The sequence below is a fragment of the Rhinatrema bivittatum genome, chromosome 17 (genome assembly GCF_901001135.1).
Source record: "Rhinatrema bivittatum chromosome 17, aRhiBiv1.1, whole genome shotgun sequence".
Taxonomy (NCBI): Eukaryota; Metazoa; Chordata; class Amphibia; order Gymnophiona; family Rhinatrematidae; genus Rhinatrema; species Rhinatrema bivittatum.
The window spans coordinates 7719630-7785148 of record NC_042631.1 but is presented as its reverse complement, the minus strand read 5'-3'; the positions used below and the strand labels follow the sequence as shown (position 1 = coordinate 7785148).

The window sequence follows — 65519 nt, the reverse complement described above, 5'->3', positions numbered from 1 at the left end:
AGTTTATTTTAACCCATTTGGACTTTCAAAGGTTCTATAAGGCAATATGTTAATTTGAAATAGATAAATCAGTTATCAGGCACCAAAGGTTCATACTTGATGAAATATGTTTATCTATGTGCATGATACAAATATACTACAATTTCATATATTTCTCTTGCATGTTATATGAATATAACGTGTGCTCTACATATTTTAGATTTGGAGTGAAAAGGATTATCCTCTCATCCCTGTTGGTAAACTGGTCCTAAACAGAAATCCTATTAATTATTTTGCGGAAGTGGAACAGTTGGCCTTTGAACCTAAAAATATGCCCCCAGGCATTGAAGCAAGCCCTGATAAAATGCTGCAGGTAAGTGGATTTTTGTAGGATCCTAACATAAAATATAAATTAAGCTATTTTCAAATGCTTGTATCAATGCCTCAATCTTTTGGGGAGCAAGAGACTTGAGACCCCTTACAGACAGGACTTCCTCCTCTCATTTTGTTGTGTGCATGGGTCTGAATATCCCGCACATTGTGCCAGTCTTGTCTACTTATGCTGGAGGTTCCTGTATTTGCCCTTGCAACCCTAAATGATCAGTTTATAAAAATTGGCCAGGCATTAGTCTACCCTCCCCCCCATTTCCTGTCTGTCATATTCCTATAGAAATATTCAGAGAGGGTAATTATAGGTAAAAAGTGGTTATATTTTCTTCTAGCTATAATAAGATAATATGTATCATTGGGACACACTAGAAAGAGAATGTTCCTGGATGGAATAAATGATAGCTTTATGAAGCAATTGGTTCAGGAACCGATGAGAGAGGGAGCAATTTTAGATCTAATTCTCAGTGGAGCGCAGGACTTGGTGAGAGAGGTAACGGTGGTGGGGCCGCTTGGCAATAGTGATCATAATATGATCAAATTTGAATTAATGACTGGAAGGGGGATAAGTAAGTAAATCCATGACTCTAGCACTAAACTTGCAAAAGGAAAACTTTGATAAAATTAGAAAAATAGTTTAAAAAAAAACTGAAAGGTGCAGCTACAAAGGTTGAGTATGTAAAAAGCGTGGACATTGTTAAAAATACCACCTTAGAAGCACAGCCGAGATGTATTCCTTGAATTAAGAAAGGTGGAAGGAAGGCCAAAGATTGGTTAAAAAGCAAGATGAAAAAGGCTATTTTAGCCAAAAGATCTTCATTAAAAACTGGAAGAAGGATCCATCAGAAGAAAATAGGATAAAGCATAAACGTTGGCAAATTAAATGTAAGACATTGATAAGACAGGCTAAGAAAAGATATATATTGATAAGATATTGATCTGACAGGCTAAGAATATATATATGCCTATATCCACAATTATGTTCGCTCTGCATATAATGTTATGCACTTTTCTATAGTTTCAATGATATATACCACACTCTAAACATGCCTTATCAAATTTTTATCCAAACATTGTATATAGTACCTAATATATATAAACTTATATCAACATATTCACCTTTCTCTGTTTGCCAAGTAACCAAATTGTTCAATGTATTTTCTCTATCATTATTTTACATTCTATGTAAACTGATACGATGTGAATATGGTTATCGGTATATAAAAACACTTAAATAAAGAACAAATTTGAAAAGAATTTGGCCATAGAGGCAAAAACTCATAATAAAAACTTTTAAAAATATATCAGAAGCAGAAAGCCTGCAAGGGAGTTGGATGGACCTTTAGATGATCAAGGGGTTAAAAAGGCACTTAGAGAAGATAAAGCCATCGCAGAATGGCTAAACAAATTCTTAGCTTTGGTGTTTACTGAATAGGATGTTGGGGAGATACCTGTTCTGGAGACAGTTTTCAAGGATGATTATTCAGATGAACTGAACACAATCATAGTGAACCTGGAAGATGTAGAAGGCCAGATTGATAAATTGAAGAGTAGTAAATCACCTGGGCTGGATAGTATAAACCCCAGGGTTCTGAAAGAACTAAAATATGAAATTTCAGACCTATTTCAATTAATTTGTAACCTATCATTAAAATCATCTTTTGTACCTGAAGACTGGAAGGTGGCCAATGTAACCCCGATATTTAAAAAGGGCTCCAGGAGTGATCCGGATTAGACCTGTGAGCCTGCCTTCAGTACCAGGAAAATTCATGGAAACTTTTATAAAGAATAAATTCACAAAACATTTAGACAGACATGGTTTAATGGGGCATAACCAGCATGGATTTGCCCAAGGGAAGTCTTGCCTCACAAATCTCCTACATATTTTGAAGGAGTGAATAAACATGTCAACAAAGGTGAACTGGTAGATGTGGGGTATTTGGATTTTCAGAAGGTGTTCAACAAAGTCCCTCATGAGAAGCTTCTAAGAAAAAAAAAAGTTATAGGATAGGAGGCAATGGCCTTTTGTGGATTGCAAACTGGTTAAAAGACAGGAAACAGAGTAGGATTAAATGGTCAGTTTTCACAATGGAAAAGGTAAACAGTGGAGTGCCTCAGGGATCTGTACTTGGACTGGTACCTTTTAATATATTTATAAATGATCTGGAAAGGGGTACGACAATTGAGGTGATCAAATTTACAGATGACACAAATTATGCAGAGTAGTTAAATCTCAGTCAGATTGTGATAAATTGCAGGAGGACCTTGCGAGATTGGAAGATTGAGCATTCAAATGGCAGGTGAAATTTAATGTGGACAAGTACAAAGTTATGCATATAGGGAAAAATAACCCTTGCTGAGCTACAGAATTTTAGGTTCTATCTTAGAAGTTACCACCAAGGAAAGCGATCTAGGCATCATAGTGGATAATACACTGAAATCGCTGGCTCAGTGTGCCGGGAAGTCAAAAAAACAAACAGAATGTTAGGAATTATTAGGAAGAGAATGGCAAATAAAATGGTGGATGTCATAATGCCTCTGTATCGCTCCATGGTGAAACCACACCTTGAATATTGTGTGCAGTTCTGGTCACCCCATCTCAAAAAAGATATAGTTGCACTAGAGAAAGTGCAGAGAAGGGCTACCAAAATGATAAAGGGCATGGAATGACTACCCTATGAGGTAAGGCTAAAGAAGTTAGGGCTGTTCAGCTTAGAGAAGAGATGGCTGAGGAGGAATATGATAGAGGTCTATAAAATCATGAATGGACTTGAACAGGTTAATGTAAATTGGTTATTTATTCTCTCAGATAATAGAAAGAGTAGGGGGCTCTCCTAGTAATTGGCAAGTGGCTTATTTAAAAGAAATTGGAGACAATTATTTTTCACTTAACACATAGTTAAGCTCTAGAATTAATTGCCAGAGTGTGGCTATGGCAGTTAGTGTAACTGAGTTTAAAAAAGGTTTGGATATGTTTCTAGAAAAGAAGTCCATAAATTGCTCTTAATCATTAAGTAACAGTAGCTTGGGGGGGGGGGGGGGTCTATTTAATGTTTGGGTACTTGCCAGGTACTTGTGACTTGGATTGGCCGCTGTTAGACACAAGATGCTGGGCTTGATGGACCCTTGGTCTGACCCAGTATGGCACATCTTATGTTCTTATGTATTTATTCTACATCAATTGTTGTGTCTCTATTGAGGAAGTTCCTCTTATGTTTTCTGATAAAATAAGGGATTTAGGAGTTATAATTGACTCATCCTTGTCTTTAAAACCTCAATTAAGCACTGTAATTAAAGCAGGTTTTTTCAAGTTCAGAATGGTGCATTCCCTAAGGTATTTTATTTCCAGAGGATTTCCACTTTATTTTCAGGCCTTTGTTTTGACTACAGTCAATTACTGCAGTTTGCTTCATGTGGGACTACCAAAATATTATGAACTAAGCAAGCAACAATACGTTGGGCGGCAGTATTTTGAAATATTTGTAAAGGCTCTAAGATAATATTTTGGTAGTCCCTCATGAAGCAAATTGCAGTAATTGACTGTAGTCAAAACAAAGGCCTGGAAATAAAGTGGAAATCCTCTGGAAATAAAATACCTTAGGGAATGCACCATTCTGCTCCAATTACAGAGCTTAAATGAGGTTTTAAAGACAAGGATGAATCAATTGTAACTCCTAAATGCTTTATTTTATCAGAAAACAGAAGAGGAACTGCCTCAATAGAAAGTATTCCTTCTTGCTCTTTGCCTTCTGCTGAATAAAGTTTGTTGGCTCTCTCTTCAGTCGACCTGCCCTTGACTCTGTAGTAGCAGCAGCAACAATTTTAAGAAATGCATTTTCATGGAAGTTACATGAAATTGAAGATTACAAGCTTTTTCATTAAAAGCTAAAAGCTTTATTCTTTCAAATGATTTTTGATTATTTTAAGTAATTATTTTAGTATGCTGATAATACAGTTTATTTTAGTTGAATTTTATTTTTTGTGTTTGCCAGACATATGTTATATTTATTATGCACACAAATAAAATGGTAACTTTCAAACAGCCACACAGGCGTATATGTAAGCGTGTTTGCTGGCTCGCACGAATGGATGCGGCCATTTTATAACATATGCATGTATATGTGCACATGGTATAAAAATCGGCAGTACGCAGGTACAGGAATGCACAATTTTATATGGGCGCGTGCATGCAAATGCTGGCTCTACTACATAAGTGGAGAGATTTTATTACATATGCGGGTCGATGCAATTACCAGTTTCCCCAGTCTGTTCCCAGTTTGCCCAGGTAAAGGCCAGGACTTCCTAACCCCCTAATTAACCTGCCTCCCTTCAATCCTCGTTAACTAACCTAGTTTTTCTTATTATACTCGTTACATGCCATTATAGCAGAAGTAAAGACACGTGGATAGGGACCCCAGTTTGCGCCTGTGCATGTGAATAGTTGTGCACTGTTTTAAGGCTAAAATCCAGGAATACCTATGCCCACATCCAGCCATGCCCAGACCCCACCCTTTTCCCCAAAAATATTTTAAGCGCATACCAGGAGATACGTGTTCTTGCACGTTTTTAAAAATTCCCACAGCACGTGCTGGTCTGAGAGACTCGTGCATCTCCTGGCTTTCGCGTGCACTGAACTCTTATAATTTACCCCAAATTGTAAATTGCTTAGAAAGAATGTTCCATCACGAGCGGTTTATAAAAAGTTTTAAATAAACGGGCAGAGATATTGGCAAACTGGTGATTCCAAGTACACATGCAAGTATTTTCAAAATGGTATGTGTGTAAACTTTATAAGATACCTGCCTCTGTGTTTAATTCTGAGTGTTTATTTGTGCAATGTCACAACTATTTCATACATAAAATATATATGCTATGTTTATAAAATGGGTAGAGAAAGGATAAATAACTCAAATCAAAATTATCTTAAAAATTACGGACCAACTACTCAAAATATACAAACTTCTGAAAACACGTACATATACAACAGCATGCCAAAACTGGGAGATATGCGAATATGTGGGGCTGGCACGTACTGACGGTATTTTAAAAGACACCCATGTATTCGTGTATCTCCTGCTGCATGCACAAAAAAATTTCCCAAAAAAGGAATGGAGCATGGGAGTTCCTGGATTTCACATTGAAACCAGTGTGCAAATACTTACGCGCACAAGCATGCGCTGGAGTACCCTGCTGCGTAACTTTACTTCTGCTATGGATGGCGGGTAAGTCATAAAACAAAAGAAAATACACAGATAAGCAGGGTTTTAAAGGCTGGAGAAAAGGGAGGCTATTAAACTAGAGGGATTTGGAAGTCTTATCCCTTATCTAAGCGAACTGGGAGCAAACTGGGAAAACTGGTAATTGTGTCAGCGTGTCTTTTTAAATCCCCCAAATTATGTGGCAGAAATGGCATTTGCAAGCATAGGCGCACGACCAATTAAAATTGTGCGCATATTTGATCATGTTCATCCTATTTTATAACACGCACACATATACGACTGCATCGCTGAGTGGAAGCCAGCAAACACATGCACATGTGCCCCAGCACAGCTGTTTAAAAGTTACTGTCCCTGTAAATCAGTCAGATAGGTAGTTCTGCCCTGGTATGCCCCCATCTCATCCCTCACTTATCTGGCTAACTGCTTAGCAGAATAGATAGCTGGATAAGTGGCGGCCACTGAATGTGGCCAAATATTCAGATAGCAACATTTAGCTAGCTAAATCAGGATTTGACTAAGTGGCTCTGAATATTGACCTCTATGCATTTTCTTGCATTGGAAATAGATGTCCTTACTGAAACATACTTTCAAAGCAGAAATACATAGTATTTTATAAACTGTGCCTACCACACAGTTTATAACATTCTGGCATTCGTCTCTGCAAGACCACTTACGCATTGAAATGCTGTACCATGGATAGGTTTGAAAGTTGGGCTCTATATAACCATATTAATCTAATTTATTTCAGGGTCGTCTCTTTGCGTATTCAGATGCACTAAGATACCGTCTAGGGACCAATTATCAGCAGTTACCTATAAACTGGCCTCAGAAAACGCATGTAGCTAACTATCAAAGAGATGGAGCTATGTGCTTGTTTGACAATCAAGGTAATCCTTAAAGGTCTATTAAATATCAGATTGTAAAGCATGGTCAGTAGCATACAGTAAATTATATATAGAAATTATCATTTCTACATACAATTTCTATATGTCATTTGTTTTTATTTCCTGCAGACTTTTAGTATATGTTGTAAAAACTTAGATTGTCACAGTGATGAAAATAAAACAAATGAAAAATTGATTGGTGAAATGTTAATTGGTATAGCCAGGAAATGTTACAGAATAAAGGTGGGTAAGACAGGTATTTTGTGAAGTGGAAGATGGAAATGGACAAAAAGTATAATTGCAAGAAGTTACCACAGATGTAGGTGGAGTAACAACTCAGACAAATGAAGTGAGTGAGTGAGTGAGTAAAACGGACAAGAAGGAACTAACAGAAAATAGTAGAGAGTGAAGATTAGCAGAGAGAAAAAACAGAGAGAGAGAGAAAGCCAACAAAGCAAAGATCAAAACTGGCAAGAACTCAAAGCGAGCCCATTGAGAGAGCACAGAAGAAAAAGAGCCTGAATAAAATGTGAGTCTGGAATCGGCTCAGTGGCACTTCCATGTGAAAGGTCCCCAGTTTGCATATAATCTTTACCAGTAGACTTTAAACTAATTTTCAAAGCAAAAGTAGGCATGTGCATTCGCTTTGAAAACTACCCCAGAAAAACAACGTATACATATTTACACCTAGTACAGTTATGGGTAGTTTTCCCAGTGAAAAGTAAGCACAGGGAAATGCTTTTCAAAATTATCCTACCTAGGAGAACAGTGGTGAGCACAGAGCTGCCAATCAACTGCAAATCACAAAGAACAGACACTTCCGTATTTTAAAATGTTCAGCTTCTTGCTTTTCCAGCTACAACTCAGCCCGTCCCATCTAACCCACCTCCCCATCTTCCTAAATATCATCCGGTTTTGCACATTCTTAACTCCTTCTGAATGCACCTCTATAGGGCCCATCCTCGTCTGCATTAAATCAAACTGCTTCTACCTTTCAAGCAGTGGCGTAGGCATGGGTGGGCCTAGGTGGGCCATGGCTCACCCACTTTGTGCTCAGGCCTGCCCAATCTGCGTTGTCCAACAGCCCAAGAAGAGAAGCTCTGTCACAGGGCCACAGTGGACACCTGGTATGCACATCCAGGGGAGTGGTGGCCGAGAAGAAGAAGAGGTCCGGGAGGCCGTCAGTGGACCCCATCCCACAGGCGGCTGAGAAGAGGAGCAGGAGCGGGAGGCTGACTGTCGAAGAAAAAAAATCACCGGAAGGCGCCCATTCTCCTCTTCCTCTGCATGCTCTGGCCCTATGCCATTCAAACGCACGTGACCAGTAAGTGCTCTATGCTGATCTCATGCATTGCACAGTCACACGAGGAATAGCAGCAAAACACGCTCCCTCTTTTGCTCCCATGGGGCGTTTGCCTGTGTTTGTGTATGTGAATGGTAGCCTGTGTGTGTGTGTGTGTGTGTGTGTGTGGTTTTTTTTTTTTGAATGGGAGTCTGCCTGGGAATCTGTGGGTGAATGGGAGCCTTCTTGCAGGTCAATATAGTAAAAGTCACGGGAGTGCGGGTGAGCGCCCGCTCTCCTGTATGCGTGAATCAGTAAAAAAATAAAAAATAAAAAATTTCAAATTAGAGCCCACGGTAAAAAGAGGCGCTAGGGACACTAGAGCATGCCTAGTGTCTCTTTTTTTGACAGGAGCGGTGACTGTGAGTGAGTTTGACAGCCGACGCTCAATTTTGCCGGCGTCTGCTCTCAAACCCGCTGACAGCCACGGGTTCAGAAACCAGCAAAATTGAGCATCTGGTTTTCAACCCACGAGCCACGGACCGATTTTAAATTTATTTTTTTTTTTAATTATTTTTAACTTTTGGGACCTCCGACTTAATATCGCCATGATATTAAGTCGGAGGGTGCACAGAAAAGCTTTTCTGTGCACTTTCCCGGTGCCAGGAGAAATTAGCGCCTATCTTTGGGTAGGCGCTAATTTCTGAAAGTAAAATGTGCGGCTTGGCTGCACATTTTACTTACTGAATTGCGCGGGAATAACTAATAGGGCCATCAACGTGCATTTGCATGTTGCGGGCGCTATTAGTTTCCGGGGGGTTGGACGCACGTTTTTGACGCACTATTACCCCTTACTGAATAAGGGGTAGAGCTAGTACGTCGAAAACGCGCGTCCAAATGTGGGTTAACAGTGCGCTCTGCCGGAGCATACTGTACTGTATCGGCCTATTGGTGAGGGGAATGTGAACGGGAGCCTACCTAGGGGTGTATGAGAGAGAGAGAGAAGTGTGGAAGTGAGAACCTGTGAGTCTGTGAGGCAATGTGTGGGAGTGTGAGCCTGTGTGTGTGTGTGAGAGTGGTAGCCTGCATGTGAGAGTGAGAGCCTATGGGGTAAATTTTAAAAGCCCTGCTTGCCAGCATGCCTATGTTACATAGACGACCGGCGCGCGCAAAGCCCCGGGATGCGCGTAAGTCCCAGGGCTTCGCTTGGGGGGCGTATTGGGGCGGCGCTGGCCTGGGGGCGTTCCAGGGGCGTGGCCGAGGCCTCCGAAGCAGCTCCTGGGCTGGGGAATGGTCAGCCGGCGCACGTAACTTTTTCGACAAAGGTAGGGGGGAGGGTTTAGTTAGGGATGGGGTGTGGGTTAGATAGGGGAAGGGAGGGAAAGCCGGGGGGGGGGGGCCCCCCCCGGAAAAAAAGTTCCCTTCAAGGCCGCTCCAATTTCTGAGCGGCCTTGAAGGGAACGGGGAAAGCCATCGGGGCTCCCCTTGGGCCCGGTGTGCACCCCCTTGCGTGTGCCGACCCCGGATTTTATAACATGTGTGCGGCAGTGCCAGGTTAAGCGAACAAATCTATGCCTGTGCGTATGTTTTAAGATCTGCCCCTATGTGTGTGTACTGTATGGAAGTGGGAGCAGGAGCTGTATGTTTGTATGGGAATATGAAGCTGTGTGTAAGAGAACACGTGAGAGTGAGAGCCTGTGTGTGTCTGTAGGGGGAATGAGAGCTTGCATGTGGGAGACACCATGTGAGAGTGAGAGCCTGGGTGTGTTGTGTTTGTGGAAATAGGAGCATGTGTAAGAGCATGTGAGAATGAGAGTCTGTGTGTAGGGGGAGTGAGAGTTGTGTGTGTGGTGGGGGGGGGGGGGGAGAACCTGTGTGATGTGAGAGAGAGCATGGAAGTGTGGGATCCTGTTTGAGAGAAAGCGTGTGTGAGAGTACATGTGAGAGAGCCTGCATTTCTTATATATTTGCATTTTAAGAACATAAGAACATGCCATGCTGGGACAGACCAAGGGTCCATCAAGCCCAGCATCCTGTTTCCAACAGAGGCCAAACCAGGCCACAAGAACCTGTCAATTACCCAAACACTAAGAAGAACCCATGCCACTGATGCAATTAATAGCAGTGGCTATTCCCTAAGTAAACTTGATTAATAGCCGTTAATGGACTTCTCCTCCAAGAACTTATCCAAACCTTTTTTGAACCCAGCTACACTAACTGCACTAACCACATCCTCCGGCAACAAATTCCAGAGCTTTATTGTGCGTTGAGTGAAAAATAATTTTCTCCGATTAGTCTTAAATGTGCTACTTGCTAACTTCATGGAATGGCCCCTAGTCCTATTTTGCTGTTTCTTCAGTATTCCAGTGTTCACAGAGGCTGAGGCTGGTTTCGCAGGCTTTCCATTTCCATTTCAGTTGTGTCTGCATGTTTGTTTTAATTTATAGTCCCTTATTCTGTATTAGGTAAGGGTCTGTCTGTGTTGCACGTGTGTGACAGAGGTGCAGTATTTTGGCTGGTGTGTACTTTCTCTGTAGGGATTTGTAGCAGTCTGGTTTGTTCCATTTGTCCACTAAGTTGTAACGTTTGCCTTGCTGCCTTTTCATAGATAAGGTTGTTGTTATTTGAGTCCTGAGAGTTACTGCTGTTATGGTAAGGTTCTAGGTAATTTATTTTTTTTTTTGCAGGGGTTTGTCTTACTTCACAAAGTGTTTGGTAGTGAAGGGAATTTGGTTTGCTGTCTCTGAGGTGACACCGGAATTTAAACATTTTTTTGTACGTCCTAGTTCTGCTCTACACCGGTTACAATTTTTTTTATGATGAATATTATGATTACTGCTGTTTTATTATAGTTATGATATTCTCTGAATTTTTTGAAAGAATATTCATAAAAGAATATATTGATATTTGTTTTATTACGTGATTGTATCTGATGTTTCTGTTAAGTGTTGTCTATGTTTTTCATGATATTGTGTATTTATAAACCATAATACATATAAAATAAATATAGATTAATAAGACATTTTTAATGTTGATAAGTGCTTGAAGTATTATAATTAAAACATTTTAAAATGTCACTCATGATGCAGAATGGCTGTTGCAGACTACTCAGAAATCCTTTGTAGGGTGCATGTTAAGGCATTATTTATCGATAAGAGTACAACTAGTAGGGCCTACATTTATTTATTTATCTATTGAGTTTATATACCGTCATTCGGTTTCGCCAACATAACGGTTTACATCTGTATGTCTACTGCCCACCCATGTTAACCTTCGGACCCTCCAAAAATTTCAGTTCTGATTATGTCACTGCTTTCAAGGTGCTGCCAGTCTCAGTCTTCATTTCTTGATATGGTTTTTGCCATACCCTATGCTCAGCTCAACACAGGCCTTTCTGTTTGTATGTTTTTTAAATTATTGCATTGAACAAGTTTACTTGGAAAGAGCAGACTATAAATTGTTTTAAATAAATAAATACATAAAATAAATAAGCGCTCAAGTTTTTTGTGCTCTTTTACTTTTGGAATTCACTCCCTTTTGCACTATAGTAGATCCTCTGTCTCTCCATGTTCATGTACAGCTTAAAGATGCATTGCTTTTAAGAGGTGATCCATAATTCCCTCTGTGAGTTACCATTACTTTTTATTCTTGAGGTACAGAGAAATGTTGCTGCAGTTAAGGATGACCTTGGCTGCTATGGCTGATGGAAAAAGTATCAAACAATAGTCGTTTCTACGCAGGGAGAGGTGTAAGATATAGAAAACAATGGCAGAAAAAAACAAAACACTTCACCAACTTGAATTTGGTCTTATAGATTTACTCTTTTTTTTCCCCCAAGAATTCTAAAATGGAATGTGATTTGTTTTTAAAAGGAAATGCACCAAATTATTACCCCAACAGTTTTTGTGGCCCCGAGAGTCAGCGCCAGGCACTGGAACATAGATACAAAGTGTCAGGAGATGTGGCGCGATACAACACTGCTGACGAAGATAACGTCACTCAGGTAACTACTTTGCAGAATCTTGGCAGTATTCCTTTAAAATGAGTCCATATGTACAGGTACAGCGTAGAACCTTGCTGATAAGTGGCTGGTATAGTTACTGAACAGTCCATGCTCCATGCAAGTTATCCCCTGCCTTCAGTTAAGGGTATGATGATATCTGCTGCCTGTCAGTCCCTTCTAGATAGTAGATGCATGACCTTTGTATTCTGAAGTCAGTCTGTCCCATCGTCTTCTAACCACTGATGTATACTATTGATAAGTGGTAGGGGTGTGCATACATTTTTTTTTTCATTTTGTTATTTAGTTTCATTTTGCTTTCTTTCTTTTATTTGAAACAAAAAAATTCTCCAAAATGTTTAAAAAAAACAACCCCAAAACAAAAAACCAACCCTAAAGAAAACAAATATTGGGTCATCCCCGCTGCTAAAAATCAACCCCCCACCCACTACCACCACCAAGACTCTTCCAGGCCCTTTCTCTCGATTCCACACCCCAGCCTCCCCAGTCACTCCTGCCCTGTCAGTGCAATTGTAAATGGTGCCTGCAAGTTGAGTCCTGTACCTGGTGCCATTTACAGCTATTAACACTGACAAGGCAGGAATGACTGGGGATCATTTCTGCCTTGGGATAAGAAGATCTGGTGAAGCTGGTGGTGGGGGAGGGGGCATCGAGGAAGGGCAGGTTTCCAGCGGAGTGGCCTCTTAAAAATTAAACATGAAATTTTGTTAGCTTTTCTTTTGTTTCATTTTTAAACTGAAACAAAAGGAGAAAATCATTAAAATTTCCAGTTTTGTTTCCAATTAATGCATATCCCTACTAAGCAGCTCCCTAACAGGCAGTTAGGAGCCCAGAAAATCCAGAGAAAGACAATTTTTACAAAGTTATTTTTATTCAGGAGGCTGTGTTGTGCTACAGCTATGTAAACATAGTTTTCCGTATATTCATCTGTCAGCTCAGATGAATGCTGGACCAGTCCAGTAATTTCTGGTTAAGGTCTTCCTCTCTCTGGGTCGGCCGAGCCTGGGGATACGGCAGAGGCAGCATTCACAGCCCCTGAGGGGAAGAAAGTGGCTGGATTCAGGGCTTATGCTTGCAAAGTTTTCTGAAAGAGGCCCTGGTTAATGGCCTCTGGCAGAGATCAGTTATTGTAAGGACTGGACTGAAGTAGTTTGGAAAAGTCCCCGGGTAGTTGTCATTGAAAACTTTTCATGCCAGATTCCAGTCCTGGTTCTGACTGAGCTGGAAGCCCAATGGAGCAGTAGGAAACTGCTTGATTTAAAAAGAAAGAAAGAGAGCAGAATGTGGTTTTCCGATTCCACTTTTTAAAAAGAGGTAACCAATACAAGCAGAAGAGAATGGATCAAACTCACCTGAGGAAAAAACTGATTAGATTAGTTTGGACTTGTAAGTTTTGGTTTCTTTTGCATCCTCAGGTGCGTGAATACTACCTTAAAGAGATGAACGAAGAAGAACGCCAAAGGTTGTGTCAGAACATTGCAAACAGCCTTCAACATGCTCAGCTCTTCATCCAGAAAAGAGCAGTAAGTGGCATTTTATTGTCCAGCACATGACTGCCATCTACAGGACACTTACAGTATTATGGAAACTTTAAACCTACTCAGGGAAGCCTTTCCAACCTGCCTTGGTATAGCACAACCAGTTGAGTTTTCAGAATATTCACAATGAATATACATAAGGTTAATTTTGTATACATTAAAGATTCAGTACATGCAATATATCTTATGCATATTAATTTTGGGAATCCAGAAAACCTGATTGCTGTGAAGTAACCAAGACAGGTTTGGAAAGCCCTGCTTTAGGACTTAAAACAAAAAGATCAAGAACCGAACCTTTTGGTGATTAAATCCAGAGTGTCTGGGTTTTTTCCAGATATAGCACAGATTAATTTCAGCACAATTAAAAGCAAATGAAATTCATGATATCTGGCTGTCACACAAGTTTACACACACACACACACACACACATATACATCAATAGGAAATAGGCACAATGCCTCGGCAGCAGCAGAACATTCAGGACTGCTCTTGAAACTACAGATTCCTGTATTTGCCATTCATAATTTATGTAGCTATAAGCTCTGTTTTAGGAAGATTTCCTTTACTCCAAGTAGAAATCTCTGTGCAATACATCCATAGTGGTATCATGTTTGGGAAACTAGTGGAACTCTGTTTAATGGAAGTTATAGAGGTCCAGGTTCTTTACCACTGTGCACAATTAATAAGAACACAAGAAGGATGTTACAGTAAGAGGGCAATTTTCAAAAGCTATGTATGTGAATAAATATTTATTACTCTGTGAGTAAAACTGCATGCATTATTGCATAAAACAGGTATTTTTTTTATTCACACTGAGCAGAGGCGTTCCTGAGTGGAGTAAAGGCTTGGAATGCTACAATGTACAATAGTTTTGTATTTTCAATACTAGGTGTATTGCTGGGCAGGAAAAAAGTATTCCTAGAAAAAGCAGGTGCAAATCTACTTTCCTTAGGCAGTTCTGAAAGGGAAAGTAAAGATGGTGCAAAGTTTATGGGCGCAAGTACCCATGATTTTGGCAAATACCCATAATGTTTTGAACAATGCCCCCAGTGAAAAGGTATCTAGTACACTATGATATATTTTCTTGCTTTTTCAGGTGAAGAACTTCACTGATGTTCATCCTGATTATGGAGCTCGTGTCCAGGCACTGCTGACCCAACTCAATGCTAAGAAGGGGTCATAGGTAAATGATGTCACTCATCTATTCTTATGATGAAAACAAGTTGCTTTTAATGCTGTGCATGGCATTAAAAACATTCACTGAAAAACTTACAAACCTTTAGCTACATTGAAGGCAATTTTCTGTCAGGCAAGTTATGCAAGCAAAATGCTTTTTACCTGCATAAATCGCTTTGAAAATTTCTGATTTAACTATTTTATGCTAATACTGCTGCTGAAAGCCGTGGCAGAGAATACATAGGAAGCTCCTGTGCATATGATGCTCCTCTGTGAAGGCACATGGGCTGCCAGAAGTGGGTAGATAATGCAGAAAACACTATAGCTGCATGCAAGTTCAGAATTACACATGAAAACCTGAAAATCTGCAAAAAGGTTGCATGGTTAGCTAAGCACCAAGGACAGTTATGTTTGGGGAACTGTATCAACTTTCTCAAATTGGGAAACTTAACTCTGCCAGCCCATTCTTTCCATCTTTCTCTTTTCAGCAGTTTGCACAGTCACTCGAGTGTTCCCCTTCCTTCCTCTCTCAACTCCTTTAAACTTTCTCTGCCCCATCATTATTTATTGGAACCTCCCCACAATTGTCCTCCACTCTCCCTCTCCACCCCCAGCAGTGAGTGTTTCCTGTGCAGCATGGCCTCATTCCACTTAACATTTCCTCCCCAGGAATGACAGCTCTCAGCTGTGGCATTCAGTGCATCGGGCAGCAGGTAGATGGCATTAGTGGGCTGAGTGCACCGGGACACAATATGAGTGGGCATCTGTTCTCCCTTCAGAACATGCAGCCTGTTTAGTAAGGAAATGCATGGACAGCAGGGGGAGTATGGAGGAATAGGAGCAACTGGGGGGGTATGGAGGAATAGGAGCAACTGGGGGGACTTGTAGTTCAGTGATTTCATTGTGTTCCTGTGCTGCTGGTTATACCAGTCCATCAGCAAATTTCCTGGTGTCCCATGCAGTAGTCCAAGCCTGCATGGGGATTTTGAGCAGCTCTACAATGCTTTCTATTTGCCAAGCAGGAATGTGCTGTTGTGTTCCTAATAGCCAGCATTCTGACAGCCAGTGGCCATTGGGGAGGTTTTTTTTGTCAATTTTTTGAACCCATGTGACGTTTCTGGCAAAACTACCATTGTCTGACAAATCTACTTATTCATAGGCAGATGCAATACAGTGCTCTCGGCTGAATTCACAACTTTACCGGTGCTTAGTTGCACACTTTGGATATGCATCCAAAACCCTTCATGAAATAAGGGGATTAGCACGTTCAAACATGCGTGAAGCTAATAGTGCTCATCACATGTAAATTCATGTTGATGAGGCTATTACCCTCCGATGCAAATAAAATGTGCACCCAACCTGTACATTTTTACTCTCAAAAATTCATGCCTGCCCCGGAGCAAGTGTTAATTCTTGAGCAGCCCCATAAGTTTACAGAAAATATTGCTTTTCTGTAGTTCCTCCGACTTAACAAAAAAGTGCCACCAGCGGTCAGGTTAGGAAAATGGATGCTCGATTAACAAGCATCCATTTTCCTAACCCATGGCTGTGCACAGGTTAGGGAAAGAAATGCTTGTAAACTTGAGCATCTGTTTTCCTAACCCACCGACAGCTTCTTCTCCTGGGTGCCAAGGAGGCATTAGGGATGCAAAATGTTCCCTAGTGCCTCCTTTCTACCATTGCAGCCCATTTAAATATTAAATCGGATGCCCGAGAGAGGTGGATCGCCGCGTGTTAAAGGCATGGGCACTGAATCATGAGCTCCCGATTAACGCACCCCGATAATGAATTGGTCTGTCAGTGCTTTACTTCACCACCACAATCATCTCTCTATCTATAATAACAGCAAGTGGCCCTACAAGGATATTCATACCCATAAACGTAGGCTTGCCATTAGTCTATAGATTATTGTGATTGTCCATTACGAAGGTTCCAATCATAGCCACGTCTTCCGCTGTTTCTTATGAAAATACCACTATTGCAAGCTGTTGAGTCCTTTTCTTTGCAAGATCACAGACAAAGAAAGCTCATGGGCATAAACAGGTTCCCTATCCCTTTAATAGTCACAGTTTCACAGTAATAAAATGAACATTAAAAAAACCCAAAAAACTGAAGGTCTTCCATTAATCCCCCTCCTAGTCAAACACATTCAGGATTTAACAAGCAGTTTTTCCCTTTTTGCAACTAAAAGTCCTAACTCGCTGAACATTTCCCCCCATAGACAGAATGGGAGAAAAGCCTTAGTGAGTTAGGCCCAAAGTTTGCAACAGTAAGAGAAAAAAAATCACGCAGGACTTAAGTAGGGTTTTTATTGCTCACATGCTGGGGTCCTTTATCTCCCTTGTGCCTGTCGTTCCCCCCTGACAACAAGCCTTTTATCCTCTGATTTCTTTTGCCTATTGAGAGTTTCTGGTCATCCCTCTCCTCGGGAATTCCACCCCCAGAGCCCCTTACTTCGGCTACAATTATTAAATGCCAGATGGGAGTTGTAGTTCTTTTCCCTCCTGAATTTTCCTTCTACCCTGGGGGTTCAAACTTCTGTTTGTTAAATTTTGTCCATTTGCATATGATGAGTGTGCACACTGAATGTGTCCAATTGTGCTTATATTTTAGGATGCACTAAAACTATACAAATTACACATATCATTTTGGCAATCTGTGGAAGACAAGTCTGTGCAGAAATTTGTCATCATTACAATGAAGATTGTGCAGTCTCCATTAATAGATGTGGTTAATGTTAGCGTGCAGTATGACAAATCAAATGTTCAGTCTTTGTACACTAAAGATGTTCCCTACTCAAATGACATTTCACACCAATGCTATGCAATGGTTTTACCTTGTGCCTTGTAGTCATTCAGAAAATCAGAGTCAGCAAAGTATGAAATGAGCCATTATGATTACTTATTGCTACTCAGTATCACTTAAAACTATGTGTGGAAAGAAAGCTAGACCTTTTTCCCTTCTTTTCCTACCCTTTTATTTTAATCACAATGGGCCTGATTTTCAAAAGCATTTATGCACTTTACCTGTGTAAGTGGGCTTTACCTGTGTAAGTGGGCTTTTGAAAATTGTTACATGTGCCATTCAATTGTCAATTGCTTTTACCCATGTTAAATGCACTTAGAGATAAATGACTTTTGAAAATTGCTACAATAGTATGTTACATTTACATACATAACTCCTTTGAAAATTCACCTGTATGATTATTACTTTGGCAACACGTAAAATTGTCATGCTAATAAAATTATCTGAATCTCAGTCTGAGACCTAATAAAAGTAAGTTACTAAGTCTATACATTTATAAATCTATTAGTATAAGAAAATAGGCAAATGTACTAATCCATAACTAATGGGGACAATCTTCAATAGCCCATGTTGTTTGCAAGGTAGATAGGCTATTTTTAAGTGAAACAACCTTTTCTCTTTGAAAATGCGTGGGCGCAAAATCATCATGTTAAAAGCATCCATATACTTTGCACCTGCTATTTGTGTGGGTAACTGAACAGGAGAAAAATAGCATATGTAGGGATATCCCATATACATGTGCTATTTTTCTCCTTGACTTTAACACACCCATACCACTTATGTGCTGTGGCAGACCCACATAATTTTAACCGCAATTTTCAGTCAGGCAATTTTACACAGGTAAATACCTAGGAACCTATGCAAATGGCTTTGAAATTGCCATCAATATGTGCGATGGTAATCTTATGACATCTTGGGCCAGACATGCTAAGGGACTTTTTCCGACTGTATGTCTATGTGAAAAATGCTTAGTACATCTGATCTCTTATGTGCATGATCATATTACAATATTTAAAATACTTCATTTGTATTTGGGAATTGTACCAATAACGAGTGGGGAAAGCAGGCAGATCCATGGCTTTAGGAATGCTTTCCAACAATGATTTTAACAAGGAAATAATGGGGTTCTTATGTTATATACTGTTCAATCTCTAACAAATTGGCATTTCATTTATGTCACTTAATTTTCCAAGTGGATTCTGATATTGGATGGAGGAATCTTGACTGCTTAATAACTGGTCTTTAACTTGGTCAGAACAGAGGTTACTTTCTCAGACTGTTTTCAGCATAGGGACAGTAACAGCTGCACGCATATGCCGGTTATATATTATAACATACGCATATACGCGTGCATGGTGTAAGAGAGGCTGAACGCATGTACATGTGCACACAATTTTATATGGATGCGCACAAGTGCGTGCAAATGCTGCCTCTACCGCATAAGTGGAGAGATTTTAGTAGAAGTGCATGCAGACACAATTACCAGTTTCCCCAGTTCGTTCCCAGTTCACCCAAGTAAAGAATAGGACTTCCTAAACCCCCTAGTTAGCCTCCCTTTTACCCTGTAACCCCAACCCTACAATACCCCGCTGACTAGCCTAGTTTTTGTAGGACTTACGCGCCATCCATAGCAGAAGTAAAGTTACGTGGTAGGGGACCCCGGCGTGTGCTTATGCGCAAAAGTATTTACGCGTTGGTTTCATTCATAAATCCTGTAATGCTCATGTCCTGCCCCTTTTTTGTGAAAAAATTTTTGTGCACATACAAAGTGATAGGCAGATAGGAGGGCGCCTTTTAAAATCCACGCGGCACGCACCAGCCAATCTTCTGCGTGTATGCCCCAGCTTTGGTGTGGGCAGGGCTTTTAAAATTCACCACTAAATGTGGATCCATGCTGGCAGTTAGTGCTTTAGGAATATTGGAAAGCAACTCCATCCAAAACCAATTCTCCCCACCCCAAATCTCACAAGGTATGGGGACAGAGAAAATGTAAAACTCTTTCTGTGTCCCAGCCTCTGCTGAACATGGGACGGGGTCATCCTACAATTCTCTCCTTCCCTCACACAATTTGATACCAAGTTGAAGACTGGCTTGGCTAGGAAAGCATTTACAAAGTGAGGCCTCTGGATGCTTTTCCCACTTTTTTCCCCTTTTAATTTTACCAGTTGAGTCTAAGGGCCTTTCCTCAAAAGAAAAATCTGAATGCTGCTGAGAGATTGCCCTGGGAAGGGAAGATCTTAGATATATCATGTAATTTCTGTGCTTAATTGTTCATTATTAGCGATGCTTCTTCATTAGCATACAAACTTTCAGTGATTATAATAAAAATGATTGCAATATGGAGGTGATTGTGTGAGGGAGTGGTGGTGCAGGCAGGACAGGTTTAGGAATAATGTAGGCATCACATTTTCATAGGTGCCAGAGCGTCACAGTTGCTGCCATGTTTTCATCCGCTTGTCTCCTCTAGCAGCATGGGTTCCACAGCAGTGCCCTGCTGCTCCACACCCTCCTTCAGATCAGGCAATGGGGCACCCTGGGGCCTGTCAGCAGATAAGGGCTACAGGAGGCGCCAGCCATGACTTGGAGAGAAGGTGGATGCCCTGAGAGGAGGGGATTTTGGAATGGGGACACATCACTGGAATCCATCCCCGGATGAATGGCATGTGTCTGGGGAGGTGTAGGTGTCAGTGTCACTTTTCCCTCCATTACCAGGGGCATTAGAATATAAGCCCTCTCTGAGGCAGGGCCCTGCTGTACCTGAATTGTAACTTGCCAAAATCCAAATCCATGTGTGTGTGGGCAGTATGGCTGCTTCATTTATTTCCTGTCTTATTTTGCCTGTTTTGTTCTGCACCAAGTTGCTTGGAATTGGGGCAGGGTAAAGGGGGCTTTTGGAATGGAGTGATCACCAACTTTCATAGCCTCTAACACCCTCATGTAGAAAGCAATGAGGATTTGTTGTAAAGGTTCATTCTCTGAAAAGATTTTGAACTTGTCTGAGATACTCTCATTTTCTTCTGATGAGCCAGATCTGGCGACTTTCGGTTCCTCCTTTGGAGCGTTATATTTTGCCCTCAGACAGACCGATATGGACATCTTTTACACAGTTCCTGCCAACATTCCATAGAGTGGAAAGCATAAAAAGAGAGAAAACCTGATATTGTTTTCAGTTTGCTCTGGTCTAACAGCATCAGAAGGGAATGAGATACAGAAAGAACAATAGAGTTAGAAATTAATGTGGGCATCAAAAATTAATTCTGATTACAATATGCTAATTAAAAACTATTGCATATTCTGTTTTCTGTGATTGAATTTTCATGACTACTACTATGCTATATTTCAAAATAAAAACAAAATCATACACTTGTTAAAAATGACATTTATAAGAAAAGAATGCTTACTGCTTTTCTTTTGTCCTATAAAGTGAAGTTGATTGTATTTTAAACTATGTGCTTGTAAGTTTGTTATAGTGGGGGGGGGGGGGGGGGGGGGAGGGGGGAAGAGAGACAAAGAGAAATTTGTTGCGATTTAACCAAGATAAAAAAGTGAAAAATACCAGTTTAGTTTTCTCGGAAATAATGGAAATGGTAAGAGTAAAGAGGTTAGCATTAAACTATACAAAAAACACAGGTGGAGAAGGACCAGCAGAGTTATCAGGAGAAACAGGAGGCCAGGAAAGTGGTTACGAGAGCAAAGGCCTAAAGGAAGAAAAAAACTGCCCCAGTTAATAAACGAGAAAGTTAAAACCTTTAGATGTGTGAGGGAAAAGTGAAAAACCAAAGAAGGAATAAGGACAATAAAGGGAGAAGGATTTTTTTGAAGATAAGGAAAGGAAAAAGCCACATATCATAGCCTAGTAGTTAGTGCCATGGGCTATGAACCTGGAGACCAGGGTATGAGTCCTGCTGTCGCTCCTTGTGACCTTGGGCAAGTCACTTTAACCTCCATTGCCTCAGGTACAAACTTGAGCCCTCTGGGGATAGGGAGATACCTACAGTACCTGAATGTAATCCACTTTGAAGCACTGAAAAAGTGCAAAAAGTGGAAAATAAATAAAATCTTAAATAAGTTCTTACATAAGAACCACCATTCTGGGTCAGACCAAGGCCAGACCATCAAGGGGAAGGCCATGGATCTAAGATGGGTAATGGCATTGATAAATGCAAAAAGAAGAATGCAAATTAAAGAAGAGGAGGCAAATGAGTGAATAAGACCATGGGATCCAATAGTGTACACCCCAGATACTAAATAAGTACAAGAATGCCCCTTGAAGCTCTCTTCAACTTGTCCTTGAAGATGGTTCTAAGGAATTGTCAGATTGCAGATGCAGTCCTACTACACAAAAGGAGTAAAGTGGCCACGTACGTGGTTAGAGCAATCGGCTGAGAAACAGAGAAGCCAAGGCTCAAATCCCACTGACACTTTGTATGACCTTGGGCAAATCAATGTACCTCCCACTGCCTGCCAGATACAGACTTAGATTGGGGCAGGGACTTATTGTATCTGAATACTTAACACCATTAGCACTGCACTGCATACATCCACTAGCATTACAAAAATGATAAGTAGTATTATTAAAAGTAGGAACAAAGAGGAGAGGGCAACTACAGACCTGTTAGTGGGAAAAACTGTGAAAACATTACTAAAGAAAAACAAGTAGATTACAGGACAGCAAACATGGTTTCAAAAAGGGAAGATCCAGTCAGATGAACTTGATAAAAGTGATGAATTTGGTGCAAGACAGAAGACTGGTAAGCAAGCTGAACAGTAAAAAGTTGTAAATTAGGGAAGGAACTGGCCGAGTGGCAGGACACAGAGTGGTGGTAAATGGAGTCTATTTAGGTGCCCCAGAGCTTGGTACCTGGCCCGGTTCTTTTCAAGATCTTTATTAGCAACATTGCTGAAGAGCTTGATTGGAAAATATGCATGTTTGCAGATGATACTTAAATTTGAAACAAAGCCGACATGCTGGATGGGATAGAAAAAAATGAAAGTAGAGTAGAAAAACCTGAAAAATGGTGTTGAGTTTGGAAAATGAGTTTCAGTGGGAAAAAGTATAAAATCATGCATTTGAGATGCAAAAAGTCCATTAGTCACATATCAGGAAAAAAGAAAACACAACCTATGTATTTCTTCAGTCCACAATTAAAGGGGATAGCCAACCCTACGACAGAAGAAAAATGCATTGATACATCAACAAAATAATGACAAGGTAGCTGAAATCATCCAATAAGGGAGATTCAGATAGATCCATTCAAGTTTATCTCTGGGTTATAAAGTTGGCAAGCTGGGAGGCATCAGAACAAATATGCTTTGTTCCCCTGTTTTACCACACATCTGCACAGAAAATTCAGCCAAAATAAGCACCCAGCTGCAAAACCCCTGGGTCTCATTGATAAAAATCTTTTCATTTTCATTTCCTGCCTTTGTCACATCAGGAAAAAATATTAAATTTCAAATTTGAGAGATTTCTCTAGTCTGAAAAAAGCTTTAAAATATAATCTATATCTGAGTCTAATACAAAGGTGGAGAAAATCTTTATTTTAAAACATTTCTATTCCACCCTTCTTGTATCCAGGGCAGATTACAAAAAAAAACAAACCCCATTCACAATCATGTTGAAAATGACATTTATTTATTTAACAGTTTTATATACCGCAGTTCAGGTAACAATGTTACTAATCACTTCGGTTCACATTTCAACAATTACAATGACAATATAAAGAGTAATTTATAAAGTCTTACATAGAACAGGGGGGAGTGAAACTTGGATAACTTACAATGAACAGGGAGATATATAACAATAAATAAGTTAATCATTAAAAGCAATTTTAAAAAGGTGTGCTTTAAGAGCCTTTCTAAATATTTTGGAATCATTATAGATTCTTAATTCTTTAGGAGGTGTATTCCAAAACATTGGAATACTACTGAGGAAGTGCTGGTGTTATTTTCTTCTCAAAAGAATGATGAATCTTATCTCAAAAGTGCTGTTAAAATGTGAAGTCACATCCATAGGTGAAATGAACAAAAGTTTCAGGACTCTATACCCCCAGGCACCAAATTAGGATGTGTGACACTATCACTAATAATCACAGGGATCCTGAAATTAGCAGCAAGATTGTTACTAGCTCAAGACTGACATCTAGAGTTCTTTAGCAGCATTACAGTCATTTCTGAAAACAGAAAGTATAAATAAAGTTCAACAATTATATTCCTGATCACTGAATACTTGATTTTTTTTAATGTGAAATTAGCATACATTCAAATAAGCAATGTGTAGAGCAAGTCAGAATGCTAAAAAGATTGTACAGGCAGCAAAGTCTCCAGAAGCCAGCTGAAAGCGAATTGTGAAGTTCACAGAGTAAAACCATAACTATATTTATGATTTGGTTAAAATGGTTTACAATAATCTCTAATCTTCAACTTAAAAGGTTAATCTGCCCAAGTACTTGTCATTGTTTATTATAATTAGCAAGCTGCAGAAATATTAACAATTGCAGGAAACATCACCACTGGTAAACAAACTTTCAGGTTAGAACAGCAGCAGAGTAAAAAGGTGTTCTCCAATTACAATGCATACCTTCATAGCAAAAATAATTTGTCTGCAGTCTTTATTACAGAGCAGCCTTTACCACAAAGTTCAGTAACTCCCATTCACAGTCTGTTGTAAAAAAAAAAAAAAAAAAAAGGGACCACCACTGTACACTGATCCAGTAATACCACATCTACAGTTAAGTATATTTTGTGTAAGAGCAAATTAAATTGAACTTAATAATTAAAAAATAAGCTTATGAAATATTGAGCACAAGAACACAATCATGTTAGTTCTTTCCATGAGGTGACTCTCGCTATAATCCTGCACTAATAGGGAAATCCTGTTGAACAGCATTTAAATGAAATCTGTACTCTCTACTGCTCAAAATGTATTTATTTATTTAAATGCTTTTATATACCGGTATTCGTGGGTACATCATATCTGTTTACATGAAAACATATCGCAGTACATAGAACATGGAGGGGTAAACGTGCAGAGAAATAGGAACAAAATAAAAGGAGAGGAATTCAGACTGGGATTATTAAAGCAAACTAATACAAACTAAAACAAACTAATAGTAACTAATACAAAATGTAATGGGAAATACAAAGACAATATAATTTAGGGTGGCTTTTAGGGAGCCAGGGGTGGCATAAGATAATGAAATGGGTGGAGAGTGGTTATGGGTTTTATCAAGTGGGGGTCTTGCAAGCTTTCGTAACAGTGAGAGGGTCTCATAACAGAGAGAGATTTACAGTAGGGAAGTGTGATAGCATTATAGATGGAGGTAGATAATTACCTGGGGGGTTGCAGGGAAGGGAGGGAGTGAAAGATTTCAAAAGAACACATAAGTGAAGGGCTCGTAGCTAGGAACAGGTTAGAGTAAATGTATAAGTATATGTCTTTACAAAAAGAGTTTATCCACTGACTGTGCTGAGTCAGAGAACTTCGGACGGAGCATAAAAATTGCCAAACTAGATCAGAGCAAAGGTCCGCCTAGGTCAGTATCCTGCCTCTGTCAGTGGCAGCCAGAAAGCAAAGTCCAGAAGTCAATATAACACAGGGGATCTCTGAAAGGAAGGAATTAAAAAGCTGAGCGGGAGATATAGATGGGCCATAGGGTTTTAATCTAATCTATAGTAGGAACAGGATTGAGACCTTGGAAAAAATACATGAGAAGATGCTGCTGAGAATTTATATTCTTATTTACCCAAAGTGGTAAAGAACCAGAGAAGAAGTCAACTGGGCAGATTGCACAGGTCAATTGGTCCTTATTTGTACTCAACCATTATGTTACTATATATCCTGCGTTTGCTAAAGCATTATTACCATACATGGGCCCTCAGCTGTTGAATCCTCCAGCAACATGCAAAATAAAGCTGGTGGAAATGCTGTAGGCCGTCTTAGTTACATGATATATGGGTTTTCATATCAGTGACTCCCAACCTATTTTATCTCATGGCAAACTATCACCTTCCCACTCTCCACTCCTCACTCCGTTGCCATCACCACCTTCCCTTCCCACCTTCCATCACCATATTCATTTTCCTCCATCCCCTTGGAATCGCCACCTTCCCTTTCCACCCCCCTGACACTCCCAAGAACCCTTACTTCCCTCCCCACCTCACTGGCATCATCGGGAACACCCTTAGCTAGCAAGAGGAATTGAATAGGCAGCATTTCTTACCCAATGCTACCTCTTCTTCAGCTGGCTTTCTTCCAAAGTCAGAACTCATTGGGGCTTCGTAGGTTTGCAAGACCCACTGGCCCCAGAGAGTTCCAACTTGAGAGGGAGAGGAGGAAGCAGCTGGAATGAAGTGTTGCTTGCTGACTCCTGGTGGCTGGAGGGGATGTGCAGTGCCGGTGGAAGGTCTGCAGCTGCCCTAGGCCGTGATGATGTTTCAGCATCACATGATCTCTCTCTCCGTTCAAAAATGCCACCCTGACCTCCGACTCCACCATCCCTCCCAATTCCGGCGCCCTAGGCAACTGCCTAATCCGCCTAATGCTCCCGCGACCCTGGGAATATGCAAGAAATGGTGGAAGGGAAAGATCAAAACTGTGCCAGTGGTAGCGGTGACTGTGACTGTCTTCCCTGGCAAATATTTTTGGGAAACCTAAGGTTCCCACACAGCACAGCAGTTGGGAACCTCTGCCATATATAATAGGTGCATTTTGTAACAGATGCAGCAGTTGTTCTGATTTGTGCCTTTGTCCTAAGGTCTGCTACCAGATCTGCCTCCCTCACTTGTTGACAGACCAGGGTCAATGACCTTTGCTCAGTTTTTAAAGCATAATCAGCTAAGCTTGAATGGCAGACCCACCAGTCAATGAACTGTAAAAACCCAAGAAGATGGTAGCACTTCTTGATCAATAGAGGAGCAGCTCTAATGGGCAGGTATCTAACACCATGAGTAGTGAGCTCCACATCACTTGAAAAGGAGGTATGTAGGCGAGCCATATGTAAGCAGGCAATTAATTAATTCAACCATTCTCTGAATGCTAGCAACACACATACCCTTGTGTGTAAAGCATTAAAGCAGAGAGTGTACCAAACTTTTATTATGCAGGCAGAGGAGAAGAGAACATGCCAGAGAAGAGAGACAAAGTCACAGACCAGATGAAGATAAGTAATAAGGGTCAGAGATCTCTGCTAAGAACTCAGGATGCAGGCGAGGAAGTGTAGCCCTCAAAAGATCATCACACAAGCCAGTACCTCTGAGACATGTTATCCAGGATATGAGGTGGGAGGAAGGGGCGAGGAGAGGGAAAAGAGGGAAAGGGGTCCTTGCACCAGGATGGTTAGAAGGCAGAATGTGGAACATGTGCTGGATATTCAGTTCTACAGCAGGCATGCATTACCCACCTCCTGAGGCAGCTTCAGGGACTGGAGGACTGGGGGGGGGGGGGGGGGGGTAACTACCAGGGCTAGTGGAAGCACTAGGCAGCCTAAGTGATTGCCACTGCTGGCCCTCTCCTCTGGAACTCCTTTCCAAAGGAGATTAGATCAACCAGAGAATCTAGATTCTTCACGAACGCTCTGAAAAACATATCTATGTCAACAAGCTTATTCTAACTGCTTGAATATTACCATCACTTCGATTGATGTTTTTATAGTATTTCACAACTTAATTGTTTGTTTTTCTTGAGATGGTACTTTGTTTTTATGTTTGCTTATTATGTATGTTTTATTGTACCTCACTTCAAACGTAGGAGGAGTAACAAACACTTTTAGTAAATAAATAACTGCGTGGCAACAGCTGGCATAGAGGACAATGGGATATCTGCACAGTTGCATTGGGGTTTACTGGAGGAGTAGTATCCCAGTGGTTAGAGCAGCAGGCTGGTTCAAATCCTGCTTCTTTCATGGATACTTCTTGTGACCTTACACAAACCACTTCACTCTCCATTGCTTCAGGTACAACTTAGATTGTAAATTCTCTGCGGCAGGGGAAATAACTACAGTACCTGAATTATAACTCGCCTTGAGCTCAGATTTTGCAAAAAGTAAAAAATTACATCTAAAAATCCAAATTCTCCATGCTCAACCAATTTGCCACACCAGTGTTATTTTATGAACTGCACCATGGTTACACCTCTTTTTGTTACATGCCTATATTTTATGTTATAGGTTTATACCCTATGTTACACTTGAGTTTACATTTATATTGTATGTTGGACTAACTTTATTATAAGAATCGCATCTCTTACACTTATTTCACACTATGCCATTCGTATCAAATGAACTAACCCATCTCCACAATCTGACCACATTACCTGTACTAAATCGTTAAACATGTTAACTAAATGAAAAAAAAATTGTGAACAGTTGTGATGACAAAACCGAACGACGGTATATAAAACTCTATAAATAAATAAAAATAAATAAATCAATCTAAAGACTGCATGGCAGCATAGGAGACCAGGAGTAGTGGGGGTACATTGCACATTATTGGGGCAATGGGGATAGAGTAGCATGGAATCAGGAGCAATGAGAATAACTGCAAACAGTATTGGGGTCATTAATGTCTGAAATTAGGGCAAGGATGGTGACTGCAGCATTGGTGCAATGGGATAACTGCATAGCATTATCAGAGCCCAGGGGCAATGAGAATAACTGTACAGCAGCATCTGCAATCAGGGTCAATGGAGGCAATTCCACTGCATTGGGAATCAGGGTCAATGGAGGCAATTCCACTGCATCTGCAATCAGGGTCAATGGAGGCAATTCCACTGCATCGGGAATCAGGGTCAATGGAGGTACTTCCACTGCATTGGGAATCAGGGACAACAACTGCACGGCAATATTGGGACCAGGGCTGCCACAAGGGTGGGCAAGATGGGCGACTGCCCTGGGTGGTGCCAGGGGGGGTGGGGGCACCAACCTGCCTATGAGCCTAAAAGGGAAGGGAGGAAGGCACCAAAAGCAGCACTTGCTCAAGGTGACATTTTGGTAAGAGACTGCCCCGATTTGTACAATGGGAGTAACTGCACGAGGGCATCTGGTAATGCAGGATAACTGCACTGCAGCATCAGGGACCTAAGTCAATAACTGCATGGCTGCGTTGGGAATTAGGGAGAAAGAGGGCAACAGTACAGTACTGGGACCATGGGAGTGCAGTGGCATCAGCAGTTACACTAAAGCACCATTACAAAGCTTTTGTCTTCCTTGTCTTGTTTATTTAAGGGATAATCCTTATTCTCTTCCTATATAAAAGTCAAAGTTGATTTAACTCTTTTAGGATTTCAGAATGTCCAATTTTAACTTAAAATACTTGGCACACTCACAGCCAAGTGATGACTGCAGCCACACTGGGAGCCCATGTCCTTGAATCTGTCAAATTAATCTTGTTACATATGTGAAATCTGCCTAACTATAATCACACAGAAAAGGTGTGCCTTGACAACTGGCACTACTGCTCATAAGATCTAAACTCGTGTTGATAATTCAGTCCCTTTTTTGTACCTACCGCTATATGTCCAAAATTATATATGCACAATGCATATCTGCATGAGTTGCTTTTTCCTCTACTTCTCGTAGTAGATCCTGATTGGACACCAGCATAGTCAATCCCATGTCAGACTCTATAGGGTACATATTCAGTGTGCATGTCTGGCTAAATTCAGCACTTAGCCAGACAAATGCTTAGGGTTGAAAATTTCCCAGCTGCTGAATGCCTCTGGCGTATCCTGCTAAATAATTAGCTGGTTTCCTGGGGAAGGGTTGAGTGATCCAGCTAATTTAGCCAGATTATTTTAGGACTGCATGAAAGCAGTCCTATAGATTGCTGGGTAAACTTATCTGGCTAACCTGCCAATAGACAAGTATGCATTGATGAATATTTGGCATAATTTAGCCAGATAAGTTTATCCAGCTAACTTATGCAGACATCCTACTGCTGAATATTGCCCTCTAGACATAACTTTCAAGAAAGCAAGTTAACCCCATACATGCATCTTTGTTTGCACATCCAGGCCCCAATATAATAAAATGCACTAGGCTGTGCTCACAGTTTTACCTTCAAATGTGAGCCCATTTTTTGCATGCAGAATTGATTCCTGATGCAGAATTGGGCACAACGCATGCACAAACTGGTACTTCTATATTTAAATCCCAGATTAATGCAGAAGTCAGTAGGTTTACCACAGTTTTTTAATGCTAGAAATTTAAGGCCTGTTCAGAGCTGGAGTAAAGTTACTTGGGATAACTTGGACTTTGTGGTACCGGGGCTCTGGGGATTTCTGCACATAAAGCATGTTCTCTGTATAGAGAGCATATTTTGTGCACAAATCTGTTTTGCGTGCATAAATCAAACTTTAGGCAAAGAAGACAAGATTTGTGCACACAAAATGTTTTCTGTCCAAGGAGCATATTTTATGCACATTAATGATATTTTATGTATGTTAAGTGCATGTCTTTTCTGCCACATATTTTTGGGTTTGCGTGCACTTTTGAAGTCCTGATGTATTTGCATTCACTTAGCTGACTGCAGCACCAGTTTAATTTTACCACATAAGAGAACATGGGTACATTTTTTACTCTCGTGTTATTACACGGGGCCCCATAATGCTAGCTAATATTGGGAAAGGGGCAGTGTGTGTGTGCTGGGAGGAACAAACTGTTCATAAGGACCCCAAACCTTGCCTTCCGTAACCTTTACACAGAGCACCGCCTTCACCCTGCCTCCTCTGCTCCCAAGCTCTCCTGCCAGCCCTGCCTCCCCCCTCACTTGTTGACAGGAGCAGGGTCCATAACCTTTGCTCTTTTTTTTTTTTTAAAGCCTAACCAGCTGGGCTTGACTGGCAGAACCATAAGCCAATCAACGTAAAGATCCCAGGAAGCCCGCCCTGCTTCTCCTCCAACGGGGGAGCGGGCGTCTAACAAAAAGCGTGGTGGGCCTTGAGTCTGCCTGACTTTTAGAAAAGGGGGGCTGGGGGGAGTGGCGCCTTCAACTCAAGCTCTTAAACACTACTAACGCACACAATCCCCCGTGCAAAGCGCTAGAGCAGAGAGCGGGCACCGACCTCTCGCAGAGCAGAAGGGAACATGGCCGACCAGAGAGACCGAGCGGCGGACCAGATGAAGTTGTGGAAGGAGGGCCGGGGCTCTCAGGTAAGAAGGGCTCAGGGCGCGTGCGTGCGGGATAGGTCCTCGCGCCGGGACCGTTAGAAAGCGGGGGGCGTGGGGAACGTCGGGTTCCCCGGCAGGCGCGTGCTCCTTGACCCCTGTGTCTGGCGGCAGGGAGACGGTGCATGTCGGCATTTGCAGAGCAGGGGGTTAGGGGCAATTGGGAAGGGAGTGAACTCGGGGCCCACCCGGAGTGAAGGAGGGTGCACGGCCATGGGGTGAGGGTGGGGGAAGACGTGCACGGTGCTATAGGGGAGGAGAGGTGACATCAGGGCTGACTTCAGGGAGGGAAGGTGTAGGGCCCCTGTTGGAGCAACAGGGGCTTTATCTTGCTACTTAGGGTGGCCAACTGACTCCAGATTTTCAGGGGAGAGTGATCCAGACCTAGTTTTACCCCATTGCATGTTCTCATCTCCCTACAGGTCTCTGTGCATGCAGGGAAGTAAAACCAGGACCGGATAAACCTGTCCTGACAATCTGGATCTAGTTGGCAAATCTGAGCCTACCCCCTTGAGATGTGGGCAGCTGTCCATATCACCTGCCAATGTAGCGCCTGCCTTGCCCCTAAACATTCACTCTGCTGCCCCCTCCCCCCCAAATCCCAGAGTCATTCAGTACTGGAATTCTCATTCTTCTCCCTTCCAACCTCAATCCCTGAGTCCCCACCTCCTCAGTCCAAGTTTGTTAGGTTTCAGCTCCTCCGCTATCTGCTGGCACGGCTCATCCCCCTCCTAAGAAGTTTAGTGATTGGGAGAGGGTAGAGGAGCTGCAGAGTTAGGTTCCTGGTCATGGAGGGAAAGAGACCAGCAACAACTGGAAAAGGGCTACCATGACAGTATGGGACTCCACAAAGCACAGGGCCCAGCCTTCAAGGATTGTCCTAGCAAAACTGAATAGTAGCACTAGGGAGAAAGAGGGCAATTGCATGCATTGTGGACATGGTGCAGTAGCATCGGGAATCAACAGCCAGGAGTAACTGCAAACAGCATTGGGGGTGCAATGGGATTAACTAAGCAACAGGGTCTGGAATTGGAGATAATGAAGGTAACTGCACTGCAATAATGGTTTCTAGAGGCAAATAGTGTGCAAGCAAAGAGATACAGAGTAGTACAATCACTCCGCTGTTTGAAGCAAATAGATTACAAATACTGACTAAATTAGACGGACCATCAGAATTCTGCCATAGACTGGTCCCATATTTTTGTCTGACAGTGGCTTGCAAAATTAACTCCCCCCCCCCCCCCCAAAAATAAAATCAGATGTGTGTATTACAAATGACACTTACACAGACTGTTCCAGACAGTATGTTTATTGCAGACCGGTATGCTCTCAAAGTAAAATTTCAAAGTCACAATTCATTATTTCTCTGCATTTTTTGTAAAATAAAATTAAAAAACTGAAAAATGCTGCTGGCACAAGTATTCAACCCCTTGAAGCTGCTCTGTGCCTGGCCGAAAAGGGAGGGCCGCCCATGCTGGCTCTCCCTCTTCTACCTGCCCCCACACCACCCCCCATCCCCACCCCTCCCCTGGCCCCCGCCTACCTTGCCTTCCATGCCCCCATTGTGTCCTGCTTCCTTAGCTGAGTCGCAGGTTCTCAATGTGGGGCAGTGTAAAGGCTGCATTTACCCCCACCCCTCACCTCCCAAATACTGCACAATTTACATAACTTCTTCCGAAAAGCAGATTTTATTGATTGGACAAAGATGGCCGCAGCCCATAGACATTGAATAATCAGCAATTAGCAAACATATCAATAACGTCATCATAACTGTACAAAACTCCATAACAACTCGTAACTAAATTAGTGACCAGCGAGCCCCCCCGCTTCTATGTGGTAAGTATAAAAGTCAGCTGAGGCGGGCGCACACCCCTTGGCCGTACAAGCCGTGGAACTGTCCTTTGACACCTGGCCCTTAAAGCCATAGCATCCAGCGACCCGACCGTGGAAGTTGGGAACGTTTGTTCTAATGGCCCCAGCATTTCCTTCTTCTTCCCTCTTGGCCGTTGAAGCGTCGAGGGACTGCGCCGGATCTTAGGCCGCTTGCCCGGTCCGAACCGCCTGTTCGATCCTCCTAAATGCAGGGGGGGGGGGGTTGTCGCTTCTGCCAGTCACCATGCCACGGTTCCCCGGTAGCGACACTGCTTACTGGGCCCCCCCCCCACAACAACCCACCCAGGCTGCGGCCATAAGGTGCAACACCGCTTGAACCTGCAGATCAGAATTAAAATGTCCGAGCCGACGTCCGATAGATGTACACCATCAGGTCGAAAACATCCCTGGACTCATTTATAAATTCATGTGTAACAGACAAACCAAAGACACGCATTAATTTTCCCATCCCTTTGTTAATCTTTTCCTAACCTTTTCCATCGCTGAATGAGAGCGCTCACCTCTCCATATTCTGCGAGGGATGATGCAGGACCAGACCATCACCGACTGCGGGAACATGTTATGCAATACCATTAAATCTTTCTGCATTTTTTTGGGTGAGAGCGACGCTTTTGGTACGGGGCATATCATTACTGCCGAGATGTATGACAACTGCCAAAGGAGTGTCAGGGTTGCGATTGCGTAGCTCCAACACAGTCGGTAATAACTGGTCCCACAACATCCCTTTCCAAATCAAACACAGTCGCTGAGGTGCCATCCCTAGGTGCTCCCCTGTCGGGCATTGCAGGGCCCTCCTATGTGCCCACCGCACATAAGAGTGCCCAATCATCCACGCAAATGACATCCTCCACCCACGATCTGTGCAAATTAAAGCAAGAGAACACACATGAAGCGGGGAGGGTCGATAATCCCGGCTACCCGCTACCTGTAAAATAACCCGGCGGCCTCACATATCTCCTGAACCTTCCAGAGCGCCAACTGCCAATTGCCATGACCTCGCCAAACTAGCTGCCGCCGCCCCAATGTGGAAGGAGTGCGACGAATAGCCCTCTGTGCCCAGACCCAAGGATTTTAAAGCCATTGCAATCCCGACAAAACTGGTATCTCGTTAGTGGTACCCCAGACGCGTGTACCAACAGAGGACCTCCGTATGTTGTACACCGTATCTGCCAATATGCTATCGAGCAACGAACTGGGCAAGTGGGCTCGCCATACCATTCACGGAGGGTGATATTCGCTCCTTCTCTCAATTGATCTGTTTTGGACCTGTGAAGGCGAGGGGTCAGTTTTCCCTCTTCAAGCCTTGTATCTAGCATCTCCCGAAACGCTAGGAGGTAGCTCTTCCGCAAGTTCACTGACAAGGACCCCAAAATCATGCTCCAAAGTTCGGAGGGCCAAGTAGCCACACCACCTCGGGTGTGGGGGTCTGGTAACGGTCTGCCATTGGTGCTAGGCTGTGAAATGTTGTGAACTGCAAGCGGGAGAGAGAGTCAGCAATGTTATTGAGTCTACCTGGGACATGGGCCGCTCTAAAGGTGATATTGAAGCGCAAGCACGTGAGCATCAAATGCCGGATGAGAGCATTCGATTCAAAAGTGCGTGCAGACAGTGCATTAATCACTTGCACCGCAGCCATGTTGTCAGTTCTGAACACAATGTGAGACCCCACAAGTGACTCTCCCCAGATAAGAAGGGCAACCACAATTGGGAATAACTCGAGGAATGTTAAGTCTTTGGTGACTTTGTGCCGGCACCACAGATGTGGCCACCGCTCAGCGCACCAAGTTCCCTGGAAATAAATCCCGAATCAAACACCTCCTGCCGCATCTGTGAATAACTCCAGCTCACTGTTCTGCCTAGGGGTCCTGCCACAATGCAACGCCATTGAAGTCCTTTCCAAAGGTCTCCCACACAACCAGGTCACTCTTAATTGCACTGGAAACCCTTAAGACTGTGGTGTTTTTTCACGCACCCCAGCCGTAGCAAGTGATAACCTGCGTAAAAAAGGCCCTGCCCATAGGAATCACCCTTGAAGCGAAGGTAAGTAACCCGATCAGGGACTGGAACTGCCTCAAGGTGGCCTTCTTAAGGCAGCGCATTTCAGAGATTGCCTCCCTAAGCTTAAACACTTTATCCTCAGGCAACCTGGACCGCTGGGCCACCGCATCCAGCTCAATCCCGAGGGAGGTAATTGTGGTAGCTGGTCCCTCTGTTTTCTCTTCAGCTAACGGGACACCGAAGTGTCTAGCTACCTCTTGCAATGACCAGTAGGTTAAAGCAGTCAGCGCCGTTCCTCCCTACCAACAGGAAATCGAGGTAGTGCACTATCTGCCTTCTATCCGCATGCTGTTCGATTACCCAATGCAAAATGAACTGAATAATTCAAACAATGCGCCAGAGATTGAACAGCCCATTGGTATGCAGTGGTCAATATAAAACTGCCCCTTGAAATGAAAACCCAGCAAGGGGAAAGAGTCCGGGTGCACCGGCAGAAGGCGAAATGCAGACTATGTTTCCTTAGCCATGTGCACGCCGGGTCCTGCCTCCTTGATCATCTGAATTGCCGCGTCAGATGAGGAGTACAACACCGCACACAATGAGGGACAATTTGGTTGATGACCGAATTACCAGGCGGGAAGACAGGTTATGTATCAGCCGGAAGCATCCCGGCTCTTTTTAGGGAACCATACCCAGGGGGATAATACCAAATTTGGCGAAGGCGGATAAGGAAAGGGGCCCACTATCCTGCCTAAAGCTAATTCAGCTTGCACCTTTTTCCCTTGCCTGCTCCTCATGCATCACTATTGAACGTGTATTGCTTGGAGGGGGTTCCAGCGTAATAGGGGCTATAATTTGACTAGGGATCAATGAAGCCAGTATAAATCCGCTCAGCCTCGTCCTGGTAAGGATAGCGATCAAGCCATGGGCGCATTGCCTCAACGCTGACCGGGGTTGGGGCCCGTGAACTCAGCCGGGCGTCCCCCCCTGCTGCTGCTGCAAATTGTCTGTGATCTCTGGAGGTGCGACACTGAATGGCAGGGTGTGAACCGAAACCGCAGGTGGAGCAAATGTGTTTGAACTTACAGTTTTCCACGTGCAGTGACCAGCGTTGAACTGTTTGTATGTGTCTCGCCTCCCCGCACCCTGAAATGAACCTCTCTCTCTCATGAAAGAGCCCCTATCTCTCAAATAACTGTATTGATGGAACCACTCTATCCGCCCATGAGGACTTCTGTAAAGTCATCTCATCCAACTACAGGTCAATCAATCCGTACTGCCAAGAGACGGCAGGGTTTTGGGCCATGTTTTTCCGAAAACGAATGTCGTAGTGCAGCCAAGCCCAACCTCCCCGCCTCTGCGCTATCATGATGGTGTCCATGTACCTTACGAGGAAAGGGGGAACGTTCAGGCTCGCGTTCCACAATCCCGGTCATGAAAATGTGGAAAGCCCTGATCCAATTCTGAATGTTCTTGGCCACTTTGGGTCTCTTTTCTTTCACCTCACTTGATCCCCCTTTCTCTGGCTCAACTTCCATATCAGTAATAAGGAGCGAAAAATATCAATATAATCCCGCTTCCATATTTTTTCTTTAATTGATGCTGGCACACTGTGGGCTAAGGATGCGACCCCACATAAAACATCGCTCGCTACTTGTGGTGCTGGATTTTGAGAAGCCAAACTGGCGGGGGCCGAGGGAAGGATTGACGTCTAGTGTGAACCAAGGCTGGCAAACTGTTAACTGTTGATTGCAGCACCGGAATAGAGGGTGGGGCTGACAGGCAAGGGGTAGCCTGAGTAGTAGGGATCTTTTCTGCCTCAGTAACCACTTGCCCACTACTCTCATGCTCATTCACAGGATGAGAACCCCAGACTACCGCTGCCGAACCTCTTTGCCTCACATTCTTCCCTCTTATGAGGAAGAGAACAAAAGCAAAGCGACTCGGCTTGCACCCTATCGGTATCACTGCACTCAGACGACTATAAAGGTTCACAATTCGAAGGCTTACCTCGTCCCCTGTCATATGAAGTAGCCTCTGTGCTAGGAGCCGTGGAAGCTGTAGCCAATGGGTCGGGGGCCAGCGAAGCTTCCCCCGCAACCTAAGACCGTCACGGAAGCCCCAGTGACGCCTCAGGGCCAATTAATAGCTTTTCTGGGGCCCACAGGACGCCTTTCCTTGTCCGCTAATGCCCCTAGCTGCTGTGATTTGGCGCTCCTCTTGCGTGACGCTGACCATCGACCCTGCGGAGCTGAGGAGGGCGCTGTTATATCCTGCACTAGTTCGTCTCCTGGTGAGCACTCGGGCTCTCCTGACGAGGCGCCTTTGCCCCGTCCGTGAGACGATGAAGGGGGAGACCCCGCCGTGCGCTGCCTTACCCACTCCATTCCGTGCGCAGCTGCCTGCTCTTTCATTTCTAACAGGCACCGATCCGTGGCACTTACAGCTGGTGCTGCAGTATTGGATGCCCCCTGCTTGCTCGATTTTGGCTTGACGATCCTGTTCTTAATCTCGGTCTCTCTCACCGCCGAACCTTTTGAGCCTGCTACCCCGAGGAGGGCCTGTTGATGTGCCGAGGACCCTTCTGCCGCTGCTGACCGCTGACTTGTAGACCCCACCCCCGACTGACAATTACTGCATTGCAAAGTTAGAATTAATCGATAAACCTTTTTTTTTTTTTTTTTGAAAACCCCTGCTGTTTGTATCCTCGGTAATATGGCCGCAGCCATGTGGCCCAGATGACTTAAATGGCAGCCGTCAAACCCTGCTCCCCAACCTGGCTGCCGCCCTGTGTTCCAAGTGCAGTCCCCAAAATGATCACCGGCATAATGGCTGCTGCCATGTGCTGCCCCTCCCCCAAAATGGCTGCTGCCATGTGCTGCCACCCCAGGATACAAAGACATGCACTGCACACAGGCCGCTGGCCCTTTAAACACATAATGTGCACTGCACTGCTGTGGCCTTTGTTCTTTTAGGATGCTAGTAATTATAATATAAATGATACCTCATACAACAGCGGGGGGTGGGGGGAAATCGGTATATGCTATATATGCGATATGAGATGGCTATTTAATAATACCTTTAAACATATATACCTATGTATTGCTAATCGTTGAAATACCAAACCCATATCTAAGTCTGCAAATACCCATTACACCTGGGCCCTTGGCCTTAAAAGAATAAACAGGCCACGAGCCTTTTTAGCCGCCCTAAATATTAATTAGTAATGTAACAGGGGACATTACCATGGGGCCACTGGCCCTATAACTAAACACTTCTAGCTGAAATAAATTTAGGTACATATGCAAGGGGCAAGAGCAATTTAAAATTACCTGGATTTAACATAACCTGGCTGAATGGTGGACATATATATTGCCGCTAGTCTTTAATTATCCGATTCTGTATATATAAATATATAAGTTTATATCTTCTAGGTGCAATAAATTAAATTAGAACTGTAGTGAATTTAACATTACACCAGGCCTATAGTATGGCAGGCTGCCAGCCTTTTAGATGCCATAAATAATAATAAATAAGCGGAAAAGGCAATTACCATAGGGCCCGCTGGCCCTATAAACAAATACTTTAGATGCAATAAAAGTTAAACACAGATTTGAGGGCCGCTGGCCCTTAAACATAAGCAATAATAATACAATTAAACGTATAATAATAAATACAGGACCGCTGGCCCTTTAAGGATAGAGAATTAAATACCTTTGCGTAACTGCTCAGCGACCTGCAGGCTCCAGCTAAGGAGGAAAGAAGGCCATGCCTGGCTCCCTGATTTCCAAAGGGAAACTAAAGGGGAAAACTCTGCCGGCTGCACCCCCTGCTGTGCCGGGCAGAAAGAAAGGGGAGGGCCCTGTTTCTCCAGGGCTGATTCAGGAAAGACTAATCCCTTACACAAAAGGATTGCTCCCAGCCCTGCCCGGCAGGAACATCAACCACTGCAAGGCTGAAACGCCGCCCGAGCTCCTGAAATGTATTTATTTATTTTATTTATCTAAGGTTTTTCTATACCGGCATTCATGATAAGATCATATCGTGCCGGTTTACAGGTAACAGGGGGTGCAAAAAACGTTGTTCTTTTAACAAGTGCGGAGGAAGCAAAAGTTACAATAAAACAGGGGAAGGAAGGAGGCAAGGATTCAATGTATTCAACGTTGCTTCTGCCCAACTCCCCCCTCCCCTCCTGAGTCTTAAGCTTCCTCCTGCACATGAACTGCAAAACGCTACAATTGTTTTCTAAACTCTGCCCCAGCCTGGCAGAAAGGTGCAGAGCTCCAGCCTGGGCCTGGGCCAGAACAGAACCTTAAACTTACTCAGCCACCTGGAACCGCAAAACGCTACCAGGATTTCAATGCTGCAGAAGGGAAGAGGAAGCCCTGCTGACGAAGCTGCTCTGTGCCTGGCCGGAAAGGGAGGGGCGCACACGCCGGCTCTCCCTTTTCTACCTGGCCCCGCCCCCGCCCCTGCCTAGCCCCGCCTACCTTGCCTTCCACGCCCCCACTGTGTCCTGCTTCCTCAGCTGAGTCGCAGGCTCCCAATCCCCGTGCAAAGCGCTAGAGCAGAGAGCGGGCAACGACCTCTGGCAGAGCAGAAGGGAACATGGCCGACCAGAGAGACCGAGCCGCGGACCAGATGAAGTTGTGGAAGGAGGGCCGGGGCTCTCAGGTAAGAAGGGCTCAGGGCGCGTGCGTGCGGGGTAGGTCCTCGCGCCGGGACCGTTAGAAAGCGGGAGGGGGGGCGTGGGGAACGTCGGGTTCCACGACAGGCGCGTGCTCCTTGACCCCTGTGTCTGGCGGCAGGGAGACGGTGCATGTCGGCATTTGCAGAGCAGGGGGTTAGGGGCAATTGGGAAGGGAGTGAACTCGGGGCCCACCCGGAGTGAAGGAGGGTGCACGGCCATGGGGTGAGGGTGGGGGGAGACGTGCACGGTGCTATAGGGGAGGAGAGGTGACATCAGGGCTGACTTCAGGGAGGGAAGGTGTAGGGCCCCTGTTGGAGCAGAAGGGGCCTTATCTTGCTACTTAGGGTGGCCAACTGACTCCAGATTTTCAGGACAGAGTGGTCCAGACCTAGTTTTACCCCATTGCATGTTCTCACCTCCCTACAAGTCTCTCTGCATGCAGGGAAGTAAAACCAGGACCGGATAAACCTGTCCTGACAATCTGGATCTAGTTGGCAAATCTGAGCCTACCCCCTTGAGATGTGGGCAGCTGTCCATATCACCTGCCAATGTAGCGCCTGCCTTGCCCCTAAAGATTCACTCTGCTGCCCCCGCCCCCCCCTCCCCAATCCCAGAGTTATTCAGTACTGGAATTCTCATTCTTCTCCCCTCCAACCTCAATCCCTGAGCCCCCACCTCCTCAGTCCAAGTATATTAGGTTTCATAAGAACATAAGAAAATGCCATACTGGGTCAGACCAAGGGTCCATCAAGCCCAGCATCCTGTTTCCAACAGTGGCCAATCCAGGTCATAAGAACCTGGCAAGTACCCAAAAACTAAGTCCTCCGCTTCTCCGCTAGCTGCTGGCACGGCTCATCCCCTTCCTATGAAGTTTAGTGATTGGGAGAGGGTAGAGGATCTGTAGAGTTAGGTACCTGGTCATGGAGGGAAAGAGACCAGCAGCAACTGGAAAAGAGCTACCATGACAGTATGGGGCTCCACAAAGCACAGGGCCCAGCCTTCAAGGATTGTCCTAGCAAAACTGAATAGTAGCACTAGGGAGAAAGAGGGCAATTGCATGCATTGTGGACATGGTGCAGAAGCATCGGGAATCAACAGCCAGGAGTAACTGCAAACAGCATTGGGGGTGCTATGGGATTAACCAAACAACAGTGTCTGGAATTGGGGATAATGAAGGTAACTGCACTGCAATAATGGTTTCTAGAGGCAAATAGTGTGCAAGCAAAGAGATACAGAGTAGTACAATCACTCCGCTGTTTGAAGCAAATAGATTACAAATACTGACGAAATTAGATGGACCATCAGAATTCTGCCATAGACTGGTCCCATATTTTTGTCTGACAGTGGCTTGCAAAATTAACACCCCCCCCCCCCCCCCCCCCCAAAAAAAATCAGATGTGTGTATTACAAATGACACTTACACAGATTGTTCCAGACAGTATGTTTATTGCAGACCGGTATGCTCTCAAAGTAAAATTTCAAAGTCACAATTCATTATTTCTCTGCATTTTTTGTAAAATAAAATTAAAAACTGAAAAATGCTGCTGGCACAAGTATTCAACCCCTTCAGATTAGTGCTTAGTAGAACCACCGTTTGCTGCAAGAACAGCTTTAAGTCTGTTGGGATAAATTTCTCCCAGCTTTGCACACTGGGAGTGACTTTTCCCCATTCTTCCTGGCAGATTTGCTTCATGTTGTTCAGGCTGCTTATGGACTGCAAAGTGCCACAGATTCTCCCTTGCACTGAGTTCTGGACTTTGACTTGGCCATTGTAGAACATTCACCTTTTTGTGGTTCAGTCGCTTTGGCCTTGTGCTTGGGATCACTGTCCTGCTGAAAGGGGAACTTTCTCCCAGGTTTCAGCAGACTGAAGTTGTCTTGCAGTATCCCCCTGTATGTTGCATCATCCATTTGTCTTTCAGCTTTAACAAGATGCCCAGTGCCTCCTGAGAAAAAGCATCCCCACAATATGGTGCTGCCACCCCCGTACTTTACTGTTGGGATGGTGTTTTGAATTTTGGCTGAAAAACTCCATTTTTGTCTCATCTGACCATAAAACTTTACCCCGTATTTTAGCTTTCAGGGAGACTCCAGATATACCTTGCTGTGTTTTTTCTTCAGTAGCGACTTCTTTCTAGCCACTCTCTCATGCAGGTCTGTCACATGCAGAGCTCTTGATATGGTGGACTGACTGCTGCATCTCCACTCCACACTCGGCCACTGAACTCTCTTTTTCCTTCAAAGTGATTGTTGGCCTCTCTGTGGCTTCCCTCACAAGTTTCCTTCTTGTTCGGACACTGAGTTTTGAGGAGCCGCCTTGTTGGTATGATGCAGCTTTTATTTCCTCACAATTGATCCAACAGAGCTCACTGGGATATCTAAGCACTTGGATATTATATTGTAGCCTTCTTATCTTATGCATATCTATCATCTTTAATTTCCCTAGAATGCTCTTTGGTCTTCATTTTCACAGCTTTCCATCAGATTCACAATCTAACCAATGGTATTGGAATTAGGGGGTCTTTTATCCAGAAAAGCTGCTCTTTTTTAATGATTCACAGGTAGAGGCCAATTGTAAGCAAATTATTAGGGAACTTGGAGCTTCCACAGCACAGGGGTTGAATATTTACACAAGCAGCACTTTTTGATTTTTAATTTTATTTTACAAAAAATGCAGTATTACAATTTCCTTATCATTCCATTCTTAAATAATAAAGTTCAAGGTACTTCCCTTCCAAAGGTAACAGAGTGCAGTTCATGGAGGGTACTTCCCTTCCGATGGTGACAGAGTACAGTTCGACGTGATCACGTTTCGCGTCCAAAGCTGCCTCAGGAACTTCTCTGGCTGTATAATCATTTCTCCATTGTTGGATGGGATGTTCTCAGTGTCATTTTAATTCCTTCTAAAAAGACAAAACGTCATCACAACCGTTTTCTTGGGATTGTACTTGCTTGCATTACTCTTAGAACGTACTTACAGAGCCGCGAATGTGTTCATTAAACACTGTCTTCCCACATGGCTTGCATCGAGAGATCGAATAGGCTCAGTGTGTGTGAAAGCTGGTCCTTGATTCAAGATAAACTAATTCAGCTAGATTTGAATACAATCATGTGCTTTAAACCCTTTTACAACAAAACTCATGCGCGCAACAAGTGAAATCATGGTGATTAAATCAAGCTAATTTTACTGCAACCATGAATAATCAATCTAATTCAAACAGAACGCATGCACTTAAAAGTAGAACTGTGGAGATTGCCCCAGTGTGAGGCATCTCCCGCACCGCGATGACGCAATGAACACGTTCGCGGCTCTGTAAGTACGTTCTAAGAGTAATGCAAGCAAGTACAATCCCAAGAAAACAGTTGTGATGACGTTTTTGTCTTTTTAGAAGGAATTAAAATGACACTGAGGACATCCCATCCAACAATGGAGAAATGATTATACAGCCAGAGAAGTTCCCGAGGCAGCTTTGGACGCGAAACGTGATCACGTCGAACTGTACTCTGTCACCATCGGAAGAGAAGTACCCTCCATGAACTGCGCTCTGTTACCTTTGGAAGGGAAGTACCTTGAACTTTATTATTTAAGAATGGAATGATAAGGAAATTGTAATACTGCATGGTATTTTATCAAAATGAAAAATTGCTTGAAAAAAGAAGGAAGAAAAAATATAAAAACAAAAACAGAACTTTTAACACCGGTGAATTAAAGACGATCCCACAAGTGGCTTAAACAAAGAGCAGAGATGCCCAAAAAAGACCGCGGGATGTTATGAAGGTCTATAAATCACTTGCATAAGCAAAGGAAATTTTAAGTAATGGGATTTGGTTTCAAAAACGTTTCTTTGATTTTCTGAAACATTTGAAAGTAACGGTTAGTTGACGTAGAGTATACAATTATTTTTCAAAGAATAGAAAATATCATAATGCCCCCGCAGCATAAACATTGTGGCATTTCTGGTCCCCTCGTTTCGAAGCGAAACTAGAAAAGGTAGAGAGAAGGGCAACCAAAATGTTAAAGGGGATGGAACGGCTCCCCTGTGATGGGGCTGCTCAGCCTGGAGAGCAGGCGATAGAGGTTTATTAAATCCTGAGTGGGGTGCAGAACATAAATGAGGGACGTTATTTGTCATCTTATAAAGCTAAAAAGGAGGCGGCAGGATTAGACGTTTGCAATTTCGGGTAATAATGGAAATCCCACTTAATCAGTGATTTACCAGTGAGAGAACAGAAGAGTGCAGGGGGTCTAGGACTATAAACTTGATATACAAGGATGTGGGGGGTTAGCAGCCTCCAGGGATGATAAAATAAAAGATTGGTACCTAATGCATTTGCATGGACAATTTAGCGTATGACAGTAACCGGCTTGCAGTTGATAAATCTGGTGTATGTGAATAAAGGAGGTTTTTACCCCTGCTGATATGTGGATTTCCACTGTGAGATGCTGCTTGAGCTATACCTGTTGACGTCCCACAGATTCTGTATTTCTGATAGGAAGGGTAAAGTTTATTAATGACCTTGTTGGCTTAATCAAAGGAGTTTGGACTTGGAGGGGTTTTGCTTGACTTTGCTTAAGCCGTAGGGACACTGCTGAGAGACGGTCATTGAGCTTAGCGACTGCTGTAGTTGGTCAGTTTCTCTTTGGATGCTGCTCCTCCAAGAATCTCCTGTATGGCTTGGCCTAGCCAGCATATCCCTCTCTCCAGCGGGGAAACTCCCGCTGGGCTCTGTGTTGTCGCTGACCTTACTGCTATTACTACTCCTATAGTTGGCAAGCTGCACAGGGCGTCTAAGGGAGGGTCATACCTCCTGTAGTAATGTGCTCAGTAGGTGCCTGGTAACCCACTTTGACATAGAAACATGATGGCAGAAAAAGACCGTATGCCCATGCATCCCATTAATTTAGCATTATAATTCTCATCACTTCCTTAGAGATTCCCTGTATTTAATGCTTCCTTGAATTCAGATACTGTGTTTGTCTCCACTAAGATGCCGATCCATGCATCCCCCACCCTCTCTGTAAAGGAATATTTCCCAGGATTGCTGCTGAGTCTACCTCCTTTCACCTCCTGTGCATGGAAGCCATTGAGATATTTGAATGTCACTATCTTGCCTTTCCTCGGCGGATGAGTCCTCAGCTTGGGGTTGAAAGAAGCATGAAACACTGGGGGGGGGGGGGGTTCTGGACCGTTTCCCCTCTCAGAGCCCCCGGTAATAGATCCCTGAGCATTAGTGCTTCCTGTGACCGGATGATAGTGTTCAGAGCACCCACCTGATTCGAAGATGTTTCGGCAGGGGAGAGGCGCGTCTTCCTATAGTGCTAGAACCGTATTCAGCATGCACCCGGCATCCTGCTCCACCCTCTGTAGGCACTATTAGATTATTTCTTTTCCATCTTTGCCCCTTCTTAGAGAACCCCACGTTTGCCAGTCATTCAGGCCTATGTCATCTCCCATCTCGAGAACTGCAACTCTCTACATCAGAATCTCCAAAGAACCTGCCTGGTGCCTGGAACTCGTTCAAAACACTACGGCTCGAATGCTGCTTAGTGCTAAAAGGTCCGATGGGGTCACATCCATTTTACAATCCCCACACTGGCTACAGATAATTCACTGAAGAAAGTTGGTTTGTTTTTTTAAAATTTTGGTTCTGGCCTTTAAAGCCTAAAACAGCTGTGCCCTCCTGCACCTGAATCGCTGCCTTCCTGCTCCATATAGCTAATGGTGCCACCACCGGCAGCTCACCTGTATCCAAGCCCATTCTCAGGTGCAGCTCCCTGCCTCTCCTCAGGAAACTACTGAAAAGGAGGCGCTTTGAAGCTGCCTTCCCGCACCAAGACGCAACAAGATTTGCTTCTTTGACAGATGTGATTCTGAACCCCAGATCTGCTCAAATGAGCGTAAAAGTGCTCACCCAAATTTTCAGTTTTGGTTCATTCGTCATTGTGCTAGTATTTAACTTAACGTTCTCTCAGATTGGTACCACGATGAAAACGGTTTTGGGTAAATGTGCTTCTGTGTCTAGAAACCCGACGCCCTGACCACTGGTGCTGGAATTCCTGTGTCGGACAAGTTGAACGCTTTCACCGTGGGGCCCCGAGGTCCTCTTCTGGTCCAGGATGTGGTCTTCACTGATGAAATGGCTCATTTTGATCGTGAGAGGATCCCCGAGAGAGTTGTGCATGCCAAGGGGGCAGGTAGGATACCCTGCTGGTCTGTGATGTTCACTGTTTTCAAGTCCTTTTGTGACAGACCAGTCTTCTGCATGATGCGCTGTAGAGTTCTTTGCATAAGTAACGTTAAAATTTTCCTTTGTAAGATAACCCGTCTTTTACTTGTATTTCTATTACTTTCTTAACAGCTTTGATAACTTATTTGAGTCCCAGTATTCAAAGATATCCGGATATATGCTGCCGAATATAACAGGATAAGTTCTATCCAGATAACTTTACTTTAGATAACTTAACAGGATAGGTTGCTCCACCTCGATCCACCCATTGCTCGCCCTCAAGACGTCCAGCTGTCTACTTTGCCAGATAAATACTTAAATCCAAGTAGCATTTGATGTATAACCTGATGTGTATGTGCGTGATCTCTGGGCTCGTCTGAATGTTAAAGCGGCATTACCATATGGTCCTTGAAGTCTTGCTCCTTACCTGTTTACTTGGCTCTTCTTCTTATTCCTGGGTGTTCCTTCCTTTTATTTCTTGTTTGCAAACCTTTTGTACCCACATTGATGATCATACAGTGTTTAGAAAACAAAAATCCTTCCCTGAGCTGGCTTGCTTGTTATTAGTGTTAACTATATTAAAGATCAGAAGGTGAAATCAAGATGTAATATAGCTGGATCTGTTGGTGAACGTAAACAAATCTTTGACTATACCAACACACATCCGTGTTTAGTGAATTTAGACGCTAACTCGGCAAAACCAATAAATTTATCGCATCATGACCATCATACTAGGAGTCCTCTTGTGGGACTTCTCATTTAAATGACCGATGATTAAGAATAAGGCCGAGTCTTAATAGCGCAAGCTCTCACGGTGATGCCTAGTGTGATGGTCATGATGCGATAAATGTATTGGTTTTGCCGCGTTAGCGTCTAAATTCACTAAACATGGATGTGTGTTGGTATAGTCAAAGATTTGCTTGTTATTAGTGCCACACTCATGCTGTGTATGGGATTCTGATGAGGACTGGCACAGCTCTGCCCAGATTTACTGAAGTTAGCACTGGCGGGAGGCCCGGATATTAAATATGTAGCGCACCTCAATGAGTAGCTCATTCCAGAAGGGAATAAAAATGAGGGAATCTTAATTATTTTTGTTCATTTGTTAGATGAATGATCTGAAAACATCTTTTTGCTAATTTTGCTATTTTAACACTGCATTTTTTTAAATTTTTTTAGTGACTTGAAGCAGCTTTGTAAAATTTGTATGGGAATGCTGTCAGAAGTCTTACTTCAGGGCTCCTTCCTGAAGTGACACGAATTAACACGAGAAGGCAGTTTTTGGAGGCTTTGATCACTAAAAAAAAAAAAAAAAATTGGCCATGTTGAAAAGTGTGAGCAAATGGATACTGTGTGTGTATGTGAGTGTGCGAGCGCCAGGGTCCAGGGAAACTCATGACCCTGCTGAGCCTGGATGGCTTCAGATGGGAGCTTATCCCCTGAAACAGAGAATCTTTATAAAAAAAAAATAATAATTTGATTTGCTGGTATACAGCACACCAACAATTTGACCAGCTTTCAAATTTGTATTTTAAAAGTGCCCTCTTTGTATTTTGCTGTGCACAATTATCTTTTAACCAAGACTGCAGTTTTAAGTACTTGGCATCCGATTTTGCACACAATAAAAATATAATTGATTTTTTTTTCTTTTCTTTCAGGAGCTTTTGGTTATTTTGAAGTGACCCACGACATCACAAAATACACAAAAGCTAAAGTGTTTGAGCACATCGGGAAGAGAACTCCAATTGCTGTCAGGTTCTCCACTGTAGGTGAGGTTACTTTGCAGTTCTCGGTGTTCGCGTCGGTTTTCCTATTACTGAATTTCCATTTTTGAGTAATATTGTAATCTCAGCAGTAGTCTAGCTTTAAGGTGTCACGCACCAAGGGGGCGTCATTGGTGTCTCCTGCATCTAAGAAACCGAATTTCTCTACGTGAGAAGTTTTCAGCAAATTCATGTAGAATTTATTTAATACATTCATTGTAGAGTTTAAGCTCTGTTTATACTAATAATTTCTCCGCTATCTCTAGCCTTTCCTTCCTTCCAGCAGTCTATGCCTCCAAGTTTAATTTCCCTGTTAAATGTAACTTTGCTCTTTCACGTTCAACCTTTTGTTTTGGTTACTGTTCTTGGTTCAGTTCCCCTATTCGATGTGAACCGACCTGATATGGTCTCTACCATGAAGGTCGGTATAGAAAAGTGTTAAATAAATAAAATAAATAAATAAATCCAGAATGCCAGGCAAAAACAGGAGTAGGCTAGTGCATAAAGCAGTGGGCTGTGAACCAAGGTTCAAATCCCGCTGCCACTGCTTGTGACCTTGGGCAAGTCACTTTACCCTCTGTTGCCTGAGGCGCAAACTTAGATTGGGGGCAGAGGAATAACTGCAGTTCCTGCTTTGTAGCTCCAAAAAGTGGAATATAAATAAATATATATATTGTCAGCTTTGACTCCAGCCAGCTTCAAGCTCTCGGATTTAGTTGCATTAGGAGGATTATATATATATATAAATATATAGAGAGAGATAAAACTGATTAGCTGTTTCTTTCTTGCAGCTGGAGAATCTGGCTCAGCCGACACAGTCCGTGACCCCCGAGGGTTTGCAGTGAAAATGTACACAGAGGAGGGCAACTGGGACCTTACTGGAAACAACACCCCCATCTTCTTTATTAGAGACCCCCTTTTGGTCAGTTGGAGAACATGAAAACGATTAAGAGTGCATGTTTGCTGCTTCTGTTAAACAGTGCCCAGAGTGAGATCAGGTGGCTCCAAACGCAGTCTAAAGAAATAATTAGTCAGGACTTAATTATGCAGCACTCTTAAGAAGTAGGAAAGCGATGCATCAAACAGCAGATCTGGGCTTTTGTTTTATCACACAGTTTTAATTTCACGGACCTTTTGCTTTGTCTAAATGTAATGGAAAGGCCTCCAGCCTCTGTTCCATGTACAGGGTAGGAATATTGATCATTTTATTCCGAGCAGCCCATAACTTCCAGCTGCTGCGCTGCTCATATGTTGCAGGACTTTTCCTGCAATGGTTCAACACAATCCACGTTCCTTTCTGCTAATTAAATCATGTTGTGAAAAATCACATTATATTTCTTTGTGGCCTTTCTTCAGTGCTAGATTTTGTTTTCCCAAACAGGCTGTTCTTTGCTTAAATTAAAAGCATTTCACTTTTGAAGATGAGGAGAACCAGTTTATAGTGGAGGAAAATGTCTTAAGTTTTAATTCCTGTATAGCTATGTACAGGGGAAGCAGATTTAATCTTTTCAGCTGAAAAAAAGTGCTCAGCACACTTCGTAGCGTTCATTGCAGCCTTCTCTGAAAAAGCAGTGAACGCCTTTCCAGGATATTCATTTAGTGTCGTCTCCATGCTGCAGACTCCCCAGGAACTTCAGGCACGTGCCGCGCTAGATAGTAGAGTGAGGCCTTAGCCCAATGGTGACATAAATGTGCAGTGTTGGTCGCAGGCGCAATATTAGCGAGAATTCCTGACTCATAACCTGCAGCCTGGTGCTCACCTGCCTGTCCCTGGCCTTCCTTCCTAGTTCCCCTCCTTCATTCACACCCAGAAGAGGAACCCTCAGACTCACCTAAAGGATCCAGACATGATGTGGGACTTCTGGACCCTTCGCCCTGAATGCCTGCACCAGGTTGGTGTGTTTTTTCTTATTTTATATTTTGTAATGTGTAAGCGAACCGGATTCTTGTCAGAGAAACTATTTAAAAATAAAAAAAGCAGAAGTATTAAATTTGTTTAAATTAAAATAAGCTGGTGCTTAAGGTATTTTAAACACTTTAAAACACTTATTTCGCTTCAAAACAGACAGACCGAAAGAACAGCAACATTAAGGGACTTTTACTGAGCCACTTCATGAGTTTAAATAAAAGTGTTCTCTTCTCCTAAGAACCCAGTGCAGGCATCCGACCAGTACAAGGAAAAGTCTGGTTATTGCATGAACAGCCGAGTGGATTCAAAGAAGCAGAATTGTTTTTTCAAACCAAAGATGTGGCCAAGCTATTTCTTACAAAAAAAAAAAGTCAGCAACAGTATATTAGGGCAAAAGCAAAAAATACATTTAGGAACAGGGCCAAGGATCAGCCAGCTTTCTGCCATCCGATCTGTGCTGCCTTTCTTGGCTCAACAACAATGTCTTTTCTTAGCTTAGAATATGGTGGAACTCTCACAGGACATGGGTGGGGGTAAAGTTTAGAAAAAATGCTTAGGTCACTAAATTAGATGCCAACATTTGGCAAGATTTTCAGCTTAACTCCGTGCCTAAAGCTTTGGCTCGTCATGCATTTTTCTAGATGTACGATCCTAAGTTAGGTGCTGGTTCTGAAAATCAGTGCTAAGTGCCTTTCCTGGTTGTCCCTGCTCTGACTCCACTCTTGTTGCCACTCACGTTTGTCTCCTAAATTTAGGATACTTGTGAAAACATTTGGTGCTCAGCTCTACTCTGTTTTCAAAAGGGACGGATTTAGCTGCCAAATTCCTGAAGTTGGGCTGTAAACCCGTTGAAGATCGATCCCTCAGTAAATAAAATATTGATTTATATTCAGTGAAACTGACCAATGTGGAGTACGATAAAACATTCACAATTTTGACAGAATAATTTCACAAAGCATCAAACATTTATAACAATGAAATCAACTTCAGCATTAAAAACAAATGCTTGTTTCGAGACGTTTACATTTTAAGAAAATAGTCTAAAATTAAATTGTTGTGAAATCCAGTTGTCATCTTTTATTTATAAAGGCAAGAAAAATGTTTGTATAATGTAGAGTGGGCTCAGGTTGGAGTAGAAGAGAAACCAATGCGCCGAGGCATTAGGCAATGCTGAAATTGTGGTGAGTGTGTGACAGGCAGATACCAGGTTTCTGTGGAAGGTGGACCTAGGCTCCAGCTAACCTGACAGAAATGAGAGGACATGTTAAAACTCCCAGGGTACATCCCTTCTTTCAGGCCTACCCTGGCCTCAACGTATCTTCCTTCACCATCCTGCATCTTTTGGTGGGTGGAGATATTTGGTTTTTATTCTTGCTTAACACTGAAAATTGTTTTCAGTTTTGCCTGCTGAGCTGAGCACTAAAAGTTGGCAGTTTTTCCAATTAAGCATCTTGTCGTGCAGCACAAAAAAATAGTAGTTATCACTTTTTTTCCATGGAAGTTTCCTGGGCTACAGAGCATTTTGCTGAATGCAAATGTTTAAAGGTGGTAGTAACTTTTTTTTATTTGTTTCATTTTGTTTGGGTTTTTTAAGGTTTCCTTCTTATTTAGCGATCGTGGGATTCCCAATGGACATCGCCACATGAACGGTTATGGATCCCACACTTTCAAGCTGGTGAATGCTAAAGGAGAGGCCATTTACTGCAAATTCCACTATAAGGTACTGATTGCAAGTTGGTCAGATTGAAATATAGTGCTTTTTTTTTTTTTGTCAACATTGGAATAATCCGTTACTAATCGTTAATCCTCAAAGTTGCATCCTGGAAATTCCGCATTCTAATTGAGAAGGAAGATATCGCCCCTAAACTAACTGGCGGAAGTGAAACCAGTTTTAAAAGTTTATTAATACTTTGGTCGGTCTTGACTTTAACCACTGGAGATTCTGTTAAGTTTAGGGCTTTTTGGTTTAGTGATCTTTACGCTGATCATTCGTGTGCTGAGCATACCTAGACTGCTTAATGAATAGCAGGAGAAATAGAAAAGTGCTAAGCATTGTTCAGGCTTGCTAACTTACTATGCACAAGGCTGGCGCTCGTCTAGGATGCCAAACCTAGGGAAAGTGGCAAAGCCTCACCAGTTGCTGGCAGAGCCCGTCCTGCTGGCAGCAGGAAGGCCTGGGGGGGGCCACTAGTGGAGCTCATCCCCCACCAGTGGTGGAAGGCGAGAGGGGCCCGGAGCTGCCGGGGGAGCTTCTCGTGCTCATGGTTGGAAGGAGGGGGTCTGATGGGGGAGGGGGAGAAGAGTAGACAGGATGCAGGCACTGTGGGGAAAAAGCAAAATGACTGGGACGATGTTGATATGGAGATGAGAGAGGAGAATACTGTGGAAGGGGGAGAGAGGCTCCTGGGTTCTGTAGACAGAGGGTGAAGGAAGAGATAGAGGGAAGGGTGCTGTGCCAGAGTGAGGTTTGCCTAGAATATCTAATACCCTTGTATGTTTTTATTAGATATGTTAGGATTTAAAGTTGCAGAATTATCTTCTGTTGAAGGTTCCTGTAGATTGCTTGATGAGCAAAGGTTCAGCTGAATTACTGTCAAAAGCACACACTTGAGTAAAAATATATCCTTGCCCCTCTTATGAATGCTAGCACAGTGTGATTTTTTTATTTTTTAGACTGATGAATTTAGCTATACTGGTAGAGTGCTGCGCCATGAAGCACAGTATTAATACAGAACAAGGCTTCCCAGACCCTTTCTGGGATTACACAGCCAGTCAAGTTTGCAGAATAACCACCGTGTAAAGCTGCATGTACTGGCTTTCCAACGTGTGCATATTTATCTCTTGCATATTCATTGTGGGCATCCTGGAAACCTAACTGGCTCTGGGATTCCCAGAACAGCTTATAGAAGGGGATTGTGTGAGAGAAAATGATGTTCAAGAGGTCAGACGCCCTCTGAACACAACTTAACATGCTTGCAATGTATGCACTACTGACATGTTTTTAACTACCTTAACCAAAAATTTATCATAACATCCCTGGAGTATTTCCAATAACTTGGTGTATACAAGTGGACCTTTGCGAGTCTCCATTAAATAGTTTTACAGATGCTTAAGTACCTGTCTGCTGCTCTTAGTGTGTACTTTTATGTTTCTAGACCAACCAAGGCATCAAAAACCTGTCTGTGGAAGAAGCGAGCAAGTTGGTACTCACTGATCCTGATTACGGAATCCGTGACCTCTATGAAGCTATTGCCAAGGGAAACTTTCCATCTTGGTCATTCTACATCCAGGTCATGACCTTTGAACAAGCAGAGAAATTTCCATTTAACCCATTTGATTTAACAAAAGTAAGTTGGTGTGATCTTTGATAGCACTTAAATCTCGAGTGAAATGAGTATTTGTATTTGTAAGGAGGTGGTGGAGCAGTATGGATCTACTGATAGCAAATCCAGGTTGCCAGCGACCTAGATCTTGTGCAGCTTTATCTTACGGATTCTATTGGAATGGAAAGCTGCTTATCCGGTGCTCTACCTGTTGGATGGAGATATAGATATATATATATATATATATATATATATACCTTCTCAATCCACTAAAATTACTAGTTCCTGCTTACAAATCACTTGTGTGTCTGTTATTAAAATGTTTTCTTTAGAAGAACATTTATTTCAAAGCCTCACCTGCCCCCCTCACTTTTCTGGACATGTCTCTTTTTTTTGTAGACATAGTTGGGAGGGTGGGGGTTTGGTTTTTTTTCTTTTGTCTGTTCCATAGCGTTTCTTTTCAGATGGATCTGCTGTGTAATCTTAGCCAGGGGGTGTGTGTTTGTATTCCAGATTTGGCCTCATAAGGATTATCCTCTCATCCCTGTGGGTAAATTGGTTTTAAACAGAAACCCAGTCAATTATTTTGCGGAGGTGGAGCAATTGGCTTTTGATCCAAGTAACATGCCGCCAGGCATCGAACCAAGTCCTGACAAGATGCTGCAGGTAAGTCAGGAGGCCAGGCCTGAAGTCCATCCCCTGAATTTCCCACTAGCTTTGACATCAGTTACGTTTCCGAAGGGCAATAGACAAGAATATCTTTTTAAATAGACATTGCCAAATGCTGAATTCTGACATTTACCAGTTTCTTTGCCGCTAAGTAGTCCAATAGCCTTTGCTTTTCACTCCTATGACATCTTGAATTAATAGAAAGATTCATTTACCACAAATGTTGAGGCTTCCACCGTAGCAGTTTGCTCCCAGAGAGGGGTCCTCCATACCCTCCTTAGTTTAATCGCCTTCATACCCCACGGTTAGCCTTGACCCTTAAAACCCCACCGACCTTCCAAGCTTTCTTTAATTTTTACCTCGCACGTAATCCACAACAGAAGTAAAGTTACGTGGCAGAGGGCCTGTAAGTATTTATTTATGCACATATCTCCGGTTCACTCGCGAAACGCCCATGCCTCATGCCTTTATGAAAACTTTCGAGATGTGCTCACTGCGGGACATACGTGGGTACCTTGGAGGTTTTAAAAATCCGCTCGGCGCACACGAGGGCTTTTAAAATTCACCTCTTGAGTGTACAGAGTCAAAATCTAGTGCTATACTCACTCTGAGGACAATAACTGCTACCTTATGGTTATTTCCTGTAAATGTTGAAGTTTTCTTCCGGATGCTTTGTTTTAAAACATTTCTAGCCTGCCCATCTAAAATTCTAGGTGGGTAACAGTTTAACACACATCTAATCAACATGAAGTCTCCTCACTGACAACATAAATGAATAAGAACAAAGCATACGAAAAATTAATTAATAAAACTAGCAGTTAAATAAAAAATACTGCCAATCTGTTACTTGGTCGGATAAGTCTTAAACAATTAACCCTTGAATGGCTGTAGGATTAAGAATCCCTTAATCGTAATCCTGAAGGTCTTTCTACATCCTTCAGAGTGAAGATCCACTCTCTCTAGTTTCACACGGCTGTAAATGCTTAAATGATGGATACATTTGAATACTCTCCAGCTTTCTCCATATATAAGATATGTTTTGCTTTTCCTAGAAGTTGGAGCTGTACTGTAAGAAATAGGAGCACCTCAGTTCCTGCTGTGCTTACTTCACTGTGGCTCCTTAGACTGTGCAAGTGGTTGGGAGGTGAAAAATACCATTTTTAAGGGAAAATGTTTGGGTTGGGGTTTGTTTGTTTTTTTCAGTTTAAATTTGTCCGTGGATGCATAGAGGATCATTTTAAGTCTTTGGTTATATATAAATATTAACATTTTGTCCCCATAAATGTTCAGAAGATAATATTCTGATTATTAACAAAAAAACAAAATCTGTTTTTTCAGGGCCGTCTTTTCTCCTATCCGGATACTCATAGACACCGCCTTGGGGCTAATTATCTGCAGATCCCTGTAAACTGCCCCTACAAAACACGAGTCGCCAACTATCAGAGGGATGGACCCATGTGCATCTTTGACAACCAAGGTAACACAAAAGTAATTATAAAAGGAACTATGTACCGCACACCTGCTGGTGGATGAAAGGGGTTATGAATCCAGCAGGCAAGACTAATAACCAGTTAGACTTGCAGCATTAAAGACGCATATGTTAAACTTTAACCACAGGCTTTACATGGCTGGTTGTGTCAGCCACATTCTTTTACTGATAACATCACTTTTTTAAAAATATATTTTAAATACTGTTTTCTGAACTTATGTTTTTTTGGTGCTTTTCAATCTGCTTGTGGACCGATTCTGGTTCAAAGATCGAATGAAGGCCCACCATCATCCTAGAGTTTAAAACATTAAGTCCGGACAAGAGAATCTTAAAAAGCTTACTATAGAGGCAAAACTAAAAAAAAAAACCAAAACAAAAAAACTGTTAAAGTACAGTCATACAAAAAGCCTACAAGATAGTCGTTTGGACCACTAGATGACCAAGAAGGGTAAAAGGGATGGTCATGGAGGAAAAGGCCATAGAAAAACTAAATTCTTTGCTCTGGTTTTTAGTGAGGAGGATGTTTGGGAGATGCACGTGCCAGAAGCGTTCTTTGAAGAGAGTGGTTCAGAGGGACTGAAGCAAATCATTATGTAAATGGAAGTTGTTGCTCTTGAGTTTTGTCAGTTTTCCCTATTACAAATTGCCAGGACCAGATAGTAATCTATAATCTTCAGAACTCGGGGGCGAATACTATCATTAAAAATAGCCACAGTCCCTGAATACCTGAAGGTGGGTGCTGCAATGCCAATTTATAAAAGAGGTGCCAAAGGTGACCCAGGGAACTGTAGACTGGCGATAATGATGTCCGTGCTGTGCGAAATGGTAGAAGAAAATGAAAACGTGGCTAGATAGGGCCTAATGGGAAAGAGCCAACATAGATTTGTCAAAGAGAAGTCTCTTCTTGCTGTTATTTTATTCCTGCAATATTAAAAGTGCTATTTCTGGTGATTTGATTTAAGGTGGAGCTCCAAATTATTACCCAAACAGCTTCAGTGCTCCTGAGAATCAGCCTTTGGTTAAGGAGCACAGCTTTAAGTGTTCAGCCGATGTGGCCCGTTACAGAAGTGAAGATGAAGATAACGTCACGCAGGTAACGGGGAGAGAGGGGCCGGCAGCACAACCTGTGCCACTTGCATTAGTGGTTTGGCAGGTGCACGGATTCTTCCTCCTTCTGCAAGGATCCTGATGGGTTCAGTGTCCTGAGAACGTCTCGCTCAGCCCCCTTCCTTTTGCTTAATCGAAAACACAGTGGGGAAGGGGAACTGTAGGAGAGCTTTAGCTGGGTGCAGGAAATCGTGGCTCCAGCAGAAACGTGCGCAGTCCTAGAACAAGGTGCCTTCATCAAAAATGCGTTTTAACTTAGTGCGATTGGGAGTATAGGCATAACCGTATTTACCACCTTGATCTGTATTTTATAGAAGATTAAAAAAAAAAAAAAAAAAAATTGTTGCTATCCCAAAGGTCTATGTGCAAGGCGCTCCTGGAGGGAGGAGCTGTTTATATATAGAATTGCTTGTTGGCTGAGTGCGTTAACTTGCTGAAAAACTGCTTATCATGAGGGTCATTAGCGTGCTAAACATACAGCATTTCTAATATAATTTCAGTAATACAGGTTTGTGTAAAGCTTGTTGGATAATGTTGACTGAGTGTACAGGAAAATGTTTTTTTCCTTTTTTTAAAAGAAGTAAAGTTTAAGTTCTGCATGTTCGGGCTGCGCGGGGATTGGAAAACGAGCTGAAACTTGCTGATCGTGTTGCGCTTGTGACCAATTACTGCAGGTGCGGGCCTTCTACACCAAAGTGCTGAAGGAGGAGGAACGCAAGAGGCTGTGTGAGAACATTGCCGGCCACCTTAAAGATGCTCAGCTCTTCATCCAGAAGAGAGCCGTGAGTGACAGTAACGCATACCACTGGCTTTCTCATGCCATCACTCTCCGTGTCTGCCCCACTAACTTGTGTTTCGTGTCCTGTCTCTTGGGACCCCGTGTGCGGACCCTAATTGTATTCCGGGTACGGTGCCACGGTGCCTAGATTCTTGGTTTCTCAAAGATGCATTTTTGGCACATGGCTGGGCTACGAAGGTTTTGCATCTGTGTGCATCTGTATAACTTTTGGGGGACAGTAAGAGTTCCTGAGCCTGGCAGTGTGGTGAGAGCCTCAGCCTGAGGCTTGCTGGAGTTTGATCAGTCAGCCATTCAGATTTTTAATTTGATTTAAATTCTGCTTTTGTGTGACTGGTCAGCCATTTCAAAGCAGATTCCGTTCATGTTCTTATGTTATGTGTTTCTAATCCAATAGTTGCCACCGAATTGAGGGGAATGTTTTTTTTGTGTAAGTATTAAGGAAGCTCTCCCAGGGTTTAGCCTTGGAACCATGCTTTTAATCAGGCCTTGCTTTCATTGTCCTTCCCTCTCGCTGCTTTCAGGTGAAAATCTTCACCGACGTTCACCCTGACTATGGTGCTTCTGTCCAGGCTTTGCTGGACAAACACAATTCTGCAGCTGGAAAAAAGGTAATTTTAAAGCGCAGCTCTGCGTAGTTTAATTTTTGACCGACCTGAGACTTTTATTCCTGTTAAGTTAGGGACTCTTAGAACTAAACAGCCGCTGAACGTAGGCGCACGTTTCGCCACTGCTACTGAGCCGCGTAAGTCCCGTGCATCTGGCTACGCAGCGCTGAACGTGCTTTGAATTTTGGGCCCACTAAATTTAGCCAATGGTGTTTGTTTCCACTTCTGAACAAGCAGAACTCGACAGTAGCATTTCAGTAAAAGGCTAATATTCATTTTATCTGCCGCAAAGCAGTTTGCAGCTTATCTTTCAGTTTGCTGTGCTTGGGGTACGGGTGAGTGACTTAGTAAATGACAGCGGATGACCCAAGTGGTCCATCCAGTCTGCCCAGCAAGGCGTTTTGGGGCTGTAGCCACTGCTCCTTGCAGATTATCTCCCCCCTCCCCCCCCCCCCTTGGTGTCTTCTGTTAAGAATTAGGGGGAGCCATTTGTTTACAAAAAATAGGAATATCATCAGTATTTCCTATTTCAATGCACTTTGTGGGTCTAAAAATGAGGGAAAAAAAACACAATTTCAGCAATATTTATATAAAAAAAAGCCTGAGAACCCACCTCTAAGCCTTCCCCCTTTATTAAACTATTCAGCCCTGACCAGCTCACACTCCTCCTCCCCCCACCCCCGGACCCAGAAAAATGTCCCTGGTGTCTAGTGGGGGCTCGGGAATGATCTCCTGGCCCGGCAGCTGTCGTTATTCAAAATGGCGTCAGCCAGCCCTGCGCCCCTGTCATATGGCACTGGTAGTCCCTGTCACATGATAGGGCAAAGGGCAGCCAACGCCAATCTGAATAATGGCAGCCAGCAGGTCATTCCCAGGCCCTCATTAGACCAGCAGGGACACTTTTGTGGGTCCGGGGGGGGGGGGGGGGCTCATGAGGGTGGGCCCAGCCGGTCAGGGTTGAATAGTTTAATAAAGGGGAAGGTTTGAGGTGAGTTCTCATAGCGTTTAATCTTATTTTAAACACAAAATGAAATAAAATCCTACAATACGACCCACACCTGAAACAGTAGAAAAATTGACTTTTTTTTTTTTTTTGCTACCCCCCCTATTAAGAATTCTCCCTTTTCTTGTATCTGTTTCATGCTGTGGGGCGATTATTCCTTCAGTGTCTTCTGCTTTTTTTTTTTTTTTTTTCAATTGGAGAATGCTTTCAGCTTAGAACTTTGTCGCAAAAGGCAAAATGTGTTAATGGCAAAGCTAATGTTCTGTCTGATTGGAAGAAAGCCATGCCCCCTATTCTGGCTGCTACTTGCATTAAGAGGATGAGGACTCTAGTACATACAGCTAAATAGTCCCTTTTTCTTCCTGCTTTAACATTATTATGTCAAGGCTTTATGTTTGATTTTGTAACCTGCCCAGGACTGTAGAGAGCATGGATGTAAGTTTGGGCTGCCTATGGGAAGTGGTCTAGAGATTGATTAAGTTAAAGTCCAGTTCTGGCTTCCCAAACGTCCACTTTTAGTAGATGAAATGACAATCTGCCGGAAGAGTTAATGTCGCAGACCGAGACTGATAAAGATAGTTTAGAGGATGGAAAGTGAAGGAGCAGGAGGAAGCTTTGTTACAGGGCATCCTCATTGTGTACATGGGGAAATGGGGACTCTGTGTGGCTCCTTACACAGATATAAAAAAACCCTAATCTGGTGGTATCTTGTTTTCCTTTAAGGATGCAGTCAGAACCTTCATGCCACATGCAACTCACCTGGGCGCAAAGGAAAACTCTAACCTCTAATTTTTTGCCTTCAAAACCAAATCCATCCAGGGACGTCAGCCTTAACGAAGAAGCCGTAAAAGACACTAATGGATACTTTGAGTTTGTCTAATTACTTCTGATAGCAAGTGTGCACCAAGTAATTCAAGATAACCAAGTGGATACCGATGCTCTCAAATGTCAATGCTGCTCAGATTTAGAATGATCTTGTAATTTTTCTTGAGAAATTACTAAGCTTACGGCACCAAGATTTTTCCTGCATAATTATTGTCCAAGCTCAGTTCTGCAGGTGATTCAACTAAGATAACCATGCCGTTTTTGAATTTGGATAAGAAAAGCTAATTATTTCAGACTTCCCAAACGGAGGTCTGTGACCCTAGAGAGAATTATAGATGGAGAAGTGCTCAGAGCTTCACTGGACAGAGCAGTGCATGATATAATACAAGCCCCTAGGAAGCTGGGAAAGATCCAAGATAGGAAGTACAAAAAGTAGAATTTTTTTACTGTATTCTCTACAGAATAAACGTCTTGCCATTTCTGTGTATTTGCTGAAGAGCAAACTTGCATGGTTTTTGGTTATCTCTATGCAAACTAAAATTCTGTACCTCTGCTGTGAGACTGGGTTTGTATAATCTATAAGAGCATATATCTCTCAGAGCTGTCTCCCAGCCAGCTCCTAACTGTGCCACTCACTTGTTTTGGTTTTTTTCTAATAGAAAAGGGGTAGGTAGAATGTTAGACTTGTGATCATCACTTTTTCCCCATTGTTTAACATTTTACAATAAAGGCCATCTGTAACTAACCAAAAAAGTCTTCCAGAATTCTGTGGCTGCGTGGTGATTGCGATTCTGAACTTTGTGGGAAGCGGAGGATTTTATCAGAATGAATGTTTGCGTGTCGCTGCTGGATTGCTGCTATTGCACAGCAGGTTCCCTGGGTGCTAGTCCATCACTAATTCCTTTAAAAGAAGATGAAAAGCCTAGGGTGAAAAAATAATGGCCTATATAATCAGAATATTTCTTACAAGATTATTCTTGTATGGAAGACATTATCTGTCAGAATCACAGGCCAGGCTCTTTTCTGCTTACTTTCTCCACTCTCCATGTTTTTTTTACATGGCTGTGATCCTCTCACCTACTAAGAGGGCACGTCAGCCCTTCCAGTGTCTGCAAACCACAGCTTTTAGGCAGGCTGCAGTTCTATTGAAGCATCCTTTAAAAGCCATCACAGAACATCTTCATCGTTTTGAATTAGTAACTCTTCAGCACTATATACTAAAAGATTTTGCTAAAACTGGAGTTAAATTAGTCTTGAAACCAGAGACAAACGAACTATACTCCCTGGTCTTTTTTTTTTTTCCTTGTACATTTGAGATGGGAGCAGAGTCTGCTTTTAGGGTGTGTAATCTGTATGGTGGCACTAGAGAGTGCTATTGATCTCCCAAAGTAACTAGAAGTAGAGCCAGTGGGACCAGTGCTGCTCTCCTCCTCTGCTGATGGTTCTGCCCTCTTGCACTGAACTGCCTGAGAGAGATGCTGGTAGCAGGAGGTGGTTGGAAGGCTCTACTCGCCTGTCACCAGGCCGTTAGGAAGGAGGGAATGGAAAACGAAGGTCATGGTCATAGGTGAGAGAGAGGGACAGTCGGCTATAGATATTCAAACCGCGCTCCACTCCCCCGACAATGGAAGGGGAGGAGGTGCACCATTTCCTTTGTTCACGCAGGGTGCTGCTAGTGCTAAAGCCGGTCCTGGATGGGCCTGATCCAGGGCCAGGTTCTGTAACGGTTAAATTTTGTGTGCCAGATTTCTTCAATGCAACCTGCCAAACAGGATCCTGTTGTTCCCTCACTTTAGCCAAATGCACTGCAGTCTCCAAAACATGATGCTGCACGCCAAAGCAGAACTGGCTGGGAAACTCACGTCCTAGGGATAGCTGGTATCAACTTTCTATAATCCGATCTTGAGTTTCATTCCTCTTACGACTACTTGGAGGAAACTGAAAGAACAATGGGAAAGTGGAATTAGGCAAGATCATAACTAGAGCCCGGTGGGAATCAAAAAAGAGAGAGCTAATTCAGGCCACAGTAATGGATGATATTGGACTCAGGAGGCACCTTGTAAACTGGGGTTAAAGTGAACCTGGGTTTAAAGTGGATCCCTTCTATGCATACTGACTGCAAAAAAATGGAGACAGTACAAGTAAATCTCTGTCACGCGAATTCACTGTGGGCATCCTGAGAATCGGACTGGACTGCTAACAAGTGGGTATCAATGTGTGCCCGTATGGCGAGCTGGCGTCCATTCATACCCACTACGTATTGCACACTACTTTCATTTCTTTGGATGCAATTCCAATCCACAATTGTATTAATCCCCCTTGGATCCACCGTATTAAGCAGATATATCCATTGTGATTCTTTTCTCAAATATGCATTGACATTTCCTCCTCGAGGATGCTTCCTACCTTCCTCACCTATACAGCAAAGCAATTTGTTCCAAAGTAGGATTCTCCTTAACACAATGATTCGTCAAAGGTGCAATTAATTTCTGTAACTGAAGACGCCTTCTATGCTCAATCTTGTCCGTAACGCTCTACTCATCTCCCCAATATACATAGGGCATGTAATCATATAGATAACTGATGTAGAACAATTGGAAAATTCTTTTAAATCATATTTTTGATTCTTTGATCGATTCACAAAAAAGTTTACTTGAACATTTAAGCTCACACACAGAACAGTGTCCACATTTAAAATGTCCTCGCACTGTTCTTGAAAATGGAGACAATTCTCCATTTTCAACAATTGACAAAGCAGAAGGAGACATACTTTTACATTTTGATTATGAGTACATGCTATTCTCACTTCGCTATCTCGAAATTGTTGACTAAGTCTGTATAACAGACCAATGCTGCTTTATAATCTTATTAATCTGTGATGATAAAGGTGAATACCTCGTTACACATGTAAACACTAGGGATGTGAATCGTTTTAGGACGATTAAAATTATCGTCCGATAATTTTAATATCGTCTTAAACCGTTATGGAACACAATACAATACAGATTCTAACGATTTATCGTTATAAATCGTTAGAATCGTGAGCCGGCACACTAAAACCCCCTAAAACCCACCCCCGACCCTTTAAATTAAATCCCCCACCCTCCCGAACCCCCCCCCAATAACTTAAATAACCTGCGGGTCCAGCGGCGGTCCGGAACGGCAGCGGTCCGGAACGGGCTCCTGCTCCTGAATCTTGTCGTCTTCAGCTGGCGCCATTTTCCAAAATGGCGCCGAAAAATGGCGGCGGCCATAGACGAAAAAGATTGGACGGCAGGAGGTCCTTCCGGACCCCCGCTGGACTTTTGGCAAGTCTCGTGGGGGTCAGGAGGCCCCCCACAAGCTGGCCAAAAGTTCCTGGAGGTCCAGCGGGGGTCAGGGAGCGATTTCCCGCCGCGAATCGTTTTCGTACGGAAAATGGCGCCGGCAGGAGATCGACTGCAGGAGGTCGTTCAGCGAGGGTTCCGGCGCCTCGCTGAACGACCTCCTGCAGTCGATCTCCTGCCGGCGCCATTTTCCGTACGAAAACGATTCGCGGCGGGAAATCGCTCCCTGACCCCCGCTGGACCTCCAGGAACTTTTGGCCAGCTTGTGGGGGGCCTCCTGACCCCCACGAGACTTGCCAAAAGTCCAGCGGGGGTCCGGAAGGACCTCCTGCCGTCCAATCTTTTTCGTCTATGGCCGCCGCCATTTTTCGGCGCCATTTTGGAAAATGGCGCCGGCTGAAGACGACAAGATTCAGGAGCAGGAGCCCGTTCCGGACCGCTGCCGTTCCGGACCGCCGCTGGACCCGCAGGTTATTTAAGTTATTTGGGGGGGGTTCGGGAGGGTGGGGGATTTAATTTAAAGGGTCGGGGGTGGGTTTTAGGGGGTTTTAATGTGCCGGTTTTTCGATTTTTCGATTTTTAACGATTTTTAACGATTTTTCACGATATTTTACCCCCCCAAACGGCAACAATACGATTCCCTCCCCCTCCCAGCCGAAATCGATCGTTAAGACGATCGAGGACACGATTCACATCCCTAGTAAACACGTTTCAACCTCTTTCACGTTCCCCCATCAATAATTGTGGAACAGTCTGTATAACAGATCAATGCCACATTATAATCTTATTAATCTCTGATGATAAAAGGTGAATACTTCATTACACACGTAAACATTTTGTTTCCCCCTCTCAATTTCTCCATCCATAACAAATCTCTTAATATAGTTAGCTCTTTTAGCAAAAAGAATTGGGAGTAATTTTGTATCTAGGGGGTTGCTTGTATGAAAATAGCATATAAAAGAGCTAAATATATGAATAGAGATTTTCATGATAGTGAAATAAGAACATAAGATAGGATACTGGGCTTGATGGACCCTTGGTCTGATCCAGTATGGCATGTTTCCAACAGTGGCCAATCCAAGTCACAAGTACCTGGCAAGTACCCAAACATTAGATAGATCTCAAGCTACCATTGCTTATTTACCGTCATAGCAATTTATGAATTTATCCTCTAGGAACTTATCAAAACCTTTTATAAACCCGGTTACACTAACTGCTGTAACCATATCCTATGGCAATGAATGCCAGAGCTTAACTATGCCCTAAGTGAAAAAGAATTCTCTTCGATTTTTAAAAGTTACTTGTTAACTTCATGGAGTGCCCCCTGCTCCTTCTATTATCTGAGAGTAAATAACTGATTTATATTAACTTGTTCAAGTTCTTTCATAATTTTGTAGACTTCTTTCATATCCCCACTCAGTCGCCTCTTCTCCAAGCTGAACACTCCTAACTTCTTTAGCTTTTCCTCATAAGGCAGCCGTTTCATGCCCCTTATCATTTTGATCGCCCTTCTGTGCACGTCCTCCAGTGCAGCTATATCCTTTTTGAGATGCGGTGACCAGAAGTGCACACAGTATTCAAGTTGCGGTTTGTCAATGGTTGTCTACACTTTGAAGAACAACAGTCGGGCTGATACAGTAAAAATCATGGGAGAGCGGGCGAGTGCCCGCTCTCCTCTCTACACGATTCAGTAAATTAATTTATTTAAATTAGGGCCTGCGGTAAAAAGAGGCGCTAGGGACACTAGCGCATCCCTAGCGCCTCTTTTTGGACAGGAGCGGAGGCTGTCAGCGAGTTTGACAGCCGACGCTCAATTTTGCCGGGTTTGGAAACCGGATGCCAGCAAAACTGAGCGTCTGGTTTTCAATCCGCGAGCCGTGGGCCCATTTAAAAATTTATTTTTTTTTTTACTTTTGGGATCTCCAACTTAATATCGCCATGATATTAAGTCAGAGGGTGCACAGAAAAGCAGTTTTTACTGCTTTTCTGTGCACTTCCCCGGCGCTGGCATAAATTAGCGCCTACCTTTTGGGTAGGCGCTAATTTCTTAAAGTAAAATGTGCGGCTTGGCTGTACATTTTACTTACTGTATCGCGCGGGAATGACTAATAGGGCCATCAACATGCATTTGCATGTTGCGGGCGCTATTAGTCTTGGGGGGGGGGTTAGGCGCATGTTTTCGACGTGCTATTACCCCTTACTGAATAAGGGGTAAAGCTAGCACGTCAAAATGCGGGTTAACTGTGCACTCCTTCGGAGCCCTTGTGATCGTATGTATATTGGGGAAACGAGTAGAGCGTTATGGACGAGATTCAGCATAGGTGTCTGCAGTTACAGAAATTAGTTGTGCCTATGGTGAATCATACTTTTGAACAATTGCTTTGCCACGTAATTGAGGTAGTTAGGAAACATCCTCGAGGAGGAAATGTCAATGCATATTTATTGAGAAAAGAATCACAATGGATATATCTGCTTAATACAGTAGAACCGAGGGGGATGAATACAAATGTGAATTGGAATTGTATCCAATGAAATGAAAGTAGCGTGCAATACGTAGATGATGGCTGGAAGATTGTGATGCAAAATGATTGGTTCAATAGTGAACCCGTGGTGTTTAAAATCAAAGAGAAGTGTTTGAGTAGGTAGACCGCCTAAGAATATAGAAATCATCATGTTAAAAAGTAAATGCACTTAGGGCTGTTTGTACATTTTTTAAATATTATTCTCGCCATGAGAAAGTAATCTATGTTCATAGATTTAAACCCTGAAGCAGCTGATTACCCAACAGCCAAGTGAATTGGTTTCCAGAAAAACTTAAGCAATAAACTAAGTATTATTGCTTGGCTGTTCTATTGAACAACAAAATAGAAAAAGCATTTATAAGTGAATTGCAACATTGGAAGAGTGTGCTCGACTTTAATTTTTGATATTAAAATAGAAAGTAAATTTGAATATTGTGACAATTAAAAAAAAAATTGAAAATTGTTAAAAGTAGGAAGGGGGAAGTCTGCAGACAAATAATTAAAACACATGAGCAGGAATCTGTGAGAGAATTTTGTCTCGATTGAGTTTAAAAAAACAAACTGTACTGAGATCTGCTCCTAATTATTGTGGTTAGGACACAACTGAACCACCCATGAATAAGCAAAAGCAGGAACAGTCCTGAAACACATAAGCTGATTTATGGGAAGTGGTGATCTGGGAATAGGCCCTTTTGTAACCTTCCTCCTCCCCTTTCCTTTCTGAGGTTTTGCAGTTGTTCCTGTGTAACTTTTCATGCCCCACTGGCACCAGCTAACAAGCACTTTATATCTTAATTTATTTTTCATTTTCTTGCATTTGCTGTCTAAGCTTTTTCAGTATTACAAACATGGCCATCAAAATATTTACCTTTTTTTCTTTCTTTCACTATCTGTAAGGTGCATGAGCTTCCTGTCA

At 43.0% G+C, this 65519-nt stretch overlaps 2 protein-coding genes across 3 annotated transcripts in view; both read left to right on the top strand.

Moving 5' to 3' along the window:
- Positions 1–17744, top strand: part of LOC115079196 (catalase-like) — a 36572-nt gene extending 18828 nt beyond the window's left edge. The window contains exons 8-13 of the mRNA XM_029582447.1: positions 200–352; positions 6334–6472; positions 11624–11754; positions 13188–13295; positions 14407–14493; positions 17100–17744. Of these exons, the coding sequence (XP_029438307.1) occupies positions 200–352; positions 6334–6472; positions 11624–11754; positions 13188–13295; positions 14407–14493 (618 nt within the window). The 3' untranslated portion in view covers positions 17100–17744. The remainder of the gene's footprint in view (positions 1–199; positions 353–6333; positions 6473–11623; positions 11755–13187; positions 13296–14406; positions 14494–17099) is intronic.
- Positions 17745–30205: 12461 nt separating this feature from the next.
- Positions 30206–59508, top strand: LOC115079434 (catalase-like). 2 transcript variants are annotated; one of them, XM_029583031.1, is made up of 13 exons: positions 30206–30439; positions 45060–45231; positions 46922–47032; positions 47818–47948; positions 48814–48918; positions 50530–50655; positions 52091–52282; positions 52772–52924; positions 54266–54404; positions 55379–55509; positions 56198–56305; positions 56844–56930; positions 58654–59508. In XM_029583031.1, the coding sequence occupies exons 1-13, from the start codon at positions 30374–30376 to the stop codon at positions 58717–58719; spliced, it is 1587 nt and encodes a 528-aa protein (XP_029438891.1). In that variant the 5' UTR covers positions 30206–30373; the 3' UTR covers positions 58720–59508. The 2 variants fall into 2 exon arrangements, with proteins under 2 accessions (XP_029438891.1, XP_029438889.1); XM_029583029.1 differs by lacking the exon at positions 30206–30439 and adding an exon at positions 38864–39019.
- The last annotated feature ends 6011 nt before the right edge of the window (positions 59509–65519 follow it).

What these genes read in the sequence shown, in the direction of transcription:
- LOC115079434 (XM_029583031.1), top strand. Translation starts at nt 30,374, where the DNA reads ATGGCCGACCAGAGAGACCGAGCGGCGGACCAGATGAAGTTGTGGAAG. An exon ending in AGGAGGGCCGGGGCTCTCAG is followed by an intron (nt 30,440 to 45,059) that starts GTAAGAAGGGCT and finishes TTCTGTGTCTAG; the next exon opens with AAACCCGACGCCCTGACCAC. An exon ending in GTCCTGACAAGATGCTGCAG is followed by an intron (nt 52,925 to 54,265) that starts GTAAGTCAGGAG and finishes CTGTTTTTTCAG; the next exon opens with GGCCGTCTTTTCTCCTATCC.